The sequence below is a fragment of the Oncorhynchus keta genome, unplaced genomic scaffold, assembly GCF_023373465.1.
Source record: "Oncorhynchus keta strain PuntledgeMale-10-30-2019 unplaced genomic scaffold, Oket_V2 Un_contig_436_pilon_pilon, whole genome shotgun sequence".
NCBI classification, from domain to species: domain Eukaryota; kingdom Metazoa; phylum Chordata; class Actinopteri; order Salmoniformes; family Salmonidae; genus Oncorhynchus; species Oncorhynchus keta.
This window is the reverse complement of record NW_026287736.1, coordinates 155,432-227,520: the sequence shown is the minus strand read 5'-3', so window position 1 is coordinate 227,520 and position 72,089 is coordinate 155,432. Positions and strand designations below refer to the sequence as shown.

Below are 72,089 nucleotides of genomic sequence, written 5' to 3'. Positions count from 1 at the left end.
CTGAAAAAACAATACGTCTCTTTCATACCATATTCACAAAGAAGCCAAAAGCCTAGTCAGTCAGTTGACGTCAATGTTCCATAATTGAAATAACATCATAACACATCCTCAACGATAAGCTGAAGGCCATGGGGAAGGAAAGAACGACACCCGTCTCAGCCACTCTCCCTCCTCCTCCTCCACTCTGACCTTCTCATCATGGATACCAAACAGAGGTCAGAGGTCAAAGTGACAGATGCTCATGTGAGCCCTTTATAGATAGAAACAAACCAAATGACCGTCCGTCAGGGCCGAGACATCACACGCCTCTTCTAAGTATCCACCCCAAATAAGGAGATAAGGCCTCCCTTCCCCCTGTGACTGCTGTCTGGTGACCGCAGCATTCCAAAGGTCATGACCCTGTCTAGCACATTCCTTTTGTGGAGGGGTGGTGGTCCTTCTCGGTGGTGGTCGATGTTGTGGTCTTCACAGGTCCTCATTACCATGAACCAGGCCTCCATTTTAACCTCTGAATGCTCATCGTGTGTGTGTGGATGTAAAACATGGGTTTAGGTCAGGGTTAGGGTTAGGGTTGTGTATGAATGTAAAACATGGGTTTAGGTCAGGTTTAGGGTTAGGGTTGTGTATGAATGTAAACATGGGTTTAGGTCAGGTTTAGGGTTAGGGTTGTGTATGGATGTAAACATGGGTTTAGGTCAGGGGGTTAGGGTTGTGTATGGATGTAAACATGGGTTTAGGTCAGGGTTAGGGTTGGGTTGTGTGAATGTAAAACATGGGTTTAGGTCAGGTTTCGGGTTAGGGTTGCAGATGAGTGTGAAGAATGCTGTTTGGTTTTGAAGTTGTAAAAAAAAAATTGAATTGAATTCACTTTTTGGAGTGTTGAATGGAGGGAGACAGTATGTTTGCCGTTTGTGAGGGTGAGTGTGAGGGTTTACGCAACCCTGATGCAAAGTACTTCCCTCTTTACTGTAAAGACTTGCCTCACACACTCACCCTCGGCACATTGGCGCCCACTTAAAACAGACTTTGACCTCGTGTTTTCTCCCCCCTTTAACCTTTCCCCTATCCCTCTCTCTATCCCCCTCAAACCTTTCCATCTCTCTATTCCTCTCCAACCTTTCCCTATCCCTCTCTCTATCCCCCTCAAACCTTTCCCTCTCTCTATTCCTCTCCAACCTTTCCCTATCCCTCTCTCTATCCCCCTCTAACCTTTCCCTCTCTCTATCCCCCTCTAACCCAGCCCGCTCTCTGTCTCCCTCTAACCTTTCCCTCTACCCCCTCTAACCCAGCCCGCTCTCTGTCTCCCCTTTCCCTATCCCTCTCTCTACCCCCTCTAACCCAGCCCGCTCTCTGTCTCCCTCTAACCTTTTTCCCTATCCCTCTCTCTACCCCCTCTAACCCAGCCCGCTCTCTGTCTCCCTCTAACCTTTCCCCTATCCCTCTCTCTATCCCCCTCTAACCCAGCCCGCTCTCTGTCTCCCTCTAACCTTTCCCCCTATCCCTCTCTCTACCCCCTCTAACCCAGCCCCGCTCTCTGTCTCCTCTAACCTTTCCCCTATCCCTCTCTCTACCCCCTCTAACCCAGCCCGCTCTCTGTCTCCCTCTAACCTTTCCCTATCCCTCTCTCTACCCCCTCTAACCCCAGCCACGCTCTCTGCTCCTCTAACCTTTCCCCTATCCCTCTCTCTACCCCCTCTACCCAGCCCTTCTGTCTCCCTAACCTTTCCCTATCCCTCTCTATCCCCCTCTAACCCAGCCCGCTCTCTGTCTCCCTCTAACCTTTCCCCTATCCCTCTCTCTACCCCCCTCTAACCCAGCCCGCTCTCTGTCTCCCTCTAACCTTTCCCCTATCCCTCTCTCTACCCCCCTCTAACCCAGCCCGCTCTCTGTCTCCCTCTAACCTTTCCCCTATCCCTCTCTCTACCCCCTCTAACCCAGCCCGCTCTCTGTCTCCCTCTAACCTTTCCCCTATCCCTCTCTCTATCCCCCTCTAACCCAGCCCGCTCTCTGTCTCCCTCTAACCTTTCCCCTATCCCTCTCTCTACCCCCCTCTAACCCAGCCTGCTCTCTGTCTCCCTCTAACCTTTCCCCTATCCCTCTCTCTACCCCCCTCTAACCCAGCCCGCTCTCTGTCTCCCTCTAACCTTTCCCCTATCCCTCTCTCTACCCCCTCTAACCCAGCCCCGCTCTCTGTCTCCCTCTAACCTTTTTCCCCTATCCTCTCTCTACCCCCTCTAACCCAGCCCGCTCTCTGTCTCCCTCTAACCTTTCCCCTATCCCTCTCTCTACCCCCTCTAACCCAGCCCTCTCTGTCTCCCTCTAACCTTTCCCTATCCCTCTCTCTGTCTCCCTCTAACCCAGCCCGCTCTGTCTCCCTATCCCTCTCTCTATCCCCCTCTAACCCAGTCCGCTCTCTGTCTCCCTCTAACCTTTCCCCCCCTATCTGTCTCCTCTAACCTCTCTCTACCCCCTCTAACCCAGCCGCGTCTCTCTGTCTCCCTCTAACCTTTCCCTAACTAGCCTCTCTCCCTCTAACCCCCCTCTAACCCAGCCCGCTCTCTGTCTCCCTCTAACCTGTCCCCTTTCCCTCTCTCTAACCCTCTATAACCTTTCCCTATCCCTCTCTCTACCCCCTCTAACCCAGCCCGCTCTCTGTCTCCCTCTAACCTTTCCCCTATCCCCACTCCCCTTCTACCTTCATCTTTCTATTTAAACTAGGTGTGTGGGCTTATGAACAGTCTGAGTAGTAGGCAGGTGTTCAAGCTTGTTTGGGTAAGATTAGGAAAAAAGGGAAAATGACACTGGAAGATAATTGATAGGATAATATTCTGTATGTGGTTTGTATTTGTGTTGTGCTTTTGTATTGTGTATTTCTGTGAGGTTTGAACGAGTGTGTTAGAGAGAGTTTGTGGGTCATATGTAGCCTCTATGGAGAGTGTAACTTTATATGACTACCTGTGGATCAGTGTGAAGCTGCCCTACTGACACTGAGCCACTGACTGACTGACTACCTGTGGATCGGTGTGAAGCTGCCCTACTGAGCCACTGACTGACTGACTACCTGGGTCTTTGAAGGAGTAGTTCTGTTCCGTCTGATTGTGTGGGAGTCTGTGTGTGTTTATGTAGCCTATTTTAGAGCTCCCAGTGTGTCATTTTACAGATCAGTATCAGGCTGCCCCACTGACTGACTTTTAGTGTGTGTGTGTGTGTGTGTGTGTGTGTGTGTGTGTGTGTGTGTGTGTGTGTGTGTGTGTGTGTGTGTGTGTGTGTGTGTGTGTGTGTGTGTGTGTGTGTGTGTGTGTGTGTGTGTGAGGTCGTGAGTGTGTGTGGTATATCAGTAAAAAAAAAAAATAGGTGGGTAAACGCTTATGGCCTTTTGCGGTTTTCATGGTGAATAAAGTAACCGTCCTTCTGTTTTCATAGCATTGATGCTCAATACAAAAAGGTGCGTAAGAGGCATATACGTGCATTTACCCTCTGCTTCACCACTGGTGTGTGTAATCTGTGTATGTAACCTCCGTTATCCTTCCCACTGTGTAACTTTACCTTATTACCTGTATGTGGATCCGTGTCAGGCTGCCCCACTGACATAATGACTGACCGGCCTCCTCCTCGTTCCACGCGAACATGTCTGATCTAACCCAGTTAGGCTGCTTCCATTACAGGGAGAGAGAGTGTGTGTGTGTGTCCATCACACACACACACGCGCCTGCCTTTGTGCCCCAGTGCTCTATTTCCGTCCATAGAGACAGACTCGTGCGTCACCTATTCCAGCCAGTTGGACCCTAACACACTGATCAGGCTTGTGTCCCAAATGGCACCCTATTCCCAATAGTGCACTACTTTTTTTTTTTTTTACCAGGGCCAATGTCAAAAGTATACCAAACAGGAGGAACACTTTCCTAATATTGAGTTGCACCCCTTTGCCCTCAAAACAGCCTCAATTCGTCGGGCGTGGACTCTACAAGGTGTCGAAAGCGTTCCACAGGGATGCTGGCCCATTTTGACTCCAGTCCATCGCACAGTTGTGTCAAGTTGGCTGGATGTCCTTTGGCTGGAGGATCATTCTTGATACACACAGGAAACTGTTGAGTGTGGAAAAACCCAGCAGTGTTGCAGTTGTTGAAACAAACCGGTGTGCCTGGCACCTACTACCATACAGTACCCCATTCAAAGAGCACTTAAATCTCTTGTCTTGCCCATTGACCCTCTGAATGGCACACAGACACAATGCATGTCTCAAGGGTTAAAATCCTTCTCTAACTTGTCTCCTCCCTTTCATCTACACTGATTGAATTGGATTTAACAAGTGATGTCAATAAGGGATCATAGCTTTCACCTGGTCAGTCTACGGTGCATTCGTAAAGTATGCAGACCAATTGAATTTCTCTACATTTTGTTACGTTACCAGCCTTATTTTAAAATGTATAACATGTTTTTTTCCCCCCTCATCAATCTACACACAGTACCTCATAATGACAAAGGAAAGGTTTTTAGAAATGTTTGCACGTTCATTACAAGTAACAAAGTTGTCAGACCTTTTACTTATTTTGTTGAAGCAGCTTTGGCAGCGATTACAGCCTCTTGGGTATGACACTACAAGCAAGGCTGTAACGTAACCAAATGTGGAAAGAGGAAGGGTTCTGAATGCACTGTATGTCATGGAAAGAGCAGGTGTCCTAAATGTTTGTATACTCAGTGTATGGAATAGAGTGGTGTTTGGGACGCTGACCTTTATTTAGAGTAGACCTGTATTTAGAATGTCTCTCATTTATTCAACCATGATTGAAAACTCAGGACCAGTCTTAATCAGAGATCAGTCTATATCCATGCGTGTTTGTAGGCCTGTGTGTGTGTGTGTGTGTGGGTGGGTGGGTGGTGTGTTTACGTGTGTGTGTGTCCCTTTCATGTACATCTGTGTATGCCTGGGTGCATGTGTGGCTGGATACATGTGTCTGCTGCTGCTGATGGTGTGTGTGTGTGTGCTTGTTTAGTTGTGTGATGCAGATATGGGGCGAGAGCAAAACGCCTGTTATGTCCCGTAACAGCGGGTGGTTGGGGGCTGTGGATGTGTCTTTTCATGATGTGTGTAACAGCCAGATGGAGTAGAAGTCTGAGACTAATCTAAACAGCTAATCTGGTTATAGACCCACCATGGTGTCCATCACTGACTGTCAACACGCTGGTTACTACTTCAACACATAACACATAAGCTACCGCTGGCTATTAAGTTGACTTGTACTGTGCATACAAATATAGTCCATTACTGACTGTGTTCAGGCTGGATACTACTTAACCATGGAATATACTGTGTACTGCTGGCAAATAGGTTGAGACATATACTGTACATACAAATGTACTGTAGGCCTACTTAGGCTTATAGAGAATTCAGCGAACATCATGGATTCCATCACTGACTGTCAACCCGCTGGTTACTACCAGCGCCGGATTACCGAAAGGCCAAGCAGGGTTTTTAGTTGATGGTTGGGGGCCACCCAGCTAGCATATGAACACGTCATAAGCAATGGCAAAATGTGTAGAATTGTAGGAAATTAGCTTAAAACGGCAACTTTTCTCTCTCCTCCTGACAAAATGTGTAGATTTGCAGGAAATTGGCTGCAAAACAGCACCATTTTCTCAGCTTCATGGAAAAATGTGTAGAATAGCATTTTATAACTGCAAATTTCTCCTCTGCCCAATGGCAAAATGTGTTGAAATGCAGGAAGTTTTGGGAGTTGGGGGCCCTCTGGCGGTAGATGCCCCGGGGCCCCAAATGCATTAGTCCAGCCCTGGTTACTACTAGTACTTCAACACATAAGACATAAGCTTCTGCTGGCTAATAGGCTGACTTATACTGAAGGCCTACATGTACTTAGGCTTTTGGAGATAACATTGCATAACCTCATGGAGTCCATCACTGTCAACAGGCTGACACTACTTAGATACATGACTATTAGCACCCACTTACACTTACTGGTCTCACTGTAGGTTACTGTTGGCTAATAGATGGAGCCAAATCAAATTTGATTTGCCGCTAAACATTTTTGCAGATGTTATCCCCAGTGCAGCAAAACGCTTATGTTTCTAGCTCCAACAGTGAAGTAAATACCAAACAATACCATACACACAAATTCCCAAAATCAAAATGAAGAAATATCAGAATGAGCAATATCAGAGTCCAGAATATATGATGGTGTGTATATACTGTATGGACAGTATATGAATATAAAATGTGTGTCCAGCATTAGTTACATAGGATGAGCCTTCACTATAATACAGTATATAAATCAGTGTGTAAACCAGTGGGTAAACCTTATTAAAGTGACCAGTGTTAATGACTGCAGTGCCTTCAGAAAGTATTCACACTCTTTTTCCACATTTTGTTGTGTTACAAAGTGGGATTAAAATGGATTTAATTTACATTTTTCGTCAACGATTTACACAAAATACTCTGTCAAAGTTGAAGTAAAATTCTAACATTTGTCAAATAAAAGGTGAAAAATAAAACTGATATACTGTGTCTTGGTTAGACAAGTATTCAACCCCCTGTGTCAATACATGTTAAAATCACCTTTGGCAGTGATTACAGCTGTGAGTCTTTCCCAGTGAGTCTCTAAGATCTTTACACTCTTGGATTGTGCCACATTTGCCTTTTTATTATTTTCAAAATTCTTCAAACTCTCTCAAAGTGGTGGTTGGTCATTGCTAGACAACCATTTTCAGGTCTTGCCATAGATTTTCATTGCAGATTTAAGTCAAAACTGTATCTCGGCCACTCAGGAACATTCACTGTCTTCTTGGTAACCAAATCCAGTCAAGATTTGGTCTTGTGTTTTAGGCTATTGTTCTGCTGTAAGGTGAATTATTCTCCCAGTGTCTGATGGAAAGCAGACTGATCCAGGTTAATGCCTGTGCTTACCTACATTCGGTTAAAAACTCCTCAGTCCTTAACGATTACAAGCATACTCATAACATGATGCAGCCAACACTATGCTTGAAACTACAGTAAATCACCAAAATTATGTGGACGCCTCGTCAAATTAGTGGATTTGGCTATTTCAGCCACTCCCATTGCTGACAGGTGTATAAAATCAATCACACAGCCATACAATCGCCAAAGACAAACATTGGTAGTAGAATCCGTACTGAAGAGTTCAGCGAATTTCAATGTGGTACTGCCATAGGATGCCACCTTTTCCAACAAGTCCGTTCATCACATTTATGCCCTGCTAGAGCTGCCCCGGCCAACTGTAAGTGCTGTTAATGTGAAGTGGAAATGTCTAGGAGCAACAACAGCTCAACCGCGACGTGGTAGGCCACACAAGCTCGCAGAATGGTCCCGCTGAAGCATGTAGCGTGTAGCGTCTAGAAATTGTCCTCGCTTGCAACACTAACTACCGAGTTCCAAACAGCCCTGGAAGCAACATCGGCATAATACCTGTTCATCGGGAGCTTCATGAAATGGGTTTCCATGGCCGAGTAGTCGCACACAAACCTAAGATCGCAATGCTCAATGCCAAGCATGAGGCAGCAGTCTCTAAGGTGCAGAGTGTAGTACTGGGTGGTTGCTGAGTAAGTTCAGGGCAGGTTACTGGGCAGAGGCCGGCTAGTGGTGACTATTTAACAGGCCTGGAGATAGAAGCTGTTTTTCAGTCTCTCTCTCGCAGCTTTGATGCACCTGTACTGTCTCCGCCTTCTAGGTTGTGCAGGGTGAACAGGCAGTGGTTTGGGTGGCTGAGGTCCTTGATGATCTTCTTGGCCTCCTTGTGACAACAGTAGTAGATTGGAGGTTCCCAAACTGTTTCACTCAGGTCCCCCTTCCAGCATTGGGGAACATCCCGCCTCTGCGCACGTGCATTTCTATCGGCACAAGCACTGTTCATGACACAAACTGTTCACAACCTTCTTATTGGTAGAAATAACATTCTGCAGGTTTATAGCTTATTTCCTGCAATTCTACACATTTTGTTGTGGGGCGCAGAATTATTTTGCCATTTTAAAAGCAATTTTTTTTGCAATTCTATACATTTATCCATGTTTGTGTGACTCAAACATTACACCAAATTTTGGGATAAAAATATAGCTAAAACATGATAGCTCACTTGGGCTAGTTGATCTGGACATTTCTGACAAGTTATAAATAGCTCTCTATGGTATGCAATGGCTGACAGTTTGGGAACCACTGCTGTAGATATCCCAAGCTTGTTCCTGGTTATACGTTGGGCTGACCGCACCACCCTCTGGAGAGCCCTGCGGGTTGCGGACTGCTCTCAATGGTGCATCTGTAGAAGTTTGTGAGTTTCTAGGGGTCCTAGACAGTGTGGTTAAGAAGGCGCAACAGCTCCTCTTACCACACTGTCTGTGTGGATGGACAACTTCAGGTTGTCAGTGATGTGCACACTGAGGAATTGAAGCTTTTCACCCTCCACTGCGGCCCTGTCAATGTGGATAGGGTGTACTTTCTCTGCTGTCTCCTGTAATCCATGTTCAGCTCTTTTAGTTTTGTTTACGTTTAGGGAAAGGTTATTTTCCTGGCCCTCACCTCCTCCCTGTAGGCGTTCTTGTCATTGTGGTAATCAGACGTACCACTGTAATGTCATCTGCAAACTTGATGATTGAGTTGGAGACGTGCATGGCCACGCAGTCATGGGTGAACAGGGAGTACAGGAGGGGGCTGAGCACACACCCTTGTGGGGCCCTCGTGTTGCGGAGGTGTTGTTGCCAACCTTCACCACCTCGAAGTCCAGGTCCCAGTGAGACAGGACGGGGTTCAGACCCAGGGCCCTGAGCTTAGGGATGAGCTGGAAGGGGACTATGGTGTTGAACGCTGAGCTGTAGTCATTGAACAGCATTCTTGCATACTGTAGGTATTCTTCTTGTCCAGATTGAATAGGGCAGTGCGATGGCATCATCCTTGGGATCTGTTTGGGCGGCATGAATATTGTAGTAGGTCTAGGGTGTAGGGTAATGTGGAGGTGATATGATCCTTAACTAGCCTCTTAAAGCACTTCATGATGACCGATGATGAAGTGAGTACTACGGGACGATAGTCATTTAGTTCAGTTACCTTTGCTTTCTTGGATACAGGAACAATGGTGGACATCTTGAAGCAGGTGGGGACAACTGATTGGGATAGGGAGAGATTGAATATGTCCGCAACACTCCAGCGAGCTGGGCTGCACATGCTCTGAGGATGCTGCTTGGGACGCCATCTGGGCCGGCGGCGTTGTGAGGGTTAACACGCTTCAACTTCATAAGTTACAGTATGTTCCTGTCCTCACACTAGCATGCCACTTAAAATGCATGCAGCAGCATGCCCAATACATTGCTTCATTCAAATGAATATGCTAGTGTAGATATTGGAATGGGGTCATACTGTTACTGTACATACAAATATACTGTATATAGGCCAATGGAAATCCAATACATTACAGACCTAAATACATATTAATATCTACACATTACAATTGTGTAATGCATAACTACAGCAGATATGTGGGTTATTATTGACAATATACAGCAGATTGAGTCATATAGGCATATAGTGACTGTACAAAACATTAAGAGCATGACATAGACTGACCAGGTGAATCCAGGAGAAAGCTCATTGATGTCACTTGTTAGCATTAGCATTTGTGGGTTCGATTACAGGCTCAAAATGGCCAGAAACAAATAACTTTCTTCTGAAACTCATCAGTTTATTCTTGTTCTTTGAAATTAAGACTATTCCATGCGAGAATTTGCCAAGAAACTGAAGATCTCGTACAACGCTGTGTACTACTCCCTTCACAGAACAGCACAAACAGGCTCTAACCAGAATAGAAAGGGGAGTGGGAGGCCCCGGTGCACAGCTGAGCAAGAGGACAGGTACAATAGAATGTCTAGTTTGAGAAACAGACGCCTCACAAGTCCTCAACTGGCAGCTTCATTAAATAGTACCCGCAGAACACCAGTCTCAACGTCAACAGTGAAGAGGAAACTCCGGGATGCTGGCCTTCTAGGCAGATGCAAAGAAAAAGCCATATCTCTGACTGGCCAATAAAAAGAAAAAGACTTAGATGGGCAAAAGAACACAGACACTGGACAGAGGAACTCTGCCTAGAAGGCCAGCATCCCGGAGTCGCCTCTTCACTGTTGACGTTGAGACTGGTGTTCTTAATGTTTTGTACACTCAGTGTATATGCCAGGGCTCTCCAACCCTGTTCCTGGAGAGCTACCATCCTGTAGGTTTTCACTCCAACCCTAATCTAGCACACATGATTATAATAATTAGCTGGTTGAAAAGCTGTATCAGGTTAGTTACAACTGGGGTTGAAGAGAACCTACAGGAGGTTAACTCTCTAGGAACAGGGTTGGAGAACCTGGTATAGGCCAATGGATATGGTACAAACATATAATAGTAATATGTTCTAAAAACGTAAACACAGATCAACGTTTGGAATGAGATAGCTGGGTCATTCTCTATACAATTTCCTGCTGTAGTGACAGAGTAGAACATACAGTTGATTGGCAGTCCTAGAGGCAGTAGGCATGGAATGGCCATAGTGTGAGTATGATGTGTTGGATCTGTAAATGCCAACATACCTAGGATGGTGTTAGTGCCTCTCCATGACATACTATACACACACGCACGCACGCACGCACGCGCACACGCACACACACACACACACACACGCACGCACGCACGCACGCACACACACACGCACACACACACACACGCACACACACACACACACGCACACACACACACACACACACACACACACACACACACACACACACACACACACACACACACACACACACACAGCCCAGCAGTTAGCCCAGTGGCCTACTTCCTATTCCCCTAGTTCTATTTCTGCAGGCTCTGGCTCTGCCACCTGCTCCTTTTTGATCCCACTCCACATTAAGTTGAAAGTGTTTAAGAGTCAAAATGCTTTTTAGTCTGGCGTGCTGCTTTTAGTGTTTCCAGATGATGTCCATAGTGTCACAGCAAGTTATTTCACTCTCCATCTCCGATAAAATGTAAGGCCTGATGAGGGTTGCCTGGTTAAGGTCTTTCTTCCCTCCCTACTCCTCCCTCTTTTCTCCCCTCTTCCCCCTTTCTTTCCCTTAATGTAATAGACATCCGTGGAGATCTGTCGACTGTAAGGTCAATTTAGGATCTGAAGGGGTGTTTGTGTGTGAAGGGCCAAGATTGACCTACATTTCACTGAGCACTTCGACCCCCCTCCTCCCTCTCCCTTCCTATCCCCTTGCCCTCCCTCCCCCAAGGCCTTACCCTCCTTAATGCTTTTATGAGACGCTATCTCTCTCTCCCACTACCTCTCTCTTTCCCTATCTCTCTCTCTCCCTCGACTTACCGCTACCTCTCTTTCTCTCTCTCTACCTCTACTGTAGCTCTCTACCCCTCTCTCCCTCTCTCTCCCTCTCTCTCTCTCCCTTTCCATCTCCCTCTCTCCCTTAGTTTCCTTCATTCTCTCTTTCTGTTTCTCCTATTCTCTCTCTCTCTCTCTCCTCCTTTCTATCAGTATTGGTTGTGGTGAGGCTTAGACTGGCTGTTTTCATACGTCTACTTACACAAACACCCCAGACACACACCTACACTCTTAGAAAAATGGGTTACAAAAGGGTTTGTCAGCTAATAGGAGAACCCTTTTTGGTTCAGTTAGAACCCGCTTTGGTTCCAAACCTCTGTGTAAAGGCTTCTAAATGGAACCAAAGGAAGTTCTTCAAAGGGTTATCCTACAGCCTAAGAACCATTTTTAGGTTCTGGTAGCACCTTCTTTCTAAGGGTGTAGCCATCTAACCTAATTGTTACAGAGAACTGTTTGGGGGATGGGTGGTGCTAGGCAGCAGACAGGGGTAAGCTGAACTGCTCAGCAGTCAGGCATGTAGCCAAGCATGTTAGAGGCATGTCTCTATTTCTACACAACAACAACCCCAACCCTCCCTGACCCACATCTACACTACACCAAGAGTTTGTCCCAAATGCCCCCGATTCCCTTTACAATACACTACTTTTGACCAGGACCGGATGTTTTAATACTGAAGCTTATGTGCTACAATTAGAAAATAAAGCTTTTACAAAAGTTAGTAGATTGGAAATTAGCAGAATGTGAAACTAAGCAACTAAGGGTATCGGGATGTATTAACTTGTTGTAATTCATACAATTTATAAAAGTTGAACGTTTGCTAGCAAGGAATGGTTCTACAAATGAATTCACTCATTCTGGCTCAGTGTACAAAACAGTTCCACAGTGTTCCTCTTCTATCACTGTAAACTTTGTTTCCTATCCGTTTGACTGAATAATTGAGTCATGTTGAAATGTCCTCTCTCTAACCAGTAGGACCATTAGGACCCAGGAGTAAATGACTAGCATCATGACCGTCGTCGGACGGGGCCACAATGTCCCCCGCCTCAGCCTCTGCTGCAATAGTCTATGTGCTGGGGGGCTAGGTCAGTCTGTCCTATCAGATGTAATTCTCAAGACTTATCTGGAGTCCTGTGTGAATTGAATTATTCTCCCTCTCTCTCTCTCTCTCTCTCTCTCTCTCTCTCTCCTCTCTCTCTCTCTCTCCTCTCCCTCTCTCTCCTCTCTCTCTCCTGGAGGACCTCTTCCATCCTGGCCTGAAAGCCTCTTGGCTGTCCGCGTCCCCAGTCCTCTTGGCTGTCCCCGTCCCCAGTCCTCTTGGCTGTACCCGTCCCCAGTCCTCTTGGCTGTCCCCGTCCCCAGTCCTCTTGGCTGTCCCCGTCCCCAGTCCTCTTGGCTGTCCCCGTCCCCAGTCCTCTTGGCTGTCCGCGTCCCCAGTCCTCTTGGCTGTCCCCATCCCCAGTCCCCTTGACTGTCCCCATCCCCAGTCCTCTTGGCTGTCCGCGTCCCCAGTCCTCTTGGCTGTCCCCGTCCCCAGTCCTCTTGGCTGTCCCCGTCCCCAGTCCTCTTGACTGTCCCCGTCCCCAGTCCTCTTGGCTGTCCCCGTCCCCAGTCCTCTTGGCTGTCCGCGTCCCCAGTCTCTTGGCTGTCCCCATCCCCAGTCCCTTGACTGTCCCCATCCCCAGTCCTCTTGGCTGTCCGCGTCCCCAGTCCTCTTGGCTGTCCCCATCCCCAGTCCTCTTGGCTGTCCCCATCCCCAGTCCTCTTGGCTGTCCGCGTCCCCAGTCCTCTTGGCTGTCCCCGTCCTTTTGACTGTCCCGTCCCCAGTCCTCTTGGCTGTCCCCGTCCCCAGTCCTCTTGGCTGTCCCCGTCCCCAGTCCTCTTGACTGTCCCCGTCCCCAGTCCTCTTGGCTGTCCCCGTCCCCAGTCCTCTTGGCTGTCCCCGTCCCCAGTCCTCTTGGCTGTCCCCGTCCCCAGTCCTCTTGGCTGTCCCCCCGTCCTCCTCTTGACTGGCCCCGCCCCAGTCCTCTTGACTGGCCCCGTCCCCAGTCCTCTTGGCTGTCCCCATCCCCAGTCCTCTTGGCTGTCCCCGTCCCCAGTCCTCTTGGCTGTCCCCGTCCCCAGTCCTCTTGGCTGTCCCCGTCCCCAGTCCTCTTGGCTGTCCCCGTCCCCAGTCCTCTTGGCTGTCCCCATCCCCCTCTTGACTGTCCCCAGTCCTCTTGGCTGTCCCCGTCCCCAGTCCTCTTGGCTGTCCCCGTCCCCAGTCCTCTTGGCTGTCCCGTCCCCAGTCCCCCCCATCCCCAGTCCTCTTGACTGTCCCGTCCCCAGTCCTCTTGGCTGTCCCCGTCCCCAGTCCTCTTGGCTGTCCCCGTCCCCAGTCCTCTTGGCTGTCCCCGTCCCCAGTCCTCTTGGCTGTCCCCGTCCCCAGTCCTCTTGACTGTCCCCATCCCCAGTCCTCTTTGCTGTCCCCGTCCCCAGTCCTCTTGGCTGTCCCCGTCCCCAGTCCTCTTGGCTGTCCCCGTCCCCAGTCCTCTTGGCTGTCCCCGTCCCCAGTCCTCTTGGCTGTCCCCGTCCCCAGTCCTCTTGGCTGTCCCCGTCCCCAGTCCTCTTGACTGTCCCCACTGGCCCCGTCCCCCAGTCCTCTTGGCTGTCCCCGTCCCCAGTCCTCTTGGCTGTCCCCGTCCCCAGTCCTCTTGGCTGTCCCCGTCCCCAGTCCTCTTGGCTGTCCCCGTCCCCAGTCCTCTTGACTGTCCCCGTCCCCAGTCCTCTTGGCTGTCCCCATCCACAGTCCTCTTGACTGTCCTGCCCCCAGTCCTCTTGGCTGTCCCCGTCCCCAGTCCTCTTGGCTCCCGTCCCCAGTCCTCTTGGCTGTCCCCGTCCCCAGTCCTCTGGCTGTCCCCATCCCCAGTCCTCTTGACTGTCCCCATCCCCAGTCCTCTTGGCTGTCCCGAGTCCTCTTGGCTGTCCCCGTCCCAGTCCTCTTGGCTGTCCCCGTCCCCATCCTTATGTACTGGTTGTACTCTTGACTGTCCCCATCCCCAGTCCTCTTTGCTGTCCCCGTCCCCAGTCCTCTTGGCTGTCCCCCGTCCCCAGTCCTCTTGGCTGTCCCGTCCCCAGTCCTCTTGGCTGTCCCCGTCCCCAGGTTCCCCGCCCCAGTCCTCTTTGGGTCCCCGTCCCCAGTTCTTGGCTGTCCCTGTCCCCAGTTAGTAGTCGCTCTTTTCTGCTGTTCTGCCTGCTGCTGATGGAACTGGAACTGCTGTTATAAATACATTTGATTGCACCTGATTGATTCGATTGATGCTTGGCATGATGACCTGACATTTTCCTGATGCTGACCCGTTGACAGCCTCTATAACCATGACTGGTTGTACCTTATAATCACCCGGCACAGTGAGGACTGGTCACCGCTCAGAGCCTGGTTCCTCTCTAGTTTCTTCCTAGGTTCCCTGATTTCTAGGGAGTTTTCTACATCTGCATTGCTTGCTCTTTGGGGTTTTAGGTTGGGTTTCTGTATAAGCACTTTGCGACATCTGCTGATGCAAAAAGGACTTTATAAATACATTTGATTGATTGATTGATTGATGTCTTGGCAGCCTGATGACCTGACAGCCTGATGACCTGACAGCCTGATGACCTGACAGCCTGATGACCTGACAGCCTGATGACCTGACAGCCCAATGACCTGACAGCCAGATGACCTGACAGCCTGATGACCTGACAGCCAGATGACCTGACAGCCTGATGACCTGACAGCCTGATGACCTGACAGCCTGATGACCTGACAGCCAGATGACCTGACAGCCTGATGACCTGACAGCCTGATGACCTGACAGCCTGATGACCTGACAGCCTGATGACCTGACAGCCAGATGACCTGACAGCCTGATGACCTGACAGCCTGATGACCTGACAGCCTGATGACCTGACAGCCTGATGACCTGACAGCCTGATGACCTGACAGCCTGATGACCTGACAGCCAGATGACCTGACAGCCTGATGACCTGACAGCCTGATGACCTGACAGCCTGATGACCTGACAGCCTGATGACCTGACAGCCAGATGACCTGACAGCCTGATGACCTGACAGCCTGATGACCTGACAGCCTGATGACCTGACAGCCAGATGACCTGACAGCCAGATGAGAGTGGAAACTGTTGTTTGTGGAAAGAAGTAACTATTGCGTAACATACAACCCTGTCACATGTAAGATGAGGCAGTGGCAAAGATTGTTGATTTGAGAGAACATGCTTTGGTTTAGATTAGAAGGAGGGGAATATGAGAGATAGAACAGAGTACAGAATTGACTTGTGGTTGATTTACTTTCCTGCATCGAGTCACACCCAGACAACATGTAGAAACCCAAAATGCATATGCACTCACAAACTCCCTCACCCCCTCCATACTCACTCACTCACCAACATACAGTGTTAACACTGTGTTTTTCCTCCCTGCCTCCCTCTCTCCCTCCTCATTCCATCCCGCCCTCCCCTCTGACCTACATCCAGCATCAGAGTGGTGGTTATGTAACTCTGGGTTGTGTTATTCACGACCGGCTCAGACCCAGACCCAGACCCATTGCATTGGCTTCACTTCGCGAGGGGTGGATCTCTATACACTCTGCAGTCACACACACACACACACACACACACACACACACACACACACACACACACACACACACACACACACACACACACACACACACACACACACACACACACACACACACACACACACACACACACACACACACAAAACCTACAGTCAACTGCACTGTGTTCTACGGTATTAAACTGTATTTCCAGACAGGAAGTTGGGTAGACCGGGAGCCCAGAAACCACACCAGGGCCACTAATGCTATATTATAGGCTACTGTACACCTGTGTGTGTGTGTGTGTGTGTGTGTGTGTGTGTGTGTACAGTGTGTGTGTGTGTGTGTGTGTGTGTGTGTGTGTGTGTAAGTGTGTGTGTGTGTGTAATGTGTGTGTGTGTGTGTGTGTGTGTGTGAGAGAGAGAGTATAAGAGAATAGCAGAATAGAATCTTCCTTGATGAAAGAAAACAGTGTTCTAGTGCTGCGTATCCCAGGGTAACAGGGTGGGACACTGGTAGGCCTATTACCTTATTTCCTGCTACTGGTCATGGCAAACATTTCAAATCCCACCTGTGGCTGTTCTACACAGGTTACTGTTTTTTGTCATGAATCTTGTTCTGGAGGCAGCTCTGCAGAGTGGTCACTAGCTGGCACAGCCACAAAATCTGATTTTAAATCTAACTCTCACACTGTTAACCCTAATGCTTAACTCTAACTTTAAATTAAGACCAAAAAGCAAAAAATAATCAGTTGCAAAGTCAAAATTGTCTTTCTAATGGGAAATTGCTCAGTTCTTACTCCAGGACAAGACTCATGACAATAAACGTCAACCTGCCTGTTCTACAATGATGACATGTCTTTGCACCAAAATGGTGGCACTCCTTACTACCTTTTGCCCCTTAGCCTCAAACCGCTCAAATGTCTTTCCTTCAAGCCTAATCAAAACGTGCACAAGCTTATCAGATGGTATCAGTGTGAACATCAAAGACTCCCACGTCTTGTTTTGCTTTTACTTCAGCTGAAGTTACGTCAGTAACAATAGCAGGAAGTCAACAAGGTCTGTGGCCTCCAGCATTAGGTAGTTTCACCCATAGTGATTTGTCTGTGTACAGTGTTTAATAGGGGTTCAGTCACTGATGCGTGTGCGTGTGCGTGTGCGTGTGCGTGTGCATGTGTGCGTGCGCGTGTGCGTGTGCGTGTGCTGCTTTGATGAGTTTGTCCGAGTCGACACTGCAGAGGCATGTGACGTAACCTCCCTCCCTCTCCACTCCTCACTCTGAATTCCCCTTCTCTTCCCTCAACCCTCATCCTCCTCTCTGCCCCTCCCTAATGACCTACTTTTCCATTGAGCTGCTTTCGCAAGCTTCTGCATACTACAGCTTTAGAAAAAAAAGGGTTGAAAAAAAGAGGGGGAGCGATGGGGGGGAAAGAGGGAGAGAGAAGGGAAGTGAACCGGTAGAGTCTATCTATACTTACATACACAAAGCACTGCGGTTTTCTACGGAATGTCACCATGACTACATCCCAAACGGCACTCTATTTCCTATATAGTGCACTACTTTTGACCAGAAATATATGGACTATATAGGGAATAGGATACCATTTGGGACATAGCCTTGCTATGACTGACTGGCAGCCGTGGCAACGTCTATAAGCCCAGCCAGAGGGGAAATGTACAAGCTAGGATAGAGCCCATAGCTGTCTGGTAACTAATCACCAGCAACAGGGTGTCTGTGTTCCTGAACTGATGCACAGAACACCATTAAGTCTTAATCTCTCTACTATATCTATAGATTTACTGATAGAAGATGGAGGAAGACGGAGGGATGTTATTCTTTTTATTACAGGAAATGAATGGTTAATGATTGTGGTGGTTAGGTTGTGGTGGTTAGGTTGTGGTGGTTAGGTTGTGGTGGTTAGGTTGTGGTGGTTAGGTTGTGGTAGTTAGGTTGTGGTGGTTAGGTTGTGGTGGTTAGGTTGTGGTAGTTAGGTTGTGGTGGTTAGGTTGTGGTGGTTAGGTTGTGTTGGTTAGGTTGTGGTGGTTAGGTTGTGGTGGTTAGGTTGTGGTGGTTAGGTTGTGGTGCTTAGGTTGTGGTGGTTAGGTTGTGGTGGTTAGGTTGTGGTAGTTAGGTTGTGGTGGTTAGGTTGTGGTGGTTAGGTTGTGGTGGTTAGGTTGTGGTGGTTAGGTTGTGGTGGTTAGGTTGTGGTAGTTGTGGGTTGTGTGTGGTTAGGTTGTGGTGGTTAGGTTGTGGTAGTTAGGTTGTGGTGGTTAGGTTGTGGTGGTTAGGTTGTGGTGGTTAGGTTGGTGTTGGTTGGTTGTGGTGGTTAGGTTGTGGTGGTTAGGTTGTGGTGGTTGGTGGTTAGGTTGTGGTGGTTAGGTTGTGGTGCTTAGGTTGTGGTGGTTAGGTTGTGGTAGTTAGGTTGTGGTGGTTAGGTTGTGGTGGTTGTGGTGCTTAGGTTGTGGTGCTTAGGTTGTGGTGGTTAGGTTGTGGTGGTTAGGTTGTGGTGGTTAGGTTGTGGTGGTTAGTCAGTGACTTGCATTTACATGTTTGCTTATTACTTAGTGATTTGATGATTGTAATTATGTTCGAGGCTTGTTATAGAATGTAATATGTAAAACACCTTTTAGGGTATATATTACCATACTCCCAATAGATTGATTATAAATTGACTTGTGAATGGCACTTGGAGTGTTTCATTTATATTATTTCAAGTAATGAATGATGAATAACAGAACCTATAAATACTAGCTAGTCACTGTTATTCTCATCATGTTAGAATATTTTGAAATATTACCAGGGCAACAAAGTGACTTGTGGCTTTTGACAATGTTTGATTGATATTATTGTACATCATTTACTGATAACTGACTCATAATTGCTAACAGTCTATTTATAACGTGTATCATGTAACCATACTGTGAAATATCATCTTGTTCCTGACATCCCAGTGAAAGGAAGCGCTTGTGCTATTTCTTACATCGACAGCATGTTCCAACTGAGGTGCCAACCGACTCAAATTCCTCTAGAGGCATTTTTTTCTTCCAAGCTGTTATATAATTTGTTATCCGCGCCGTGGTGGGGTGCATTCTGGGACGGATCCCAGTCGGTCACGTAAAAGTCGTTACTGTTTCAGAGCTAGTGACCCTTGACGATCGTATACAACAAATCTAATCATGATGTAACAGGGGGTAAAAAATCTACACCTACCTTATATACTGTACAGTATATACACCACATATACCTCATACACCACATACGCCACATATGTATGTATGTGGTGTATATACTGTACAGTATATAGGGTGTATGTGTATAAGTAGGTGTAGATATATATGACTTTACTAGACATATTAGTTTTTATCAAGAGACATACCTTGTACAGTATAGCATCTATGCTGTTACATAACCTGACCTGAGACCAATGAGTTTACAGTAATAACTCCTGATTACAGGGCTCTGTGGACAGTCTCATTCTGTAGATGTATTTCTTTACAAAGAGACACAGCTTTATATTATAGCTGATTCAGTGATTATAAATATAAACTGTGACAAATTAGTTTATTCTCTCATGAGATGAATTGTGTGGATATTTCCTAAACCTACTGTAAAAATATATATTATGTAACTTTGTAAGATGTGTGAATTACATGTAGCAGCCCTTTCCTGCAGTCAAATGACCTTAGTGGCCTCATGGGTGGAAAGTTATTCATATTTTTCATAATTCATAAACATTATTTTTTAAACGCAGCCGAAAATCCGGTGTTTCTACGTCAAACGGTTTTGTCATGTTTCAGTCTTCTGTGATGTGTAATATTGGGATGCAAACGCCAAATGTAATACATTTCAACTGTGTGTCTGACATGGTACAGATGTCTTCTTGTTTTTGAGCCCATAACCATGTGTGCAAGGTGTGTACTTTTGTTTCAAGAGAAGAAACACCATGTGTGACCCTGATTTAACCCACTGCAGTAAAAGGTTCATCTATTTAGAGACGAGCTTTATACTATTTCCAAATGAGTTTACATGGATATTTCCATAACAGAAAGCCTGGGCCTATAGTGTACTACATTATAACTGTGTTAGGCATATTAGTTTATATGGATATTTCCATAACAGGAAGCCTGGGCCTATAGTGTACAACATTACATTATAACTGTGTTAGGTACAACATTATAACTGTGTTAGGCATATTAGTTTATATGGATATTTCCATAACAGGAAGCCTGGGCCTATAGTGTACTACATTATAACATTATAACTGTGTTAGGCATATAACTAGTTTATATGGATATTTCCATAACAGGAAGCCTGGGCCTATACAACATTATAACTGTGTACATATTAGTTTATATGGATATTTCATTATAACTGTGTTAGGCATATTATTTATATGGATATTTCCATAACAGGAAGCCTGGGCCTATAGTGTACAACATTATAACTGTGTTAGGCATATTAGTTTATATGGATATTTCCATAACAGGAAGCCTGGGCCTATAGTGTACAACATTATAACTGTGTTAGGCATATTAGTTTATATGGATATTTCCATAACAGGAAGCCTGGGCCTATAGTGTACTACATTATAACTGTGTTAGGCATATTAGTTTACATGGATATTTCCATAACAGGAAGCCTGGGCCTATAGTGTACAACATTATAACTGTGTTAGGCATATTAGTTTATATGGATATTTCCATAACAGGAAGCCTGGGCCTATAGTGTACTACATTATAACTGTGTTAGGCATATTAGTTTATATGGATATTTCCATAACAGGAAGCCTGGGCCTATAGTGTACAACATTATAACTGTGTTAGGCATATTAGTTTATATGGATATTTCCATAACAGGAAGCCTGGGCCTATAGTGTACAACATTATAACTGTGTTAGGCATATTAGTTTATATGGATATTTCCATAACAGGAAGCCTGGGCCTATAGTGTACAACATTATAACTGTGTTAGGCATATTAGTTTATATGGATATTTCCATAACAGGAAGCCTGGGCCTATAGTGTACAACATTATAACTGTGTTAGGCATATTAGTTTATATGGATATTTCCATAACAGGAAGCCTGGGCCTATAGTGTACAAATTATAACTGTGTTAGGCATATTAGTTTATATGGATATTTCTAACAGGAAGCCTGGGCCTATAGTGGCATTATAACTGTGTTAGGCATATTAGTTTATATGGATATTTCCATAACAGGAAGCCTGGGCCTATAGTGTACTACATTATAACTGTGTTAGGCATATTAGTTTATATGGATATTTCCAAACAGGAAGCCTGGGCCTATAGTGTACACATTATAACTGTGTTAGGCATATTAGTTTATATGGATATTTCCATAACAGGAAGCTATTATATAAACTGAAGTTTATATGGATATTTCCAAACAGGAAGCACTTTTATCTGCAAAATGTTGAGGAGCAAAAGGAAGCCTCTCACCCATTATGTGATTACTGACTAGAGTGTGAGAGTGTGTAGTAGCTTAGTGTGTGTTTATTTGTTGTACTCAGGACTCTGCCGCCCGTGTTAGGCTTGTGTGTGTGTGTGTGTCCGTTGGTGGAGTTTAGAGTTTATGACATGAGTAAGTAGGTCACCACGGTTACGTCATGGATGTTAGATTCCGGTGCCCTAACTGGCATGGCCGTTGGGACACTGTGTGTGTGAGTGTGTGTGTGTGTGTGTGTGTGTGTGTGTGTGTGTGTGTGTGTGTGTGTGTGTGTGTGTGTGTGTGTGTGTGTGTGTGTGTGTGTGTGTGTGTGTGTGTGTGTGTGTGTGTGTGTGTATTTCTGGCCATTGGGACACAGTGTGCTTGTGTGTCACACTGATGCTCCTCACATTACTATTAATCCTCTTTGCCAGGAAAGATGGGAGGGAGGAAGGAGAGGAAAGAAGGAGAGGAGATGGGGAACACTAGAATACTGAAGCTATTTGTGTTTGTATCTGTGTAGAGTTTGACGGCCTCGTTTTAAAAGTTTCGTTCGGTACAGTACTGGACGAAGGGAGGAAGGGACAGAGGAGACGAGGGGAGGAACACTAAAATACTGAAGATATTTATGTTGCAGAGTTGTAGCTGTGTTTACAGGAGTACAGGACAGAGTTGTAATGATCAGTGTGTTCTGTGCTAAGATGTGTCCTGTAATAAATCATATTTTGGGGAGTTTTCTACATGTTTATGTTTTATATGTCATATAATATATGTCTACTATTAAACTGCATAAGTCAGCTGCCAACTTGATTTAAATATTTTTTTCCCCCTCAATTTCACCGGTGTTCCATTTATGACCATTTTATCATGTGTGTGAATTATGTTTCACCATTAGACCAGAAAGAGCACAACAAAAGTTAAAGAAAATCACACGAAACAATACTTTTAATTTATGTTTTTTCAACATCCTTTTATTTTTCAATGTTTTCAATCTTTCAACAATCAGAATGAGTTGTTGTCATTATAACCATTGCATTACCCATTTCTGGAAAATCCATTTCCTGAACCATCCGGCAAACCACAAACGTTGAACAATATCACAGAGTACAAATGTCAAGGGATCGGGACATGGGTAAAATACATACATTACAGTATCACAATCAGGAAGATACAAGGGGACGGAGAAAACACACAATAACCCCCCAAAAGAACTGAATCAAATAGAAAATAATAATCAAATAATAATAATAACAGTATCCAAGAGAGATAGAGAACTATACATTTATACAGAACGGCCAGTAGGCAGGCACGTGGATGTGAGACATTTAACTAGTACAGCCTGTATGATCCACAGCTGATAAAGCAACTCAATGTAAAGGCCAAGATTGGGGATTGGTTCTTTTGACCTATGAAAAGTAGAGGCACCTTTGAGTGAGAAGAGAGTCGTTTCCCCATTGCGTCTCAAGTGCAATTACTACTTGATTCCTATGATCAGTAAGTCTAATGAATTGAGAATTTGTTGCGCTCTGGATTGCAAATGTGCTTTTGTATTCATGGTTTTACCATTCAAAACGTGTAGTGTGTCGTCTTGTGATATGTTCGTAACTGGCCTTAACAGGGGCTTTGTGTGTGTGTGTGTGTGTGTGTGTGTGTGTGTGTGTGTGTGTGTGTGTGTGTGTGTGTGTGTGTGTGTGTGTGTGTGTGTGTGTGTGTGTGTAAGAGGTCAGTAAAAGGTCAATTGATGGTAGGTTGCTCCAGGCATTTGCTAGTGACATGGAATCTAAAAGAAAGAGTTTCTTTCAGCGGTGGTTCATGCAGACATTTTTTAAGAAAACAACTTGAGGCATTTCATTGACATTGAGAACGGACTGTACAAAAACTTTCTCACAAGGACAAGCTGATAGCTTCTCTTTTCCACTTCCATTTCTCCTTTTTATTTTTTGTTGTTTTTCATTTTTTTCTTTGGAAAATATATTTAAATATATGTACATTTTATATATCACAGTTATTTACAATCCAAGTGCTTGAAAAATGATTAGGTGTCCTATTCTGCATAAAGCAGGGATAGGTGTTTAGGGAGTAATGGAAACTGGTACAGCTGTTTTGTTGGTGGGGAGGAAGAATGGAACTCATTGTCAGGGGTTGGACGTGTTTCTTTGGTCATGGGAATGTTCCCAGAATGCCTTACCACCCACAAAGCAATTGGCCACTTGAGTTCAAACCAGAGCCTGAAAACAGCCTTCCATTTTAACGTTCATTCTAACCTTCCATTGTGATGTTTGTCTTTTCCCGAAGGAAAGAAAATGTGAGTTCCATCCATTCCCCTCATTCTTTTCACTCCACCACATTTGCTGAACCAATAAGTGATCTATTATTATCATTGTTCATGGATTGGATAAATGGATGGAGTGAGGGAAGGGTCCATATAAAAACATGGCGACACAGTGAACCAAGTCTTTTGAATCTGTCTGTGGTGATTGTGAACATCACTTTGACTGTCCTTGTTATTATTATCATCATCATCGAGGAAGAGTGTCTGTTGGCATAGTGGTAGGTGAAAAGGAGCGAGACACCTGATGATGAAGCAAAACTGAGGTTGGTTGTTGTTCGCAGTATCTCAAAGAGTCTTTGATGCTGCCCTTTTTCACACCTCTTATTCTTCCTCCCTGCGCTGGATCCCTTTTTGCATTCCTTCCACACCTCCTCTCTTTCTCTTGCTTCCCTCTGCTAGCAGAATTCTGACTCGTTCCCTGCCTCTTTGTTTTCCCCATTGCTATGGCCGCCATGTTGGTGGTTGCTAGGCAGGGCCAGGTAGGGATGCTGGGGATGAGAGGGCGGGGGGATGTGGAGGAGGCGGGGCTTCTGTTTGGCACCTCCCCTGATTGGACAGCGCTCTGTATTTCAGGCGGAGCTTGTGGGGCAGGTAGGTGGCCTGATCGTCTCCACTCTGACTCTGTGGCACCGACATCTGTGATGTCGCCCTCTGGTTGTAGCTTCCGACCTCGGAAGAGGAAGATGATGGTGACTCGTCATCGCTAGTGGAACCACCTTCTTTGTCTGAGCTCCTTTGATCACCATCACTGGACGAAGTGTCTTTCCCAGAGTGGGACTCAGTGTAAAAGCCCTCTCCGGCCCTGGGGCCGCCCTCGTAAGTGAGCACTGGGGGCTCCTCCTCATCCAGGGTACTGAGATAGGCGTTGTTGATGTGGTGCTGGTTGGAGGAGTGGCTTGACTTGTTGCCTGCTTCTCTACTGTGGTGGAGGAGCTCTGGGGCGAATCCTTCCTTGTGGCCGCCATCTTGGGTCTGATAAGGGCTGTACTGGCTTCTCTGTGTCTCCTGATGTCTTTGCTGCTCCTCGCGGACTCGGTACCTTTGGACCTCCTCTGTGATGGTCTCTGTGTTCTCAGACTGTCTGCTTTGTTGGACCTGGGACTGTTGTTGTTCCATGTCCTCTGCTTGCCTCTGGTTCTGGCTCTCCATATAGGAGGAGCTGGGGGAGCGGTACATCTGTATCACACTCCTCTGGGCTGGGGCCGCTACCTGCTGGGGTGCTGGGCTGGCAGACTCCTGGTGGGAGTTGTTCTGGTGGTTGTGGTGGAAGTCCATGGCACAGTCGGCCTCTTGGGACCTGTGTTGGTGGCCACCGTTGAAGGAGATCCCAGTGGGGAGACCAGCATCCATGTCAGTGTCGTTGGACTCCATCTTGATCTCATAGCCCATGGGCTCAGGGCTGGAAGAGTCGTCAGACATGCACCCGTCGGAGAGGGATCCTCTTGGGGAGTATTTTGGGAGTGGGGTGTGGCGTTCCCCTCTGGTGGACTGTTCTGCTTCGGACGAGTCGGAGTTCAGCAGAGTGTTACCACAGGCACTGGAGTACCCGCTACTGGAGAAGTAGGGGTGACCAGCACTGGACTGTCCGTTTCCGCTGTTGGAGAGCTGCTGGCTCTTCTCCATGTAGGAAGCAGTGCTGATGAGGCCGACGAAGCTTCAGCTGCAGGAGTTCCGTCTTCAGACGGCTGTTCTCATCATTCAGCGCCATCACACGGTTCTCCAGCACCATGTCATTCATCCTCCTCTTCTCTCTGGAACGCTTGGCCGCCTCGTTGTTCTTGCGCCGCTTCTCCCAGTAGGAGGCGTCCTTCTTTTCGTCGGAGATGAACTCCCGCTTGCGACGGCTGGACATGCTGTTCTTTGAGCCGCCTTTGGTCTGGCGGCGTGGGACGTCATCGTCACCGGGTCTGGGAGACAGTGGCGGGAGGCTCTCGCTGTAGTTAGAGTATGAGTCTATGTCCAGGTCGTTGTTGTTGTTGTTGGGAGATGCAAAGTGAAGATTCAGGCTTTCCATTGTTGAGTCCTTTTGACCAGATTGGTGATCTGGCATTAAGGCCAAATGGGGGTAAGGGAGAGGACGAAAGTTAGCTGGAGAGAGAACTTATTTTTATTAGCTTTCTCTTTAAGTCGCAGGATCTGCAAAAAACTTGGGGTGATGTATTTGTGCTTCTCTAAGGCTGAACCTCATTGGTTAAATTACATGACAAAGTTTTGTGAAATGTGAGATTCAAAGTTGGTTCTTCTGTGTTCTTTGAAGTCTCTAGGATGCAGAAGTGAAGTAGGTCAGTTGGTCTCCTGGAAGACTTTTCTTGTAGGCTGGGATCGCTCACGAGGAAACACACTATAGAAAGAGAGAGAATAAGAGAGAGAACATTCATTAGTTACCATAAATACTATGCCTTCCCACTGTGACATACATTAGGCATTCAATGTATTTCAATGTTACTGTACAGTGGTGATGATCGAGACAGAACCTACAGTCCTAGAAACTCATGATGTGATTAGTTCAGGGTATTCTGGAGTTCACATGACTTCATAACTGCGATTCTGACACTTGATCCAAACTGCAATGGAGCTGCCATCACTCATACACTGGCATGTCACCATTTGCTTGTGCCCAGAAAGTCTACGAGCTACTATGACATAATCATAACATTATGTAAGAAAATGTTTCATCTTGGATTTGAATCTGAACATTCCTTTTGATCACCTTACACAATCCCTCATACTCAAAAGGACTTTCCTTTGCTAGACGTAACCCTTATTGGAGTTCTGTGGGGAGAAGGCGGGGTATTGAGGTGGGCCAGCCTGGGGGTATACAGAGAGGGAGGGTGAGTAAGGCAGCAGCACGACCGGTACCCTTCCCACTCCACTCACAGGAATATAGGTCAACTCTGCTCAGAGGCTGCTAGGCGGCAGGTAGCCTAGTGGTTAGAGTGTTGGGCCAGTAACCGAAAGGTTGCTGGATTGAATCCCTGAGCTGACAAGGTAAAAATCTGTCTATCTGCACCTGAATAAGGCAGTTAACCCACTGTTCCCGGTAGACTGTCATTACAAGTAAGAATTTGTTCTTAACTCACTTGCCAAGTTAAATAAAGGTTAAATACAATAAAACAAATAAGCGGGTTGTGCAGGTAAGGGAGGTTCTGAGCTGCAGTGTCTAAAGCGCTCTCTGTACAGTGTTGTGTAACAGCGCTGCACCAGACAGTCACATAAGAGGGCCAGTCTGACCTAGTGCCAGGGCTGTGGTTACTGAGCGACGGGCATTCAGGGAGGGAGAAAGGGAAGGAGCGCAAACCATCTATGTATCGACCTCCAATAATGTCCCTCTATAACCTTTATCAGTTGCCAGGTGGGATATTTTTTAAATGTAGCTATGAGGTCACATTGGTCTCTTATGGCACAATTGTCTACAATAATCCATCAAAGAGGTCAACTCAAAGAATCACTAACTTGTGACGTATTGTTGTGTCATAACAGTGGGCTGATGTCCTGAAGCTGACATATGACTTGTTATTCAACTGGCTGTGATTCCCCAACGGCACCAGAGGAGAGAGCCAAGGTCTCTTTTCCTTTATAAAATGCCAGCTAGAGAGCCTGCCAGGTATTACACAACCACAGTTAGTTAGTATGTATCGAGTGCATTCTGTGCCCCTACCGACGGGAAACATTGCTCAACATCCCCTTTTCTCACAAGTCACCAACATCGGTCGGTGGTGTTGCTGCATAAGCAGTTCAGTTGACTCATCGAGATGTTACATAACGTAAATGCGCTAATTCTAGATCTGTTGCGCTGATGATTCAGAGACATTAATTATGCATCACTTAACAGGGCAGTGTGTCCTATCTAGATGTTCTATTTCTCCACTAGAAAAACACATCTGCGAGGAATCAACGTAATAATCTATCTAGGTCATTACTGTGTTACAATTACTAGTTAATTATTTTTCTGAAGCAACTCCCTGAGCCAACAAGACTGCATCAGTCAAAACATTGACAGAGTCCGTTGCCGTTTGTGATTCTGATAACAGATCAAACAGAGCGCTGAGGTAATCATGATGGCCTGTTCTGATTGGTTGCTGTCTTATTGATTCAAATTTTAGTCAAACAGGAAAACCTGTAGATCAGTAACAGAAGCTTTTGGTCAGATATTGTTATCTTATCTTATCTCTTTTCTATAGATTCAAAATTGTTTCTAATGTTAGATATTTAATCTGTTAATTTCTGGTCTTTGCTACCACTATCAGCTCAAGTAAGACTAAATAAGGTCTGGATTTATTTTTCTGGGATCTGATCTAAAGCTGTCTCTAATCTGTCTGTCACTGACACACTAACTGAACTCAGCCCAAGTAGAGTACTTTCTGACCTAGTCCACTTCATTTGGCTATAGAGCTTGTCTCAGGTTACACAACCTGACCTAGTATCAACCTCATCATAACAACCTGACCTAGTCTCAACCTCATCATAACAACCTGACCTAGTCTCAACCTCATCAACCTGAACAACCTCATCATAACAACCTGACCTAGTCTCAACCTCATCATAACAACCTGACCTAGTCTCAACCTCATCATAACAACCTGACCTAGTCTCAACCTCATCATAACAACCTGACCTAGTCTCAACCTCATCATAACAACCTGACCTAGTCTCAACCTCATCATAACAACCTGACCTAGTCTCAACCTCATCATAACAACCTGACCTAGTCTCAACCTCGTCATAACAACCTGACCTAGTCTCAACCTCATCATAACAACCTGACCTAGTCTCAACCTCATCATAACAACCTGACCTAGTCTCAACCTCATCATAACCTCATCTCAACCTCGTCAAACAACCTGACCTAGTCTCAACCTCATCATAACAACCTGACCTAGTCTCAGACCTAGTCTCAACCTCATAACAACCTGACCTAGTCTCATAACAACCTGACCTAGTCTCAACCTCGTCAACCTAACAATTCATAACAATATAGATCTAGTCTCAACCTCATCATAACAACTTGACCTAGCTTCAACCTCATCATAACAATCTAGAGTATGACCATTTTATGACATAATAATACTAGTTTACAGTATATCGTTCTCACAGTGGCAGCTCCCTTCCTCCTTTCCCTCATTTGCATAATAGTTTTAGTGGTTACACCTTCCAGGACACATTTCTCTGTCTTTTTTTCACAGTGAGAGACAGCCAAATAGGAATTCCCTCCTATTTTGCTCTGCTGTCTTTCTTTCCCCCAAAGAATCACCACAGCCACCACATGAGCCATCTCTTTCTCTGTCTCGGTTTTGGTTTTCGCCCAGACACAATACTAGAGGGTGTAGTATGTTTTAGAAACAAAGTAGCGAGGGAAAACAGAAAACTAGAATGTCAGGAATGTCACAATGTTTCCACTCATCGATCAAAAGAAGGGAGAGAGAGAGCGCCATTGCGTGTCCCACTGACCTAAAAACGGAGCGCTGCGCATTTTCCTCTACCTCATTGATATGGTACTGGTACTCCCTGTATATAGCTTCATTCTTGTGTATTTTATTCCTTGTGTTTTTATTACTCTGCATCGTTGGGAAAGGGCTCATAAGTAAGCATTTCATGGTAAAGTTCTATCCGGCGCACGTGACAAATAAATGTGATTTGATTTAAACAGAGCTTGCTCTCTGCCTTTGACTGCGTGCCATAAAATAGGTAAATAGAGCTGGAGAGGGAGGAAAATGGATAGGGGAGGGATTACAGAGCGCTCTAAAAATAGAGTGATAGAGAAGGGGTATTGGGGAGGAAGGCTGACGAGAAGGGCTTAGATGAATTCAATTGGTGGACACGACATTAAAGGAATTTTACAGACACTGCGGTACGTTGTAAAAAAAACTTTTTTTTTTAAATTGAAGAGCCTACGTCAGCAGCGCAAAATCGGATTATAAAACCCCTGGTGATTGATACGCAACACGAATTCCTGGATACTCTATTTGACACCGAGGGGGGTCTCTATGCTACTCTATCTCTATGCAGACGATAAATAGCATGCATTAGATACTTTAAAAAATAAGCATTGACGTCAGAAGGCACACACCCATGTTCCATGTCAAAATCCGACATATTTCATAGAGCTGTGAGGACCGGGCTGATGTGCTAGTGTTCTGAATGTCATTGTGACAAGTTTACAAAGCAGAGCTTGCCTAATGCTGAAATATTAGCCACACCTACAGGTCACACACTGGAGGTCAGAGTGAGTATATTTTAGAGGTTGAATTCTCTCTGTAATATTGAGGTAAATACTGGATGATAAAGCTAAATTATCATTCCAAAGGGATAATACAAAGAAAAAAGCATTGAAGATTTTCAAAAGCCAGAATCTCCCTTGCTTCCCACACAATTATCAAGCTGTAGGAATGACTCACTCACAGCTAGGATTTCACCACCAGCGAGTTTAGCTGGAGGAGATGTTAAAGACGGATGGGAAATGTTAGCACAGCCAAAGCCGCTCTCAGGCGTTTCACCATCACCTTTGACCCCCAAAGGCAAGACTGAGTAATGCAAAGCATCCCTTTTCCCCTCCATCTCCAAGACATGATGAGCCACCCACATAAATGGACATGTGGTGGAGAGGCCGGTCAGGCGCCTCCATTTTAGGTTCTGGCTTTGTCTTCTAAGAAAAGGCACCTAGAATCTAGGGAGACATTCCAGGTCAACTCTGAGTTCTATATAAGCATGTCGTCCTCTCTGTCACATGGGCTTGGGGACTAGGCTACCCCCTTGTTTTCCATCTGCAACTAGGGAAATGCACGTTATTTATGTTCCATTTTTCTAATCAATGTTCTTATCAAACATCTCTAATCCCTCTACCACTTCCTACCCATAAAGAGCTGTAATACTGCAACATGGACTTCTGCTCTCTATTCACTTGCAATAAAATGAGGGGTGTTGTTTGCTAGGTGTAAGTCCAAGCATCCTTCAAGGTTATAGCCTAGATTAAAGTACCCTAAAAGTGACTTCACTATCGGGAAGCCAAAGTGTTCAGCTGCTTCAGATTCCACAGAGGCTAAATCTAAGAGTGGCAGGAGTCAGCTAAGTACTACGAGCCCCCAACACGTTTGCCTTCTAGTCTTTTTATATATGGCCAGCTTGTACCAGGTAGGGACACACTTAATCAGAATTCGCTCAAAGAGGCTGTGTGGCAAAGCCAAAGAAACACCCTCCTGATTATGTTTCATGTCACAGTGAACCGAGTTGCAGACCAAAATGTAGCTCTGAGTCTTTCCACACATCCTGCTTTCCTCCAGTCTGAGTTAGACTGGTTTGACCAATATTCACATTGGGAAAGAAAGGCTGTTCTGTAAACAGACCAACTGGCAGCAGCCTAAAAGGCTTGGTGACTGCAGCTCTGCCGACGGAGGGTTTCCCTCTATTGCATCATGTCCTGGAGTTGGACAACTCAACACACACAAGCCCTGTTTTGGGTTATTATCTTAATTATGCAATAGAGCTCGTCCCATTAAGATCCCATGGGAACAAGCAACTTTATATACTGGCAGAAAATACCGGAATTATACCACCTGGTATAATTGGTGTAATTACACCTAAATAGGATTTGAGTGTTTTGTTTGAGTACAGATTTCGCAAGAAATATATAAAAGTCAAATATAGTTGTACTGACTGGGAGATGACTGTAACGCATTCTGCTTAGGCTATGGGAAATCATGTACAGGCTAGTGTTAAACATTAAACATATGGCCGGTGAAAACCTCAGGGCACAAGTCGAGATTGGCAACACCTGCTTTTACTTTGCAACAGGTCAATTAAATACAAATACCTCTAGATTTAAAAAAAAATGGAGAAAAAAATGAAAAAAGAAATACATGTGATATTCCTAATTGTTAAATATCAAGGCACATGCTTGCAGATCTTTGTCTATGAATTAATTCTGCAAACTTTCCCCCAGCCCTCATGAAAGACCATGATTCTATTCATTCTCCTCTCATTCTACTGCGTAGCTTGCTAGTGCATAGCTATTATGTCATATGCCATACCACCCCTCAGCCCCCCTCAAAATAACTCTATGGACTGCTTATAGATGTGTAATAACATGATTATAACTATCCTTTGTGCCAAAATTCCATGACATCTAGTTTTGACCAAATATTTATCACATAAAATGACTAATGGCATAGAATGGATGCAAACGCAAGACTTATACCTAGTAATCGCTCTTCTTCCAAGTTCCAGAGAAAAGCTACACGTTACGGCCGAACATCCTCGACAGGCACATGGAATGTCTGAGGGTCTGACTTACAACACGACAAAAGGAGGTCACCGATAGGAACGAAATCAATAATGACGAACTTGCCTGCACCAATAGACAATTTATTGCACTGAAATAAAAAAGAATGTTCTATTCGTTTTCAGTATACTTTGCCTATAATTAACCTACCTGTATATTATTAGACTTATCAAGGCTAATAATGACAACTTCGTAAATAAAATATAGGTCACACACCTGCTATTTAGATTTAGCAACATATCAATAAAACAAATATTTTTAAGTAAAGAAATAAAAAAGGTGTTTTAAACTACAATAACTACAGACAATGTTCTTCACAGCAAGAGGCCACCCCCAAAACGGTTTGATTTCCCAATCTATTGCACAGTGGATTTACTACCCATCCATTGAACAAATACCATGAGGAAAAAACGCCCGACCTGACATTGAGCGCATTGAGCAATGTGAATCGGCTTCTCTTTACAACAACATCCACCACTTTACAATACAGTGCCTTGATTAAAACTGAGAATGTTCCAAGCTTGAGAAATATACAGTATGAATGAATAATTGGGAAAGGGAACTGGTTTAAAATAAACCACAATGACTACAAATAAGTCAAAGTCACACATACAGTGGCTGTCTACCGGTAGGGGCGAGTCGCCCGCATGTGAACAATACCCATACCTAAAAGCATAATGAGAATCTGAATCCGCAACAGTGGTGCACTTTTAAACAAATATCAAATTCTAAATAATTTGTTATCCAGCATTCAAACCAATCGAACATTTCCGCACAGAATTAAGCACATCAATAGGACTCCAACGCACCTTTTACGAACAAGTGACGTGTCTCCGGCAAAAAAATGCACAATGCCGGACACAAAGCAATCGCTTTCCGCAGTTGAAGTTGGCTCGTATCCTCTATTTCTTTCAACAGAAATGGTCAAATAGCTAGATGTTTCATTTGTCTGAGAGAATAAAACAAGCGCTCGGGAGCAGCTCTAGCTCCTCTTACTTGCTCTGAGGTCAGTCTGTCTGGTTGTAGCTTACTAGAAGCAGTGTCTCCCCCTTTGCATTGAGTCCCGACTGTTATGTTGGGCGCTTGCTCCAGTTTCTCTCCCTCTCCCCTCTAGAATGTGTGTTAGTGGGTCAGTGGTTGCGTAACAGCTCATAGGCTGCCTCGTCACGTCTTTTTTGTTGGCGCGCGCGCTCCCTGTTTGCACCCATGGTACTGATCCCTATTGCTTCGACCTGATGCAACACAATTTGGCAGGACCGGGCCACCGGACTAGTAGTATCTGAATTGACTAGCGCCAGACAGAATCAGAATGAGATTTCGGGCAAAGATTTGGTTAGGTTGCCCAAAGGGCGAGGTGAAGGCAAATAGCCTAAAGCTTGTTTAGCCTACCTGTGCGTGTGTATGTACACGTTTTATTATACTTGTAAGTACCAGAGGTCCTTATAAGAATAGTAAACCAACAAAAATTCAGAGAAGTGAGGCCATTTTGCTTTACTTGCAAAAAATGATTTTAGGTTTAGGGTTTAAAGTTAGAATTAGGGTTGGGCAAAGGCTGGCTTTTTCAAGCAGAAATTTGCATCCTGCAGCTCTAACTCCAAAAAGTTTTGGGACACTGTAAAGTCCATGGAGAACAAGAGCACCTCCTCCCAGCTGCCCGCTGCACTGAGGCTAGGTGACACGTCACCACCGATAAATCCATGATAATCGAACATTTCAATAAGCATTTCTCAACGGCTGGCCATGCCTTCCTCTTGGCTACTCTAACCCCGGTCAACAGCCCCCCCCCCCCTACTCGCCCAAGCCTCCCCAGCTTCTCCTTCACCCAAATCCAGATAGCAGATGTTCTGAAAGAGCTGCAAATCCTGGACCCGTACAAATCAGCTAGGCTAGACAACCTGGACCCTCTCTTTCTAAAAGTAACCGCCGCCATTGTTGCAACCCCTATTACCAGCCTGTTCAACCTCTCTTTCGTAACGTCCGAGATCCCTAAAGATTGGAAAGCTGCCGCAGTCATCCCCCTCTTCAAAGGGGGTGACACCCTAGACCCAAACTGTTACAGACCTATATCCATCCTGCCCTGCCTATCTAAAGTCTTCGAAAGCCAAGTTAATAAAGAGATCACTGACCATTTTGAATACCACCCTACCTTCTCCCCTGTGCAGTCCGGTTTCCGAGCCGGTCACGGATGCACCTCAGCCACACTCAAGGTACTAAATGATATCATAACCGCCATCGATAAAAGACAGTACTGTGCAGCCGTCTTCATCGACCTGGCCAAGGCTTTCGACTCTGTCAATCACCGCATTCTTATCGGCAGACTCAATAGCCTTGGTTTTTCTAATGACTGCCTCGCCTGATTCACCAACTACTTTGCAGACAGAGTTCAGTGTGTCAAATCAGAAGGCATGTTGCCTAAACCTCTGGCCGTCTCTATGGGGGTACCACAGGGTTCAATTCTCGGGCCGACTCTTTTCTCTTGTATATATCAATGACTTAGCTCTTGCTGCAGGCGATTCCCTGATCCACCTCTACGGAGACGACACCATTCTGTATACTTCTAGCCCTTCCTTGGACACTGTTCTATCTAACCTCCAAACGAGCTTCAATGCCATACAACACTCCTTCTGTGGCCTCCAACTGCTCTTAAACGCAAGTAAAACCAAATGCATGCTTTTCAACTGTTCGCTGCCCGCACCTGCCCGCCCGACGAGCATCACCACCCTGGACGGTTCCGACCTAGAATATGTGGACAACTATAAATACCTAGGTGTCTGGTTAGACTGTAAACTCTCCTTCCAGACTCATATTAAACATCTCCAATCCAAAATCAAATCTAGAATCGGCTTTCTATTTCGCAACAAAGCCTCCTTCACTCACGCTGCCAAACTTACCCTACCGATGCTTACCAATCCTCGACTTCAGCGATGTCATCTACGAAATAGCTTCCAATACTCTACTCAGGAAACTGAATGCAGTCTATCACAGTGCCATCCGTTTTGTTACCAAATCATCTTATACCACCCACCACTGCGACTTGAATGCTTTAGTCGGCTGGCCCTCGCTACATATTCATCGCCAGACCCACTGGCTCCAGGTCATCTATAAGTCTATGCTAGGTAAAGCTCCGCCTTATCTCAGTTCACTGGTCACGATAACAACACCCACCCGTAGTACACGTTCCAGCAGGTATATCTCACTGGTCATCCCCAATGCCAACACTTAATTTGGCCTCCTTTCCTTCCAGTTCTCTGCTGCCAGTGACTGGAACGAATTGCAGAAATCGCTGAAGCTGGAGACTTATATTTCCTTCACCAACTTTAAACATCAGCTATCTGAGCAGCTAACCGATCGCTGCAGCTGTACATAGTCCATCCAATCTACCTACCTCATCCCCATACTGTTTTTATTTTATTTACTTTTCAGCTCTTTTGCACACCAGTATCTCTACTTGCACATCATCATCTGCTCATTTATCACTCCAGTGTTAATCTGCTAAATTGTAATTATTATCCTATGGCCTGTTTATTGCCTACCTCCTCATGCCTTTTGCACACACTGTATATAGACTTTCTTTTTCTACTGTGTCATTGACTTGTTTATTGTGTTATTGGCTTGTTTATTGTTTACTCCATGTGTAACTCTGTGTTGTCTGTGTCACACTGCTTTGCTTTATCTTGGCCAGGTCGCAGTTGTAAATGAGAACTTGTTCTCAGCTAGCCTACCTGGTTAAATAAAGGTGAAATATATATATATATTTTTTTAATCAGCCTCATCACACAATTTATTGCACAACTAAAATGACATCACAGTTACAACCTGCTATTAAATTCAAGGTTGCGTTCCAAATGGCACCCTATTCATTCCCTATATAGTGCAAAACATTTTAACCCATAGGGCTCTGGTCAAAAAAGGTGCACTACATAGGGAACAGGGTGGGTGCATTGGGATGCAGCCCAAGTCATTTTTCATAGCAAAAGCACTCAGGGCGAGAGAGAGATATATTGTATAAGAAAAACAAAGTGTTTATCCCAATTCAGCTCGCTTCAATATACATTCAAACTAAACTCATCAATCACAATGGGCACGAGTGTTCAAATAAATCACTCTAGATAAAATAATGAGATGAGTCAATAAATCCCTAACTTCGTCCTATTAGGTGATGTGTTACATCTTAAACATGTATAATCCTCAAAATGATGCTTATAGCCATGTCATTAATCTGTTTTTATGTATATGCTTCCCCCCTATTGAAGGTTATATATAGCATCACAAACTTCTACCTTCTTGGATATATACAGTTGAAGTCATAAGTTTACATAAACTTAGGCTGGACTGATTAAAGATCGTTTTTCATCCACTCCCCAAATTTCTTGTTTACAAACTATAGTTTTGGCAAGTCAGTTAGGACATCTACTTTGTCCATGGCACAAGTCATTTTCCCAACAATTGTTTACAGACAGATTATTTCAATTATAATTCACTGTATCACAATTCCAGTGGTTCGGAAGTTTACATACACAAAGTTGACCGTGCCTTTAAACAGCTTGGAAAAAATTATGTCATGGCTTTAGAAGCTTCTTGATAGGCTAATTGACATAATTTGAGTCAATTGAAGGTGTACCTGTGGATGTATTTCAAAGCCTACCTTCAAACTCAGTGCCTCTTTGCTTGATCATGGGAAAATCAAAAGAAATCAGCCGAGACATCAGAAGACATGGGACATGGGTCCTTGGGAGCAATTTCAAAACGCCCGAAGGTAGTTAATCTGTACAAACAATAGTATGCAAGTATAAACACCTTGGGACCACGCAGCCGTCATACTGCTCAGGAAGGAGACGCGTTCTGTCTCCTAGAGATGAACGTGCTTTGGTGCGAAAAGTGCAAATCAATCACAGAACAACAGCAAAAGACCTTGTGAAGATGCTGGAGGAAACAGGTACACAAGTATCTATATCCACAGTAAAACGAGTCCTATATCGATATAACCTGAAAGGCCGCTCAGAAAGGAAGAAGCCACTGCTCCAAAACCAAGACATTAAGAACACCTGCTCTTTCCATGACATAGACTGACCAGGTGAAAGCTATGCTCCCTTATTGATGTCACTTGTTAAATCCAATTCAATCAGTGAAGATAAATGGGAGGAGACAGGTTAAAGACGGATTTTTAAGCATTGAGACAATTGAGACATGGATTGTGTATGAATGCCATTCAGAGGGTGAATGGGCAAGACAAAATATTTAAGTGCTTTTTAAATGGGGTATGGTAGGAGGTGCCAGGCGTACCTGTTCGAAAGTGTCAAGAACTGCAACGCTGCTGGGTTTTCACACTCAACAGTTTCTCTTGTGTATCAAGGAAGGTGTTCCTAATATTTTGTACACTCAATGTAGATTTGGCTCGCAAGGACTCTCATTTGGATTACATAGGCAACATAACGATTGAGCCCTGATGCTCCGTTTTATGTCATAACGATTGAGCCCTGAAGCTCTGTTTTATGTCATAACGATTGAGCCCTGAAGCTCCGTTTTATGTCATAACGATTGAGCCCTGAAGCTCCGTTTTATGTCATAACGATTGAGCCCTGAAGCTCCGTTTTATGTCATAACGATTGAGCCCTGAAGCTCCGTTTTATGTCATAACGATTGAGCCCTGATGCTCCGTTTTATGTCATAACGATTGAGCCCTGAAACTCAGTTTTATGTCATAACGATTGAGCCCTGAAGCTCTGTTTTATGTCATAACGATTGAGCCCTGAAGCTCCGTTTTATGTCATAACGATTGAGCCCTGATGCTCCGTTTTATGTCATAACGATTGAGCTCTGAAACTCAGTTTTATGCCATAAGACAATCTGTTTCCAAGGCGATTTTTGTAACAACATCAAGAACCTCTCTGGATGTCCATGGTGATAGATAACTATAGTCAAGGACAGCTTCAGTTATTCTATTGGCACCCTGAATGGGTTTTTATTCTCGGTCCGTAGTGTTTTCTCTATTGTATCATAGAGCAGGCCTGCCATTCAGAATGACCTTGGAGATAAGAACATAACAGCCAATGGAGAAAGCAATGATGTTGTTTTCAATGGAAGAAGGTTATCACACATTTACTAGAAGTGGTTATTCTCTCACATTTTCTCTAATACAATACTGCTGTCCCTTTGATCTCCCATTTCAGAGATATAAAAATGGGGGAAAATGGAATCACTTCTTATCATATTGCTTTTGAGCATTTTTGGATATATGGAACTATATTGAGAACTGACCTGTTGCACTACAAGGGTGAAAGACACATGAACATAAAGAAATCCTGTTCTCCATAGACGTCAAGCATCAAATGGTTTTGAGGACCCTAGGCTGTTGTCTTCACTTATTTATGCTTATTACTTGATGCCTATCACACACACACACACACACACACACACACACACACACACACACACACACACACACACACACACACACACACACACACACACACACACACACACACACACACACACACACACACACACACACACACACACACACACACACACACACACACACACACACACACACACACAATGTCATTCTTCAATCTAATGGTAAGCTCTTCATTGCCTCCAATAAACCTCCGACAAGTAGTGTTGAGGAGAGTGAGTTTCTATCTCTGTAAGACAAAAGAGGAAAGGCCATAAAGTGGGAATAGTATCGTTACTAGTGTCAGTAGAGTGTTTAACCCGTTGAACTTTATGGACTGTAGCATTGGTCAGCTCATGGTTTACTCCAACGCCCTCTGTGCTGGTTAGTCATCTTTCTTATTAACCCTACACACACACAGAGAAGAGAGACGGGTATCTTACAGTAGATCTGATTCTATAGTCCAATATTCTGTTGGAATCCATCCAATTCCAATGCCAATTCAAATGCTTTTTCTTGCCACTTTTTTTAGTGTGCGTATGTTCATTAAAACAGTGTCAAACCTGGAGTCAAATGTTTTCACAGTGTTACATAATTTATTTTACATATGCCACGGAGAAGCCCCTTTGGAAACATGGAATAAAGGAATCAATTGGAAAGGATTAAGAAGGAACAGATTCATATACATCCCTTCTTCCACCCCCCTTTTCTTCCATCCCCCTCTCCTTCTCTCTCCCTCTCCTTCTCTCTCCCTCTCCTTCCCTCCCCCTCTCTTTGTTACCACACCACCGTCAGTCAGACAATCTTGGGGAGACGTTGACCTTAAACTTGGTAGCTCCTACCCCCTCTACTCCGACAACAACCACCCAACCCCCAACGCACTCCCCCCAGAGCTGCGTCTGCTGCACAGTGTTCCCTTGGCAACCGTCATAGCCAGCGTCTGCCTAGCAACCAGCAACCAGACTGTCTGTATGGTCTATGGATTATAGGAATGGGGGTTGGTTGTAGACTAGACTAGAGGGAGGGGTGTTGGGGACTGGGGTAGAGTAGACAAAACAACTGATGTGTATCTATTGGGCTATTCAGTGTTATTGTTAGGCAGGCGGGGAGGAAACAGACCGAGGTAGACTCAGTGAACTGGGGGTTACCATGTATGGAGTCCATACCTGTCAAAAACAATATCTGAGGTGTCTCACTCACACTCTCCATGTTATCGGCAGTTATCTCACACACATTTTTTTTAAAGAGTGAAAAAGGAAAGATGAGAGAAAAAGGAACCAGAATATTAACATAATAAACCTACGCCAGGAAATATGTTAAATATGTAGGAAATACTTTAAATACGTCTAAGTAACCAGGCTCACTACTGGAACGATAAGGACTGGTGTGGCATGAGGCTGTAGAGAGTCTACTACTGGAACGATAAGGACTGGTGTGGCATGAGGCTGTAGAGAGTCTACTACTGGAACGATAAGGACTGGTGTGGCATGAGGCTGTAGAGAGTCTACTACTGGAACGATAAGGACTGGTGTGGCATGAGGCTGTAGAGAGTCTACTACTGGAACGATAAGGACTGGTGTGGCATGAGGCTGTAGAGAGTCTACTACTGGAACGATAAGGGCTGGTGTGGCATGAGGCTGTAGAGAGTCTACTACTGGAACGATAAGGACTGGTGTGGCATGAGGCTGTAGAGAGTCTACTACTGGAACGATAAGGACTGGTGTGGCATGAGGCTGTAGAGAGTCTACTACTGGAACGATAAGGACTGGTGTGGCATGAGGCTGTAGAGAGTCTACTACTGGAACGATAAGGACTGGTGTGGCATGAGGCTGTAGAGAGTCTACTACTGGAACTATAAGGACTGGTGTGGCATGAGGCTGTAGAGAGTCTACTACTGGAACTATAAGGACTGGTGTGGCATGAGGCTGTAGAGAGTCTACTACTGGAACGATAAGGACTGGTGTGGCATAAGGCTGTAGTGAGTCTACTACTGGAACTATAAGGACTGGTGTGGCATGAGGCTGTAGAGAGTCTACTACTGGAACGATAAGGACTGGTGTGGCATGAGGCTGTAGTGAGTCTACTACTGGAACGATAAGGACTGGTGTGGCATGAGGCTGTAGTGAGTCTACTACTGGAACGATAAGGACTGGTGTGGCATGAGGCTGTAGAGAGTCTACTACTGGAACGATAAGGACTGGTGTGGCATGAGGCTGTAGTGAGTCTACTACTGGAACGATAAGGACTGGTGTGGCATGAGGCTGTAGAGAGTCTACTACTGGAACGATAAGGACTGGTGTGGCATGAGGCTGTAGAGAGTCTACTACTGGAACGATAAGGACTGGTGTGGCATGAGGCTGTAGTGAGTCTACTACTGGAACGATAAGGACTGGTGTGGCATGAGGCTGTAGAGAGTCTACTACTGGAACGATAAGGGCTGGTGTGGCATGAGGCTGTAGAGTCTACTACTGGAACGATAAGGACTGGTGTGGCATGAGGCTGTAGAGAGTCTACTACTGGAACGATAAGGACTGGTGTGGCATGAGGCTGTAGAGAGTCTACTACTGGAACGATAAGGACTGGTGTGGAAACGGATATTTCTGCTGTGGGTGAAGCGTTCAGCTACAGAGAGTGCCGGATGCCACCTGGTGTTGGGTTTTGATCATTGAAGAACAACAGCTTCCAGACCTGTTCTGTATGTATCTCTGAATATCACCGAGCCAGTAGTGAACAGTTAGCATCTCTTGATCTAGTCTTCTACACTATCATCATATCTCCTGTATTAGCGTCTCTCCCCCTCCCTCCTTTGACTTCCCTATTTCTATCTACTCTTCTTCTCTCTATACCCCTCCTTTCCTCTCCTTCTTTCTTCTCTAAGTCTTTCTTTCTCTCTGTCCCATTCATATTCAGGTCCAGAAGTGCTTCCTGACATGGGCCAATCAATATCCTGTCCTCTCCTTGAAGCTTAAAATAGCTTCTCCTCCTGCTGCTGCTGACGTTGTCTCTGTGTGTGTGTGTGTGTGTGTGTGTGTGTGTGTGTGTGTGTGTGTGTGTGTGTGTGTGTGTGTGTGTGTGTGTGTGTGTGTGTGTGTGTGTGTGTGTGTGTGTGTGGCTACTGCTGACGTGGTACATATGAGTCACTCAGAGACCCACTCTCTCCCCCCATCCCATCCCCATCACTGAACAGAGATGGAGGCCTAGATTATGCCCCAATCTCAATTTTTATCCATTTTATTGTAACACATTTGCACTGCCCGTAATTTACCTTCATGTAAATATTGTAGAGATGCATTGTATCTACAGAACCCCTCCTTTTCCCCCTTTAACGCCTTGCTCTGTTCAGCTGTGTGCACTGCCGTGTCGTGCTAGTGACCCTTAGTGCATCACAGAGCTGCAGAGAGTGAGGGAGGGGAGAGAGAGGGATGGGAATGGAGGGAGGAGAGGGAGTAAGAAGAGAGAGGGGGGAGATAGAGAGGAGGGAGGTAAAGAGAGGTAGAGGGAGAAAGAAATCACCAGTTCATCGTTGGTGAGAGAGAGCGAGAGAGAGAGAGAGAGAGAGAGAGAGAGAGAGAGAGAGAGAGAGAGAGAGAGAGAGAGAGAGAGAGAGAGAGAGAGAGAGAGAGAGAGAGAGAGAGAGAGAGAGAGAGAGAGAGAGAGAGAGAGAGAGAGAGAGAGAGAGAGAGAGAGAGAGAGAGAGAGAGAGAGAGAGAGAGAGAGAGAGAGAGAGATGCAAGGCCTCTGTAGACCACTGGGGACCCTGCCTGTCTCATTAGGTTCAAGCACGCAAACAGTAGTGTATATATAGAGGGTTGGAAAAGAGCACCATTAAAGTCTATCACTGATGCAGAAAACACGAGCTGGGTGGGTATACTACTACATATATTTATAGTGGATGAGGATATTTCCCTCCATTACAATGTAAAGCACTTAAACACTTCAGTTGGAAAGGTGGTCTGTGTATACTGTGAATCCATTTAGATCAGCTGTTTAGTGATGTATTTTGTGTTGGTGAACCTTTATAATTTATGCTTTTAGCACAGTAGAAACACAGTGGTTTGTTCGGGAACACATCCTGTTTTCTTTTTTACTCTCTATCTCCATCCCTCATATGACTCACTGGAGACGACTCGTCATGTGCTGCGAGAACCCTTCATAGGAGTGTGTGGGGTCGTAACCACGTGTACGAGGCTACTAGTAACTTCAGACCCGCTGCATTAATAAGAGAATAGTGGATGTGAGACGACCGGTGGAAGACACACATAATAAAGTATCATAAATGTGTATTAGTCACGTAATAGAAACTCATAGACACAAAACACTGATTAGGAAAAACAGTTTATTTATTGACGTACATGTACAGTATATCACATTACTTACAGTTGAAATGAAAAAATATGTACATAGAATCTGTTATTATGATATTTTTTTAGCCAAACCGTTTAAGACAAACTGTGTAGAAACAAACAGGTGAGGGATACCATGTCCTACAGCAGCAGGGTCATCAGACATGTAACGCAATAATACAAACAGAATGGGTTCACAAATGATCCATCTCTGACATCAGTGTGTGAACCGCTGCATGTACTCAGGTTTACCAGTGTACTCCAGTGTGTGAACCGCTGCATGTACTCAGGTTTACCAGTGTACTCCAGTGTGTGAACCGCTGCATGTACTCAGGTTTACCAGTGTACTCCAGTGTGTGAACCGCTGCATGTACTCAGGTTTACCAGTGTACTCCAGTGTGTGAACCGCTGCATGTACTCAGGTTTACCAGTGTAATCCAGCGTGTGTACCGCTGCATGTACTCAGGTTTACCAGTGTACTCCAGTGTGTGAACCGCTGCATGTACTCAGGTTTACCAGTGTACTCCAGTGTGTGAACCGCTGCATGTACTCAGGTTTACCAGTGTACTCCAGTGTGTGAACCGCTGCATGTACTCAGGTTTACCAGTGTACTCCAGTGTGTGAACCGCTGCATGTACTCAGGTTTACCAGTGTACTCCAGTGTGTGCATGCATGTACTCAGGTTTACCAGTGTACTCCAGTGTGTGAACCGCTGCATGTACTCAGGTTTACCAGTGTACTCCAGTGTGTGAACCGCTGCATGTACTCAGGTTTACCAGTGTAATCCAGCATGTGTACCATGCATGTACTCAGGTTTACCAGTGTACTCCAGTGTGTGAACCGCTGCATGTACTCAGGTTTACCAGTGTACTCCAGTGTGTGAACCGCTGCATGTACTCAGGTTTACCAGTGTACTCCAGTGTGTGCACCGCTGCATGTACTCAGGTTTACCAGTGTACTCCAGTGTGTGAACCGCTGCATGTACTCAGGTTTACCAGTGTACTCCAGTGTGTGCACCGCTGCATGTACTCAGGTTTACCAGTGTACTCCAGTGTGTGCACCGCTGCATGTACTCAGGTTTACCAGTGTACTCCAGTGTGTGAACCGCTGCATGTACTCAGGTTTACCAGTGTACTCCAGTGTGTGAACCGCTGCATGTACTCAGGTTTACCAGTGTACTCCAGTGTGTGCACCGCTGCATGTACTCAGGTTTACCAGTGTACTCCAGTGTGTGCACCGCTGCATGTACTCAGGTTTACCAGTGTACTCCAGTGTGTGCACCGCTGCATGTACTCAGGTTTACCAGTGTACTCCAGTGTGTGCACCGCTGCATGTACTCAGGTTTACCAGTGTACTCCAGTGTGTTAAGACCTGTTCAATTAAAGTCTCTAAAGAAAGAATGTGAAACTGTATCAAAGACACAGGCCAGATCAGTGTACAACAACAAAAAATGTATTTCAGATATCATACGAACAAGTATGAAAATGTATGCACTCGCATACTGTAAGTCGCCCTGGATAAGAGTGTCTTCTAAATGACTCAAAATATAAATACAAAAAATGTGTATCATATAAGTTACCCATAAATGCTGTTTTATAGTACTGTGAATCAAACAGAGTATCCTGAAGTATTGCTTTTGACTGCTGATTGCTATTGTAACTGGTACTTCCTGTGCTGGTGTGCTTTTATTGTGGTGAAGGCCACTGTATCGTCGTATCTGGAGAATGTGTTATTGAAGTAGTTTTCAGGTTGTCATGTGGTTCGCTCAGCTTCTTCACACTTGATGTAGCTGTTTGCTGGAGATCAATGGAGCGGCAGGTAGCTTAGTGGTTTGAGCGTTGGGCCAGTTACCGAAAGGGTGCGAGATCGAATCCCCGAGCTGACAAGGTAAAAAAAAAATCTGTTGTTCTGCCCCTGAATAAGGCAGTTAACCCACCGTTCCTAGGCCGTCATTGTAAATAAGAATGAGTTTTTAACTGACTTGCCTAGTTCAAATACAAATGGGCAGTGCTGTGACCTGTGAGGTCAGCTGAGACACTGTGAAGGTCAAGTTCAGCTTAGACACTGTGAAAGTCAATGTTCAGCTTAGACACTGTGAAGGTCAATGTTCAGCTTAGACACTGTGAAAGTCAAGTTCAGTTTAGACACTGTGAAAGTCAAGTTCAGCTTAGACACTGTGAAAGTCAAGTTCAGCTTAGACACTGTGAAAGTCAAGTTCAGCTTAGACACTGTGAAAGTCATTGTTCAGGTTGAAGTGAAGTAACTTTCTTTGAGTCTATACCCCTTTATCTCTCTGTTGCTCTTCTCTGTATGTAAATGTAAAAATGTGTGTTAAGGTGAGGTTGTGAGTGTGTTCAACCTGACCTCAGACCAGTTTGGAGAGCAGCTGCTGAGAGAACAGCTTCTTGAGCTGGGCCACCTCCTGCGATAGAGAGCTGAGCTGGGATTTGAGGGTGCCATTCTCCGCCACATACTGGGAGTCTGTGGTAGTGGTGGGGCTGTGTGCAGACCCTCCAGAGGGGGAGTAGTGGTGCTGCTGATCATGCCCAGCACGGGCCTCCTCACTGGGCCATGCAGCCTGGCCCTCTCCCCTATGACTGTACCATCCAGCCTGGCTCCTCTGGGTGTTTGGTCCGACTGTAGCTACGGGGAAAGGGCGTTTACTATTAGGGGACCTTGCTGGTATCTCCACACCTTCGCTACCTCCACCGGGGGTTTTGAAGCGGAGTTTGTGTGGTAGGCTAGAGTCCTGCCTGCCGTGGTACTGTCCTTCTGCCTCCAGGGAGGCGCGAGGCTCATAACGCCCCTGTTCCTCTACCGTTCTGGGGGATGTTCGGCTGTGGTCCCCTAGTCCGTCGTCAAAGAACACAGGGCTGCCCACGTTGGAGCTTCCAGGAGAGAAACCAGAGTCCTCGGATATACTACTGCCCACGTCACGCCCTGCTGGCAGCCCAGTTCCCCTCACCTCGTATGAGGATGAGTGGTGGGGATGGTGGTGGGAGGTGGTGGCGGGGGTGTTATGGGGGTAGGAACCATCATCGTGGGGTAGGTAGTACCTCGGTTCAAGATGTTTGGGTGGAGGCACGGACAGCGGCATTATGGCTATGTCGGAGTTGTCCTTGACTAGGCCAAAGCGGAACTTGAAGGCCAGGAGTTCGGCCCTTAGTCGGGCGTTCTCCTCCAACAACCCCAGAACCCTCGTCTCCAGGACCATGTCATTGGCACGTCGTTTCTCACGCGACCGTTTCGCCGCCTCGTTGTTCTTCTTCCTCTTATCCCAGTAGCCGTCGTCCTTCTTCTCATCGGGAGTGAACTCGCGTTTGCGGCGCAGAGCACTGTTGCTATCGTCAAAGTCATCCTCACCGTCATTGTTAGAGATAGCATTAGCGTTGGTATGGTTAGCGGTGGCGGCTAGGCTTTCTTTCCGCTTCAGGGCAGAGGTGCAGCCCAGGAGGGAACGGGCTAGCTGGCTGCTGGAGGTCAGGATGGAGACCGCCTCGTCAGTGAAGGACATTGCCTCGCTCAGAGGCCTCGGGTCCAGGCCTTCCAGTCCCAACAGATGGGAGGGACCACTAGACAAATCCTGGAGGACGCTACTGGTGGGTCTAGTATGGTATTTCATGCTTGGATAGCCCTGGTGTGATCGGGTAATTGCCAAACTCATAGATTGTGTGCTTGAGTTTCGTTTAATAGCTCACTTAAGAAATACACTCTCTGGTTGTTTTGATAATGACTGCTGGCTCCGAGTGACTGTGATTCACGTTGCAATGCCACCATCTAGTGGACAGAGAGAGAAAAGGCAACGAGGAGGTTAGTGAGATTTGAGTAAACCTTATGTAAGTTCAACACAATGTTATATCATTCTGTCACAGCTCCAAACATTCCTGTAGTGTACAGTGTCCTGAACAGATGCACATAGATGATTAACACGCACATATTTCTCATTATGAAAAACATCCCGAGGACAATTCCATTTTGCGACATGGTAGAAGGATATCAGCAAATTGAGGATGAAAGTAAGTTGCTAATTTGTGCAGAATATTCTATCCTATAATATTATATTATTTCTATGTTGACTATACAGTTATATGCAATACATTCCTGAATGTTTTATTGGGATGAGAGAATTTTCACATTTTCACTCGTCTATAATTGAAGCCTATAATAAAGCTTCTATAGGCTATAACAGAGGTTGTGTAATGGAATCCAGTGAACTTTCTGTCAATTCAACAGTACCTGAATACTGTAGTTTTCACAGCAACAGTCGTTTAACAACTATTTGCTCCCACACACAGTCTGAACATGTTGAATTAAGTGCACCCACTGAGAAGGAAGCCCCAAGGCGTGTCATCATTTCCTCGCGTTACGCAACGTTACAGAGGGAACATTACAGTACATGCACTTATTTATGCACGATTTTACCCGACGTCCCCGAGAAACAGCACTGGCGGATGAGAACCGCGGTAGCATGCGCAGGATAACTCAGAATCGAACAAGGGAATCGATAAACGTGATCTGGTTTTGATAATGCTGCATAGTGCCTACTCCTAACTTTAGACAACACTTCTTTATCAACCACTTTGTATATTTTCCGTATCCATCTTAAATAACTAGTTCAGCACCACACACATACAATGTTCTTAAAAAACACATTTTAGTCACATTTCTATATAACATAATAAATCAACATTTTCTTTTCCATTTGAGATGAGGTTACCTCTCAGTGAAATAGCCCGATTAAGTTCCTCTTCTTCATGTGAATCTCCTCCAAAGTGTTATTAGAAAGACGGTATATGCTCAATAGATTGGATGATAGGGCGCGTCTCTCCCAGTTCGCTTCGCGCTTGTTTCTGCTCAGCGAACACTGCCGCTACTCATAGGTTCAACTTGGTTTGTCTCCTCACCTCGCCTGAACCCGCGTCCTCGGCATATAGAATAGAACCACCACCAATGGAACGCAAAGCAGCCTCCCATTCGGCCTCGAGCCAATGGCCCATTTAGTCACAGCAGGGCGAGCCTATCCGCTTTCAGCTGCTACGCGTCACATACTATTTTCTCACCCCAATCCACCTCTCCCTTGCTCTCTCTCTCTCCTCTCCTGATTTTCGACCATGTTTTCAACATCTTTGATCAAATTACTGTATGTTAATGTCTCCAAATAAGTTGCAAATCCAGTCCACCATCTCTCCAAATATCAATTTGCAAGACTTTGACTGATAATATGCGAAATAATTTGATTAAATACCTACATGTATGACAGAATGGGTTGGATTCTGGTTTTACAGATACAGATGTCTCATGCTGTCTGTTCATACACCTCCAATCCCTCATGTTGATTGACCTGAGAGCTCTCTCAGTTGTCTTGGCTACCTTAGTTGAATTCACTGACTGTGAATGTAGTTGTCTTTGCTACCTTAGTTGGACTCACTGAGTGTGAATGTAGTTGTCTTGGCTACCTTAGTTGAATTCACTGACTGTGAATGTAGTTGTCTTGGCTACCTTAGTTGAATTCACTGACTGTGAATGTAGTTGTCTTGGCTACCTTAGTTGAATTCACTGACTGTGAATGTAGTTGTCTTTGCTACCTTAGTTGAACTCACTGACTGTGAATGTAGTTGTCTTGGCTACCTTAGTTGAATTCACTGACTGTGAATGTAGTTGTCTTTGCTACCTTAGTTGAACTCACTGACTGTGAATGTAGTTGTCTTGGCTACCTTAGTTGAATTCACTGACTGTGAATGTAGTTGTCTTTGCTACCTTAGTTGGACTCACTGAGTGTGAATGTAGTTGTCTTGGCTACCTTAGTTGAACTCACTGACTGTGAATGTAGTTGTCTTGGCAACCTTAGTTGAACTCACTGAGTGTGAATGTAGTTGTCTTGGCTACCTTAGTTGAATGCACTGACTGTGAATGTAGTTGTCTTGGCAACCTTAGTTGAACTCACTGACTGTGAATGTAGTTGTCTTGGCTACCTTAGTTGAATGCACTGACTGTGAATGTAGTTGTCTTGGCAACCTTAGTTGAATTCACTGACTGTGAATGTAGTTTTCTTGGCTACCTTAGTTGAATGCACTGACTGTGAATGTAGTTGTCTTGGCAACCTTAGTTGAATTCACTGACTGTGAATGTAGTTGTCTTGGCTACCTTAGTTAAATGCACTGACTGTGAATGTAGTTGTCTTGGCTACCTTAGTTGAATTCACTGACTGTGAATGTAGTTGTCTTGGCAACCTTAGTTGAATTCACTGACTGTGAATGTAGTTGTCTTGGCAACCTTAGTTGAATTCACTGACTGTGAATGTAGTTGTCTTGGCTACCTTAGTTGAACTCACTGACTGTGAATGTAGTTGTCTTTGCTACCTTAGTTGAATTCACTGACTGTGAATGTAGTTGTCTTGGCTACCTTGTCTCATCTCCCGTCTTGATTACTGCAACTCGCTGTTGGCTGGGCTCCCTGCCTGTGCCATTAAACCCCTACAACTCATCCAGAACGCCGCAGCCCGTCTGGTGTTCAACCTTCCCAAGTTCTCTCACGTCACCCCGCTCCTCCGCTCTCTCCACTGGCTTCCAGTTAGCTGCATCCGCTCAAGACCATGGTGCTTGCCTACGGAGCTGTGAAACGTAGTACCTCCAGGCTCTGATCAGGCCCTACACCCAAACAAGGGCACTGCGTTCATCCACCTCTGGCCTGCTCGCCTCCCTACCACTGAGGAAGTACAGTTCCCGCTCAGCCCAGTCAAAACTGTTCGTGAATGGTGGAACAAACTCCCTGTCAATCACCACCTTCCGGAGACACCTGAAACCCCACCTCTTCAAGGAATACCTAGGATAGGGTAAGTAAGGGTAAGTAATCCTTCTCACCCCCCTTCTCCCCCCTAAAAGATTTAGATGCAAGTGGCTGTTCCACTGGATGTCATAAGGTGTATGCACCAATTTGTAAGTCGCTCTGGATAAGAGCGTCTGCTAAATGACTTAAATGTAAATGTAAATGTACCTTAGTTGAATGCACTGACTGTGAATGTAGTTGTCTTGGCTACCTTAGTTGAATGCACTGACTGTGAATGTAGTTGTCTTGGCAACCTTAGTTGAACTCACTGACTGTGAATGTAGTTGTCTTGGCTACCTTAGTTGAATGCACTGACTGTGAATGTAGTTGTCTTGGCAACCTTAGTTGAATTCACTGACTGTGAATGTAGTTTTCTTGGCTACCTTAGTTGAATGCACTGACTGTGAATGTAGTTGTCTTGGCAACCTTAGTTGAATTCACTGACTGTGAATGTAGTTGTCTTGGCTACCTTAGTTAAATGCACTGACTTTGAATGTAGTTGTCTTGGCTACCTTAGTTGAATTCACTGACTGTGAATGTAGTTGTCTTGGCTACCTCACTTGAATGCACTGACTGTGAATGTAGTTGTCTTGGCTACCTTAGTTGAATTCACTGACTGTGAATGTAGTTGTCTTGGCTACCTTAGTTGAATTCACTGACTGTGAATGTAGTTGTCTTGGCTACCTTAGTTGAATTCACTGACTGTGAATGTAGTTGTCCTGGCTACTTTAGTTGAATGCACTGACTGTAAATGTGATTGTCTTGGCTACCTTCGTTGAATTCACTGACTGTGAATGTAGTTGTCTTGGCTACCTTAGTTGAATGCACTGACTGTGAATGTAGTTGTCTTGGCTACCTTAGTTGAATTCACTGACTGTGAATGTAGTTGTCTTGGCTACCTTAGTTGAATGCACTGACTGTGAATGTAGTTGTCTTGGCTACCTTAGTTGAATTCACTGACTGTGAATGTAGTTGTCTTGGCTACCTTAGTTGAATGCAATGACTGTGAATGTAGTTGTCTTGGCTACATTAGTTGAATGCACTGACTGTGAATGTAGTTGTCTTGGCTACCTTAGTTGAATTCACTGACTGTGAATGTAGTTGTCTTGGCTACCTTAGTTGAATTCACTGACTGTGAATGTAGTTGTCTTGGCTACTTTAGTTGAATTCCCTGACTGTGAATGTAGTTGTCTTGGCTACTTTAGTTGAATTCCTGACTGTGAATGTAGTTGTCTTGGCTACTTTAGTTGAATTCACTGACTGTGAATGTAGTTGTCTTGGCTACTTTAGTTGAATTCCCTGACTGTGAATGTAGTTTTCTTGGCTACCTTAGTTAATGCACTGACTGTGAGTCTATCTGGATAAATGACCAAAATATACAAAATATGTACAGATATGTTTAAAGCAAAAGTTCAATTACTATTTGTTATTTATTTGTACAGTTTAAATTATGAATGGAGTTTACTTTTACACATACCAGGAATTTGACCTGTTCAAATGTTATTGGTCACATACATATTTAGCAGCTGTTATTGCGGGTGTAGCGAAATGTTTGTGTTCCTAGTTCCAACAGTGCAGTAATATCTAACAATTCACAACAATACGCACAAATCTAAAAGTAAAGGAATGGAATTAAGAAATATATACATATTAGGACAGACATTTAAATATTAGGGAGAGCAAATATACAGACAGAATATACAGACAGAATATACAGACAGAATATACAGACAGAATATACAGACAGAATGTAGACAGAGGAATATACACATAGTCTATATACAGTACACACACAATACAGATACAGTAAACAGTAAACACCGAACAACACATAATATTAATAATAATAATAATAATAATAACAGAGTATGTAAAATGGGTTCAATTCGGGTTATAACAGATTTCCAATACTGTCTATAATCTTCATGTCTTGGGATCACCAATCCCATTAGGCTGGCTAGTCTGAAAGGTGATTATTGAATTGGACCAAAGGCAACATAGGCCCCTTTTTCTAAATTTTCGCCTAAAATGACATACCCAAATCTAACTGCCTGTAGCTCAGGCCCTGAAGCAAGGACATGCATATTCTAGGTACCATTTGAAAGGGAACATTTTGAATGTTGTGGAAATATCAAAGGAATGTAGGAGAATATAACACAATAGATCTGGTAAAAGATAATACAAAGAAAAAAGACAACCGTTTAGTATTTTTTGTACCATCATTTTTGAAATGCAAGAGAAAGAAATTGCACCTGGGCCATAATGTATTATTCTAGCCCAGGTGCAATTTAGATTTTGCAGTGCATGGACAACGTTTTAGACTGATCAAATGAACCATTGCATTTCAGTTCAGAATTTTGTATCAAGACTGCCCAAATGTGCCTAATTTGTTTATTAATAACTATTCATGTTCAAAATTGTGCACTCTCCTCAAACAATAGCATGGTATTCTTTCACTGTAATAGCTACTGTTCAGCGCAGTTATATTAACAAGAACTTTCTGCCAATATGAGATATGTCTATGTCCTGGGAAATGTTCTTGTTACTTACAACCTCATGCTAATCGTATTAGCCTACATTACCTCAACCGTCCTGTGGAAGGAACACCGATCCCAAAGAAGCAAGCCTACCCACTTAGGAAGCCAACTGACATAGGCAGCCATACCAAACACAACATATCATACTAATTACCTCTATTCGGAGAGGTCAGGCTGACATGTATAGTACATAAGCATTTAGTATATAGTACCGATATTATCATTTTTTGCCCATCATGTTCAAATAATCTAAAAGTGACTTTGAAATACATTCAGATGATTTAGACATGATGCACAAAAAATCATATCGGTACCATGACATGAATGGAATTTGTGCCACTAATGCTAAAACATTAGCATTTGGAAAATGGTGCCAGGGAAATAAAACCAAAGCATGGATTTCTGTCATTCCCTGTCTAGACTCTTTACAGGATAAGGAAACCAACATGCCATTTGGTAATTTGGGTAAACTATCCCTTTAAATAACCTTATTTGTTATGTAACCATGCCCAACATAACATATCATACTAATTGGAAGGGAACAAATAGTCAAGAATCCTCCCGGTACTGCTGCTCATTATGTTCACCAGTTACAGAGGTCGACCCCACCGGCCTTCTAGGCTGCACAGAACTGTCATTACGCACACCTGGTTCCAATTCCTCACTGATTGTGTTTGCATAAATGTGCCCTTTGTTTCCCCATTGGTCTGTCGATTATTGTACCCATGTCCGTTGGTCGTGTGAGTACCTATGCATTGTCTCTGTGCTGCGTGTTTTGTGCGTTGTGTATTATGGGTCTCGTCCCGTGTCATTCTTAAAGGTTGACCCTTGCTCTTTTGTTTGGGTACATCCCAGTGTTTTGTATACGTGTTTATTTTGGGTGTATTAAAAACCCAGATTATGTATTCCTGCGTCTGTCTCCAAATCCTTTACACCAGCGTGACACAAATATACATTTACTATGTCACGTCTTTTCTGATAGGCCAGGCTGACATGTATAGTCCATAAGAATTTAGTACATGTGTAGTACATATTAATTGGAGGGGTACAAATATACATTTACTATGTCTATGGTGTCGCTATAGGTTTGAATCCAGCTTACAGCCCTTTGACACAACCTCTTTCCATCTTTCCTCACTGTCATCCTCTATCTGTACAATAACATCTGAAAATATTTCCCAAAGAAATTGCTGAACTTAGCTGAACTTTCACAACTAAGCTACTTTGTGTTGTTAAGCAGCCTATAATCCTTCCTTCCATGAATTCACTTTCATGGAATTCACTTTCATAAAAAGTACACAAGCATGTATAATACATACAGTACACATCAAAAGTTTGGACACAACTACTCACTCAAGGGTTTTTATTTATTTTTACTACTTTCTATATTGTTTCTACAAACTACTATGAAATAACACATATTAACACATAAATAACACATATTAACACATACATGGTTAATTGTGCCTTGAATTCTAAATGAATCACAGTGTCGCCAGCAAAGCACTCCCACACCATCACACCTGCAGATATCATCTGTTTACCTACTCTGCGTCTCTCACAAAGACATGGCGGTTGGAACTAAAAATCTCAAATTTGGACTCATCAGACGAAAGGACAGATTTCCACCAGTCTAATGTCCATTGCTCGTGTTTCTTGGCCTAAGCAAGTCTCTTATTATTATTGGTGTCCTTTAGTATTGGTTTATTTGCAGAAATTTGACCATGAAGGCCTGATTCACGTATGACAAACTAGGGCCCACGATCTGAGACAATGTCCTGGGGAAGTCAGTGTATGGATAACCATGATATCAGCAGTCTTTTTTGCTGAGTGCAACTTGGGTAAGGCGATGAAATGGGCTGCTTTGGAGAACCGATGAACGACCACCAGGATAGTGGTAAGCCCTTGAGATGGAGGTAACCCCGTGATAAAGTCTCCACACACATAGACCAGGGCCGGCTGGGGACGGGCAGAGGTTGAAGAAACCCAGCCGGTCGCTGAGGTGAAGACGTGCTTTGGGCCCAGATGGAACAGGCCTCAACAAAGGATCTCACATCCTCCATCATGTTGGGCCACCAGAATTTCCACCTCAGTATCTCCAGTGTCCAATTAACCCCTGGATGTCCAGTTAATTTGGAGTATCACCATTGTAGTAATCGGGACCTGGGCTGATCGTGGAATATAAAGTCTGTTAGTGGGTCCCCCTGCCGGGGTCAGGTTCTCGGGTCTGGGCTTGTCGGACAGTGGTCTCAATACTCCATATCACAGGGGCCAGAATGCGTGAGTTGGGTATGATGGGCTTGAGGACCCTCTCCTCATTAGAGACATTGTGTTGGCGGGACAGGACATCTGCCTTCTGATTCTTGGATACCGGGCGATAGGCTAGTTTGAAATTGAACCTGTTAAAAAACAGAGCCCATCTAGCCTTGCGAGCGTTCAACCTCTTGGCTTCTTGAATGGAGACGAAGATCTTGTGGTCCATCTAGATCACACAAGGATGAGGTGCCCCCTCCAACTGGTTTCTCCACCCCTCAAAAGCCCACTTAACTGCCAAGAGCTCCCTGTTGCCTACATTGTAGTTGCATTCTGCCTGCGAGAACCGCTTGAAGAGAAAGGCGCATGCGTGCAGTTTCTTGTCCTCCTCGTGCCGCTGTGAAAGGACCGCCCCTGCTCCGGGGTACGAGGTGTCCACCTCCACCACAAAGGGAGGAGTCAGATCAGGATGAACGAGGATGGATCTAGAGGTGAAACATCCCTTGAGCTCCATGAATGCCCTGTCAGCCTCTGGGGTCCAGCAAAAACAGGGTCAGTTGGCAACCACCTCAATATTTACGGGGTCATTTTGGATGCCTGCGATAAACATAATCTGACTCAGGAAGGAAACCGGGGATACGTGGAACTCACACTTCTCTATCTTGACATAAAGTTGATTCTGCAGGAAGCATCTCAGGACTTGGCGGACATGCAGTATGTGTGTTCCGGAAGGGTCTTGGAGGAGATCAAGATGCCATTGAGGTAAACAAAGACAAATCAATTCAACATATCCCTCAGGGTGTCATTGACCAATGCTTGAAAGACTGCCAGTGAGTTCGATAATCCAAAGGGCGTGACTAAATACTCAGTGGCCACTAGGGGTGTTTAAGGAAGTATTCCAATCATATCCCTGATTCTCACCATATTGTAAGAATGGCAGGGGTCCAGTTTGGTGAAGAATTGGGCCCCTTAGACCAACCCCAATGCAGAGGACATCAGGGGCTGTGGGTAACAATTCTTGATCGTAATCTGGTTCAGCCCTCTGTAATCGATGCAGGGATGCAGGCCTCCATTCTTCTTTCCCACAAAGAAGAAGCTTGCACCAGCAGGGGATGTCATTACTGCATCTTCAGCGGTCGAGGGGGAGTACAAACAACCCCGGGGAGGTGTGACGATGGGTAGGAGTTCTATGGCACAGCCGTAAGGACAATGAGGGGAAAGGGTGGCGGACAGAGGTGGAAGTATTCTGGAGGGAGAGCGGAAAAGTCTTGGTCTTCAAGGGATGCAGGAGTACACAGCGAGGCTCTTGATGGGGGTCTTAAACATTTCGTCTTGCAGTCTTTACCCCAGTCTAGCACGTGTCCCGTGGACCAGGAAACTAGTGTGTTATGTAGCGCTAGCCAGGGCTACCATAGGATAAGGGGGTTCTCGGAAGCAGCGATCAACAGAAAACTAAGAGTCTCAGAGTGGGTCACCCCAACCTGCAGTAGAATGGGCTTGGTCTGATATTCCACCTGACTGGAACCAAGGAAGTCCATCGAGGGCTTGAATCTGCAGAGGAATGGGACATTTCACGCAGGGGATCTGTAACTCTCTGGTGAAGTCTTGAACAATAAACGTTTTGGCGGCCTCGGTGTCCACAAAGGCTTGAATCTGGTGCTGATGGTTGTCCTAGTGGAGGGTTGCGGGTAGTAACAGACGGTGACTTGGTAACCGGGAGGTAACTGAAAGCGTCACGGTCTCCCCCTGTCCTGGCGAGCATTGGCATTTCCCGTCAGCTCTGGGCAGGTAGCATGGAGATGGCCGAGACCTCTACAGTCTTTGCGCATGATCCTGTCACGCTCCTGTGGGCTGAGACGTGTGCGTCCCAGCTGCATAGGCTCCTCAATGCTGGGTTTGGGGGCTTGGGGTGCTCAGGAAACCGGGATACTGGGATGTCTCACTCGTTCTCGGAGTTGGTTGTTGATTCTGATTGCCAGCGTTACCAGGGACTCAAGGTCCCAGTTCCCGAGAGGCCAATTAATCCTTGATCGAGTTAGACAACCCCTGGTGGAAAGCGATGACTATTTCCTCTGTATTCCACCCACTCTCGGTGGCGAGAGTGCGTAACTCAATGGCGAAGTCAGCCACTGGTCTGGCCACTTGACGGATGTTAAACAGTCGGCTGGACGCTTCTCATCCGCCAACTGGGGGGTCGAAGACTCATCGCAGCTCGACAGTGAAGGCTAATATGGAGCTGCAGGATGGTGGCTGCTGTTCCCACACCACCGTTGCCCACGTCAGGGTCTTGCCCAATAGTAGAGAGATTATGTTGGCGATCATGGCCTGATCAGTGTGGAACGAAGAGGGCTGTTGCTCGAACACCAGAGAGCACTGGGTGAAGAACCCCTTGCATCCTCGCAGGTGGCCGTCATACCGCTCGGGGGCTGGGATCTTGGGTTCTCAGTGCAAGTTCCCTGGAGGAAACACGGCGACGCCTGTAGCAGCACTGGGTGATGAGATTTGAGCATTGGCTCCTCCTGGGTTGGGGTTGGACTGTGGTTGGAGGGAGTTTAAGTGCCCGGGGAGTTTATATATCTGGAAGAGTTGTTCTTGCTGCAACCCCAGCAGTGCTCTTTGGTGGGTTACAACATTCTTGATTTGGGTGCTCTCTGCTGGGTCCATGTTGTAGGCTGAAGCTTGCTGTGACATGGTGAGGTTGGACTCAAGTGCAGAGAAGAGACCAGACAAGGAATCAGTGGTTAATGATAAACATAATACTTTACTGAGAAATGGTAACGGAAGGATTACAGTAACACTTGGAAAACCACAAGCACTCTCAAAAACTCACTCAGGAGACAAACGCACACGGCACACAATTCAAACTTCAGCACAGGACAACCTAAAACACACCTCTTTTAACAGGGAAATCATAATGAGTAAATAGGACACACCTGAGTGTCGTTAATGTCTCTAGGACGGTCTCTGCCGCCCTCTTGTGACAGGTGGAACCATGAGACTTTGAAGAATCTAAAATCTAAAATACACTTTTTGGGTTACTACATGATTCCATATGTGTTACTTCATAGTTTTGATGTCTTCACTATTATTCTTCAACGTAGAAAATAGTAAAAATAAAGAAAAACATTGAATGAGTAGGTGTCCAAACCTTTGACTGGTACTGTATATATATAATACATTTACAGAAAACAAAAGTGCAATTGCTATTTGTTATTAATTTACTATACTGTATTGTGGTCTTATATGTTCCATGTAAACATGTAATTATGGCATGTACACTTTGCGATTGTCATTCAATTAAAATGTGTACAGTATGTATACTGAAGGATTGCACAGATGGAGCCATTGAATGGTCCTCAGATTAATATTCAATACAGCTCACTCAGGTTGTTATCCAGTTTATCAAACCTCCAGGGAAATCACTTTCATAGTATGTATAGGCTACATTTACACAACGGACTCAGGGGTTGACGTACCATAGTAAGCATACAGTTGATTAGCATTTGTGGCACGAATCCCATACAAGTCATGGTACCGATATTAGCACTTTTTTTTCCCATCATGTTCAAATAAGTGACTTTGTTGAGCGCAATACATTTGAAATAGATTCAGATGACTTAGACATGATGCACGAAAAATGCAGAATGAAAAAGTGCCACTAATGCTAAAACATTAGCATTTGGAAAATGGTGGCAGGGAAATAAAACCAAAGCATGTATTTCTGTCATTCCCTGTCTAGACTCCTTACAGGATAAGGAAACCAACATGTCATTTTGTAATTTGGGTAAACTATCCCTTTAAATAAACTTCTTTGTTATGTAACCATGCCCAACATAACATATCATACTAATTGGAAGGGAACAAATAGTCAAGAATCCTCCCGGTACTGCTGCTCATTATGTTCACCAGTTACAGAGGTCGACCCCACCGGCCTTCTAGGCTGCACAGAACTGTCATTACGCACACCTGGTTCCAATTCCTCACTGATTGTGTTTGCATAAATGTGCCTTTTGTTTCCCCATTGGTCTGTCGATTATTGTTCTCATGTCCGTTGGTCGTGTGAGTACCTATGCATTGTCTCAGCCTGTTTTGTGTATTATGGGTCTCGTCCCGTGTCATTCTTAAAGGTTGACCCTTGCTCTTTTGTTTGGGTACATCCCAGTGTTTTGTATACGTGTTTATTTTGGGTGTATTAAAAACCCAGATTATGTATTCCTGCGTCTGTCTCCAGATCCTTTACACCAGCGTGACACAAATGTACATTTACTATGTCACGTCTTTTCTGATAGGCCAGGCTGACATGTATAGTACATAAGAATTTAGTACATGTGTAGTACACATGAATTGGAGGGGAACATTTACTATGTCTATGGTGTCGCTATAGGTTTGAATCCAGCTTACAGCTCTTTGACACAACCTCTTTCCATCTTTCCTCACTGTCATCCTCTATCTGTACAATAAAATCTGAAAATATTTCCCAAAGAAATTACTGAACTTAGCTGAACTTTCACAACTAAGCTACTTTGTGTTGTTAAGCAGCCTATAATCCTTCCTTCCATGAATTCACTTTCATGGAATTCACTTTCATAAAAAGTACACAAGCATGTATAATAGTTACATATATATAATACATTTACAGAAAGCAGAACTGCTATTTGTTATTAATTTACTATACTTTATGTACAGTATATGTTACATGTAAAACATGTAATGGTATGAAGGAATGCACTTTATTACATATATGTTATGTATGTTACATGAAAACATGTAATGGTATGAAGGAATGCACTTTATTACATATATGTTATGTATGTTACATGAAAACATGTAATGGTATGAAGGAATGTACTTTATTACATATATGTTATGTATGTTACATGAAAACATGTAATGGTATGAAGGAATACACTTTATTATATGTTATGTATGTTACATGAAAACATGTAATGGTATGAAGGAATACACTTTATTACATATATGTTATGTTACATGAAAACATGTAATGGTATGAAGGAATACACTTTATTACATATATGTTATGTATGTTACATGAAAACATGTAATGGTATGAAGGAATACACTTTATTACATATATGTTATGTATGTTACATGAAAACATGTAATGGTATGAAGGAATACACTTTATTACATATATGTTATGTATGTTACATGAAAACATGTAATGGTATGAAGGAATACACTTTATTACATATATTTTATGTATGTTACATGAAAACATGTAATGGTATGAAGGAATACACTTTATTACATATATGAATGTTACATGAAAACATGTAATGGTATGAAGGAATGCACAGATGGAGAAAATGGGAACAAACAAGGTTTTGGTAGTCCTACGTGGTCAGAAGCACGAAAACACACCATACAGCCAGTCACCCCTCTCTCTGTGCCTCTCGTTCTCTCTCTCACACACCCTTCTCTCTCACCCCCCCTCACTCTCTCTCTCTGTGCCTCTCGTTCTCTCTCTCACACACCCTTCTCTCACCCCCCCTCACTCTCTCTCTCTGTCCCATGTCTGCCCTCCCCGAGGAAATACACTAATGCTCCTGAATGTTTAGTGACAGGATATATTGGAGCTGGAAGGGCACAAAAAAAAGAAAGCCAACATTATGTTATTATCATCACGGCTATCTATGTGTATTGTATAGTGTGTGTCAGTAGATGAATTATCAATGGGCAATGTACACTATATATATTGTATGATCTGTATATGGTGTTATGTCTATGGACAGCATATTTACATACAGAATAATTAATGATGTGTCCTTGACAATTTCCATCCTTGGGGACATTACATTTGCTCTGATCCTATCTTGTTTATCCAGTGTAGGCTACACTCTTCTAGACCATTTAGAGTACAGTACATGTGTGTTGTCTTTTTACACATTTCCTTCCTGCACTGTTCTCAGATGAGATGAGTTCTCGTAGCCAAGGAAAACGTCTGGTGGAAGCATACGATTACACTCAGATGTGGATAGGAATAATATTGATACAATCCCAGTTGCTAAACTATGGTGGAGAACAGAGTCAGGGATCTATACAATCTCATCTCATTCAATTCAATAATGCATTGCATTGAATCACCACTCAAGAATAGGTTACTTTTCCAATCTGTTCATAGTCAGTAATTGAATTTCCAAGAAATGATTTGTCCCTAATCTTGATGTAGACAGACAACATAATAATGTGATGTTTGAGTATTATGTGTTTATTTTAGTCTTCCATGGAACTCAACAGAGTCTTCTCAGAAAGTGATTTCATAACCACAATTGAATGCAGGCATCTAAGGATAACTAGATTAGATATAATGCATAATCCTGTATCCTGCTTTCTCATTCCCCACTGTGGTTCACCATGGGGTCTGCAGTTCTTAAGAAACGTTTCACAACAGAATGGGCGTAAAGAATATGTCCCCTGGTTAACTATGTTTAGCCTACCTGTGTCGGACTGCAGTGATAGTGACCTGGGTCACTGTCCTTATACACACTGTTTGGAGATGACCTCAAACTACAGGTATCCAAACACAGGCAAAGGGCGAGAGAGGGGTCCCCGGTTACCTTGAAAACATGTGCCTGCTAGACAGACCTACCTTGAATTCTCCTTGATTATGCACATGATGGCCTTATCATTGTTATTTAGCTGTTATTATTTATACTATAATTCCTATAACCACATCAGTATCATGTTATTCCAACTAGAAAATGACATTTACTGAAGTAAATGTGTTGTGCTTGCTAGTCTTGAAGTATTTATGGTTGTGAAATAGTAGTAATGGTAGTAGTAGTGGTAGTAGTATTAGTAGCAGTGGTGGTAGTTCCCGGGACCACCCATACGTAGAATGTATGCACACATGACTGGTCAGTGGTAAAAGATAAATGGCATATATTATTATTATATATTATTAGTAGTAGTGGTAGTGGTGATAGTGGTAGTAGTAGTAGTAGTAGTAGTAGTAGTAGTAGTAGTAGTATAAATGGTAGTAATAGGGTTTTCAGAGGTTATGTGTTAGTTATAAGGACCTATTTTGAGGTAGTTTGTATAGTAGTATAGTAGGCTATAGGTACACCACCTGGTTCACAGACACCGAGGCATTAAGTTAAAGTTCAACTGAACGTCACAATGGGCAAAACTAGTGACCTAAGCGACTTTGAGCGTGGTATGATCGTCGGTGCCAGGCACAACGGTTCCAGTATCTCAGAGACGACCGGCCTCCTGGGCTTTTCACACACGTCTAGGGTTTACTGAGAATGGCGTGACAAACAAAAACCATCCAATCAGTGGCAGTCCTGTGGGCGAAAACATACTTTTATAGCCTTGCTACTGTATATAGCTTGTCTTTTTACTGTTGTTTTACTTCTTTACTTACCTACTGTTCACCTAATACCTTTTTTGCACTATTGGTTAGAGCCTGTAAGTAAGCATTTCACTGTTGTATTTGGCGCACGTGACAAATAAACTTGGATTTGAATCGATTTATGATCAGGTTCTAAAGCTGTGCTTTCCATTCAGCAACACACCTAACTAGAGGCTATACCAGACTGGAACAAAACAATGGACTTCTATGTACTACGTCTGAGAAACGGCATGAAAAAATGTATCATTACGTGGATAAGGCATCAAACAAGAGGCAATATGAGGTAAACACACACACACACACACACACACACACACACACACACACACACACACACACACACACACACACACACACACACACACACACACACACACACACACACACACACACACACACACACACACACACACACACACACACACACACACACACACACACACACACACACACACACACACACACACACACACACACACACACACACACACACACACACACACACACACACACACACACACACACACACACACACACACACACAGGCAAGTGACTAATTCACTCAAAGGTTCATGCTGGGCCATGTCAATATACATTATACATGAAGCAATGTGCAGAGAGAAAGAGGGCAGTCAGATTAAGGAGCGAAGGAGAAAAAAAAAGGAAAGTGGGAAAGCAATGGGAGGGGGGCTGGTGCTATTATGTAAGGCCTCTACAGACCATATGAGGACGAGTGTGTAAACTGGAGGTTCCAGGTCAACTCAGGTTAGCTAATTAGAATAAGGAGAAATGGGGAGCGAGGGGGAGAGAGGCAGGGAAAGAGAGAGAGAGAGGTTCTGGTCGGCTGAGGTTAGCTACTCGGAAATAAGGAGGAATGGGGAGTGAGAGAGAGAGCGAGGGAAGGAAGGGAGAGAGAGAAAGAGAGAGGGAGGGGAAGGGAGAGAGAGAAAGAGAGGGGGAAGGGAGAGAGAGAGAGAGAGTAGGAGAGCGAGGGAAGAGAGGGAAGGGAGAGGGCGAGAGAAAGGGAAGGGAGAGAGAAATGGAGATTGAGGTTAGTTACTCAGAATAAGGAGATTATACCTAGCTATCCTCAGTGTGTATGGCTGGTCCTATACTGTTAGTCATTCCTTCAGTCTGTGTATGTGTGTGTCTGTGCGCGCGTGTGTGTGTATCGGATGGAAGGAATAGCATCTTTTCACCAACACAGTCAAGGTCTATTTCCCGATCTTCCCTAGTACCTTTCAGAGCATGTTAGGAATCCCTCATAAGCAAATAGATTAACTTTATGGGCAATCAGTCATGTCAGACATGTTTCTGAGGTTTTGCCAAGGTAAGAACAGCAAACATAACATGATGAATGCTACTCTACATCAGGGGTGCAACTTTCAATGGGGACAGGGGGATATGTCCCTGCCACATTCTAAAAGAGCATTTTTGTCCCAGTTTGATCATTGGAATGTGATACAAAACATGGCAACGGTGTACTTTAGGACCATGTGGACGCCTCTGAGTGGTCGGGCAGGCTGTTTGCAGAGTTTGTCCAACTGGATTTAGGACCACGGGACACCACTGGCAGGCTGTGTGAAGGCAAAGCTTCTGGAAGGCTGGCTGGACCAGCGTGGGAGACACCCAGTGCTGAGCTAGTATTGTAACTGACATGTAACGTTAGCTAATGTTTCATCCCCTCTAGACTGAGGTGAATGAATAAGCTACATAGTGATTAACTACCACACACATCTGTCAGTGATATGAGGTGGCTATTATTGCTATCTAACAGCAGTTGTTTGTTTGGGAATGTTTTGTAGCCTTTGTCTAACCACATTTCAGAAGTAAATGAACTTGGCAAGCTTTCGCCAGTTGATATACATTAGCTATTATTTTTGCCTCAATCAAACTAGACTTGAATCAAACAATGAAACCATCGGCCAAATGATTGAAGATTGATATTATGACGTTTTTCAGTGCAATGTGAGTTTTATTAGTCAGTATGTCAATGTAACGTTATTAAGTTTCCCTGCTAATTCCTTACTTTTCACACTGACACAGTACTAAACAGCTCTAACATTACAGTTTTCACTGTCATGGTGCACAGTAGAGGTCTGCGCAGAACAATTTTTTTTTATCCCGCTCCCGCCTGCACCCGCTCCCGCCTGCACCCGCTCCTGCCTGCACCCACTCCCGCCTGCACCCGCTCCTGCCTGCACCCGCTCCCGCCTGCACCCGCTCCTGCCTGCACCCGCTCCCGCCTGCACCCGCTCCCGCCTGCACCCGCTCCCGCCTGCACCCGCTCCCGCCTGCACCCGCTCCTGCCTGCACCCGCTCCCGCCTGCACCCGCTCCCGCCTGCACCCGCTCCCGCCTGCACCCGCTCCCGCCTGCACCCGCTCCCGCCTGCACCCGCTCCCGCCTGCACCCACTCCCGCCTGCACCCGCTCCCGCCTGCACCCGCTCCCGCCTGCACCCGCTCCCGCCTGCACCCACTCCCGCCTGCACCCGCTCCCGCCTGCACCCGCTCCCGCCTGCACCCGCCTGCACCCACGTGCACATGATCTTGCAGGTATGGCTCCTGAACAACTTTATCTTGGCCAGTTCGCAGTTGTAAATGAGAACTTGTTCTCAGCTGGCCTACCTGGTTAAATAAAGGTGAAATAAAAAATAGAAAAATCAAAACAGGAAGCAGCAATAATGATGACAGCGACGTTTTGCATAGTCCTATAGGATATAACCTACCTTTTAGGAGGATGATTTGCAGGCAGAGACAAAATAAATGTGTAATCCATATCTACTGAAAATGAAAAGGCTCAATACCTGCTCACCACAGTAGCCTGACCTAGCCTTTTCAATGATGATTACATTTTTTAATTGCACTTCGACTCACTTTGGTAGAGCTCCCTTCACTTCTTTTCATTATCAATATTTATTTACAGACACTGCAGTAAGCCACAGTCTAATCATATTTAAGTTAATTTCCTATTCAAGTTAACTGAAATGTGATTCTCTGCCCAAGTAGGCAGCCTACTTTATTTCAATGAGACGACACGCCCAACTAGGAGGTAGGCCACTGAAGTTGAAGCAGTGAATTCTGAGTGTGTGAATAATGAGAAGAACACATGCTTTAATACAATAGGTAGGCTAATGCATACAAAGCAGAAAGAGGACCGTTTCAAAATAATCTATGGGACAACAAAAATATTTGAGTCCCAAAGTTGTCTGTCTGACCTCCGATGCCGCCCGCAGCATGAAAAATGCAGACCGCAAACGCAAAGATCTCTGTCGGGATCCGCAGGCATCCAGCGGGAATGCAGCCCTCTAGTGCAGTCAGTACACAACACTATGCTCATCATGTCTTAGCAGGATTAGATGGTGACAGGGGTCCCAGCAGGGTCAAACAGCCAGGGAAGACCAGTCTATGGAGCTCAGGTGAATTTTGCAGTATATTCAGTGAATGATACAAAGTTCCATTTTGTATCGCTGGGTAGACCTACAGTAGCTATAGGACAGCAGCTAAAAATGAAAGCTACAGTCTGGGATCTGGGAATAATGGTCACTTCAATTATTGAACCATTGATTATATTCTTGGATAATATAATGTACAGTTGAAGTTGGAAGTTTACATTCACTTAGGTTGGAGTCATTAAAACTCGTTTTTCAACCACTCCACAAATGTCCTCTGGTCTGATGAAACAAAAATAGAACTGTTTTTCCATAATGACCATCGTTATGTTTGGAGGACAAAGGGGAGGCTTGCAAGCCGAAGAACACCATCCCAACCGTGAAGCATGGGGGTGGCAGCATCATGTTGTGGGGGTGCTTTGCTGCAGGAGGTACTGGTGCACTTCACAAAATAGATGGCAGCATGAGGAACGAAAATTCTGTGGATATATTCAAGCAACATCTCAAGACATCAGTCAGGAAGTTACAGCTTAGTCGCAAATGGGTCTTGCAAATGGACAATGACCCCAAGCATACTTCCAAAGTTGTGGCAAAATGGCTTAAGGACGACAAAGTCCAGGTATTGGAGTGGCCATCACAAAGCCCTGACCTCAATCCTATAGAACATTTGTGGGCAGAACTGAAAAAGCGGGTTCGAACAAGGAGGCCTACAAATCTGACTCAGTTACACCAGCTCTGTCAGGAGGAATGTGACAGGCTACCCAAAACGTTTGACCCAAGTTAAATCATTTTAAGGCAATGCTACCAAATACTAATTGAGTGTATGTCAACTTCTGACCCACTGGGAATGTGAGGAAAGAAATAAAAGCTGAAATAAATCATTCTCTCTACTATTATTCTGACATTTCACATTCACTTAAAATTTCACATTCACTTAAAATAAAGTGGTGATCCTAACTGACAGGGCATTCTTACTAGGCTTAAATGTCAGGAATTGTGGAAAACTGAGTTTAAATGGATTTGGCTACGGTGTAAGTAAACATCCGACTTCAACTGTATAAATGTACACCAAGGTCATTCTTTGTCATGCCTCATTTTAGGAGGATCAGATGGTGACAGGGGTCTCAGCAGAGTCAGGCAGCCAGGGAAGACCAGTCTGTGACAGACCTGAGGTGAATTTTTGCAGATACAACACTTTATTGTCTCTGTCCAGCAAACACGGGACAAGCCAGATGGTATTTTAAGACAGTCTGAAAAACCTCCAAAGTTGATTTCCAAATTGTATCAATGGCTAATAGAGGCTTTTCCCGATGACACAAAACATGTAAACCAAACATGTGAGGAAGACCTGGGAAATGCTATTGATGGTGAATGGACACAGATATGTTAGTCATGTTCATATAATCTCAGACATAAATTATTGCAGTTTAAGACCATCCATAGAACATTCTAAACTCAGCTAAACAAGAAACATCCTCTCACTGTCAACTGCGCTTATTTTCAGCAAGCTTAACGTGTAAATATTTGTATTCAACAACTGAGACATAAACTGAACAAGTTCCACACACATGTGACTAACAGAAATGGAATACTGTGTCCCTGAACAAAGGGGGGTAAAAATCAAAAGGAACATTCAGTATCTGGTGTGGCCACCAGCTGCATTAAGTACTGTGGTGCATCTCCTTCTCATGGACTGCACCAGATGTGCCAGTTCTTGCTGTGAGATGTTACCCCACTCTTCCACCACGGCACCTGCAAGTTCCCGGACATTTCTGCAGGGAATGGCCCTAGCCCTCACCCTCCGATCCAACAGGTCCCAGATGTGCTCAATGGGATTGAGATCCGGGCTCTTCGCTAGCCATGGCAGAACACTGACATTCCTCTCTTGCAAGAAATCACGCACAAAACGAGCAGTATAGCTGGTGGCATTGTCATGCTGGAGGGTCATGTCAGGATGAGCCTGCAGGAAGGGTACCACATGAGGGAGGAGGATGTCTTCCCTGTAACGCGCAGCAATGACATCAAGGTCAGTCCGATGATGCTATGACACACCACCCCAGACCATGACGGACCCTCCACCACCAAATCGATCCCGCTCCAGAGTACAGGTCTCAGTGTTACGCTCATTCCTTCGATGATAAATGCGAATCTGACCATCACCCCTGGTGAGCCAAAACCGTGACTCGTCAGTGAAGAGCACTTTTTGCCATTCCTGTCTGGTCCTGCGACGGTGGGTTTGTGCCCATAGGCGACGTTGTTGCCGGTGATGTCTGGTGAGGACCTGCCTTACAACGGGCCTACAAGCCCTCAGTCCAGCCTCTCTCAGCCTATTGTGGACAGTCTGAGCACTGATGGAGGGATTGTGCATTCCTGGTGTAACTCGGGCAGTTGTTGTTGCCATCCTGTACTTGTCCCGCAGGTGTGATGTTCGGACGTACCGATCCTGTGCAGGTGTTGTTACACGTGGTCTGCCACTGCGAGGACAGGTCTCCCTGTAGTGCTGTCTTAGGTGTCTCACAGTACGGACATTGCAATTTATTGCCCTGGACACATCTGCATTCCTCATGCCTCCTTGCAGCATGCCTAAGTCATGTTCACGCTGATGAGCAGGGACCCTGGGCATCTTTCTTTGTGTGTTTTTCAGAGTCAGTAGAAAGGCCTCTTTAGTGTCCTAAGTTTATATAACTGTGACCGTAATTGCCTACCGTCTGTAAGCTTTTAGTGTCTTAATGACCGTTCCACAGGTGCATGTTCATTAATTGTTTATGGTTCATTGAACAAGCATGGGGAACAGTGTTTAAATCCTTTACAATGAAGATCTGTGAAGTTATTTGGATTTTTATAAATGATCTTTTATCTTTTATCTCAGTATGTCAACAGATTTTCCATTTCCCCTGTTTTTGTTTGCTTCGAAATGTTGATACTGTTATCAGAAGAAACTTTGTAACCCAGCATTTATACTGGCTAATACATGCATTGCCATTAATTGGAAGGTTGGTTATCCTCCCACAATGTATGGAAGAAATGTTAAGTTATGTACAGTATCACTAGAATTGTTTTAAGACTAAGGGTATACTGTGCAACTTTCATAAGGTCTGAATGCCTTATATGGAATACTGTACGACAAAAGGAGTCTGTATTGAAAACATGCCCATGTCAGGGGAGATACCTATTTAGGCAATCCTTAGCTGCTGGGCTGCTCAGTTCTGGCCCTGGGGTCTGCTGTACTGTTGTCACTCTGGCATTCGCCTAACACACATGAAAGCTGAGTGGGGGGTGTTGGTTTGGGGCGTTACAGGGCCGAGGACCCCTAGGGACGGGGTGACCCAGCTATATTGTGTGCAAGTAAAAAGAGCTCTACAGTACTATTAGGCATGTGATATGAATTATATGGAGGGTGTACTGTTTCTGTGTGTTAATGTGGAGGTGTATGTGTATGTGTGTTTTCATTCAACTCTTGTTTTCCAAACCTTTCCCTTGAGACAAAGAAAAGATGGGAAGGAAGTTGTGTTGGGCAAAGAGTTGAGTTATTGACTAGACTGGTGGGGGTCTGGCGTGCAGGCGGCTTGGGTTGGATGTCTTAAAGACTAAAGTTGTCTTTGTACTTCATTTGTAAGAGTTGTTCATTTTTTAGGCAATTTTTTTTTAAAGTTTTTTTTTTAACAAATCAAAATATATTTTAGATTTTAGATTCTTCAAAGTAGCCACCCTTTGCCTTGATGACAGCTTTGCTCACTCTTGGCATTCTCTCAACCTGCTTCATGACACACACACACAAATGATGCAGACAATTACATTGATGGAAGCCACAATCTATCTGCAATATTAAAGCTGATCTACACCCTAAAAAATGAAATAAAAACTTCCGTTTTGTTGTTTAGTCCAATGAGAATTTTAATAACCTTATTTATCCCTCAGGGTCAACTACTTTGGCCACGTGAGTCAGCAGCAGCAACAACAACAACAACAACAGCAGCAGCAGCAGCAACAACAACAACAACAAACCACAACTGATATACTACACACAGCAAATTCAATGAGTAATTCCTGTCATCTTACCTGTCAGTGGTTTCCTAACCACATGGAGTGTTGATGTGTTGATAAGGGTCTTCCTGTCATCTTACCTGTCAGTGGTTTCCTAACCACATGGGGTGTTGATGTGTTGATAAGGGTCTTCCTGTCATCTTACCTGTCAGTGGTTTCCTAACCACATGGAGTGCTGATGTGTTGATAAGGGTCTTCCTGTCATCTTACCTGTCAGTGGTTTCCTAACCACATGGAGTGTTGATGTGTTGATAAGGGTCTTCCTGTCATCTTACCTGTCAGTGGTTTCCTAACCACATGGAGTGCTGATGTGTTGATAAGGGTCTTCCTGTCATCTTACCTGTCAGTGGTTTCCTAACCACATGGAGTGTTGATGTGTTGATAAGGGTCTTCCTGTCATCTTTACCTGTCAGTGGTTTCCTAACCACATGGAGTGCTGATGTGTTGATAAGGGTCTTCCTGTCATCTTACCTGTCAGTGGTTTCCTAACCACATGGAGTGTTGATGTGTTGATAAGGGTCTTCCTGTCATCTTTACCTGTCAGTGGTTTCCTAACCACATGGAGTGTTGATGTGTTGATAAGGGTCTTCCTGTCATCTTACCTGTCAGTGGTTTCCTAACCACATGGAGTGTTGATGTGTTGATAAGGGTCTTCCTGTCATCTTACCTGTCAGTGGTTTCCTAACCACATGGAGTGTTGATGTGTTGATAAGGGTCTTCCTGTCATCTTACCTGTCAGTGGTTTCCTAACCACATGGAGTGTTGATGTGTTGATAAGGGTCTTCCTGGTATTACCGGCTTGGTGTGAAAATAGCACACGGTTGATCCCACTGGACAGGAAATCAGTATATCCTGCATCCTCTATTCATGTATTTAAAATGTATGTAGCTCTGTCCTTGTGATGTTCTTGTCCATTAATGTCCTGTATTATGTCATGTTTTGTGTAGACACCAGGAAGAGTAGCTGCTGCTTTTGCAACAGCTAATGGGGATCCTAATACAATTAGAAAATTGTGTCTCAATGGTCTGATTGGGAGTAATAGAGCACACAATGCTATTTAAAGTGTATAGACCAAGGTTGCATCTGAAATTGCACCCTATTCCCTATATAGTGCACAGCTTTTGACTAGAGTCCTGTACACTATAGAGGGAATAGGGTGCCATTTAAAACACACATAAGCGTTCATTGTGGATACATTCTTAATGCTATGATAGAAAGAACTGAGATGAAGGATAGTCCACAGTGTGTACTATGCGTTTCACTATGGTACCCTACATAAAAAGCTATCCGTTCAAAGTACAGCACGTGTGTACATTAACACTGAGGTTAAGTTAGGTAATGTTGCGATAGTGGTGTGTAATCACAGGTCAATACAACTACAGAGTGTGTGTTGGGGTCGGGGAGCGGGGGATGTGTACTGAAGCATGTTTGCACAGTAAGGTCACCCGTTGACTAACCTCAAACCAAGGAGACGGGTTCAGACACACACACACACACACACACACACACACACACACACACACACACACACACACACACACACACACACACACACACACACACACACACACACACACACACACACACACACACACACACACACACACACACACACACACACACACACACACACACACACACACACACACAGTCATACAGCAAATCAAAGTGTACATTAGCTTTGGGGTGGAAGTTGGAAAATCTTGTATGACTCAGTACGTGGTTAGCATCCCTCTCGTTCTCTCCGGATCCATTCCTCTCTCTCTCATCCCTCTCTCATTCTCTCCGGATCCATCCCTCTCTCTCTCTTCATCCCTCTCTCGTTCTCTCCGGATCCGTCCCTCTCTCTCTCTTCATCCCTATCTCGTTCTCTCCGGATCCATCCCTCTCTCTCTCTCTCTCTGTTTCTCCTAACCTGAACTATCACACCATCTATTTCCCTTCATCCCCTCACCCCCTATTTCTCTCCTTCCATCTCTCTCTCTCTCTCTCTGTTTCTCCTAACCTGAACTATCACACCATCTATTTCCCTTCATCCCCTCACCCCCTATTTCTCTCCTTCCATCTCTCTCTCTCTCTCTCTCTTTCTCCTGACCCTAATACTCACTGTAAAAATGCTCACTGGGAAAGGGCTTGTAAGTAAGCATTTCATGCTAAAGTCCACTTCTGTTGTATTCGGCACATGTGACAAATATAACTTGACTCTCCCTCCATCCCTCTCTTTCCCTCACCTCTTTCATCACCCCCTCTCCCTTCCCCTCTCCCTGCATCCCACTATCTCTCTCTGTTTTCCCCCTCATCCCTCACCCCCTCTCCCTCTTTCTCTCCCTGCATCTCTCTCTCTCTCCCTCTGTCTGTTTCTCCTAACCTGACCCTGGCTCTCCCTCTCTACAACACTCTACTCGCCTGCACTAGAGCTCTTTATACTAATCCTTATCCTGGAGTTGGACAGGGAGCCAAAGTTCACATTATGAGAGTTTGAGTAACAACCCAAAAAAAACAACACTAACATTTACTCTGGCTAACCACTGTGGGGAGGAGAGAGAGAGAGTGAGTGGGCGTTTGTGTGTGTGTGTGAGAGAGAGAGAAAAAGCATAACTTGTTTATTGATCAAGTGGATACACTGACTTTCTGTATGGGAGGATAGGATACGAACCGCAAAGGCAGGGGTAACATATAAACTTGTCTTTCACACCCACCAACAGGCCTGTAGCAGAGTCACAACCACCAGCCAGATGGTCTTACCAGCAAAGAACCATGTAACAACTGGAACAACGTCTGATTGAAATTATGTTTGTGTGAAAAAAATCACTGCAGGATAAACAGATTTTCTGCTGAATAACAAGCTCAGGAAACAATATTGCCTTTGTCCTCACACTAAGGTGACTGTCCACATATTGAGTAC

The 72,089-nt window shown here is 44.7% G+C and overlaps 1 protein-coding gene, 1 long non-coding RNA gene and 1 pseudogene across 26 annotated transcripts; 1 reads left to right on the top strand and 2 right to left on the bottom strand.

The window, feature by feature from the left end:
* Positions 1–22,357: 22,357 nt before the first annotated feature.
* LOC127924621 (filaggrin-2-like) lies at positions 22,358–33,068 on the bottom strand (annotated as a pseudogene).
* Positions 33,069–43,030: 9,962 nt separating this feature from the next.
* On the top strand, positions 43,031–44,247 carry LOC127924620 (uncharacterized). 25 transcript variants are annotated; one of them, XR_008118429.1, is made up of 6 exons: positions 43,031–43,180; positions 43,225–43,400; positions 43,441–43,528; positions 43,572–43,747; positions 43,836–43,879; positions 44,100–44,247. It is a non-coding gene; the product is annotated as an uncharacterized LOC127924620 (long non-coding RNA). The 25 variants fall into 25 exon arrangements; XR_008118418.1 differs by lacking the exon at positions 43,836–43,879 and adding an exon at positions 43,880–43,923 and having other exon boundaries at positions 43,572–43,791; XR_008118424.1 differs by having other exon boundaries at positions 43,572–43,791.
* Positions 43,781–47,676, bottom strand: LOC127924619 (nuclear factor interleukin-3-regulated protein-like). Its single transcript, XM_052509340.1, has 2 exons — positions 47,476–47,676; positions 43,781–46,535 (listed from the first exon to the last, which is right to left on the bottom strand). Exon 2 carries the CDS (start codon positions 46,420–46,422, stop codon positions 45,124–45,126), a length of 1,299 nt encoding a protein of 432 aa, XP_052365300.1. The 5' UTR covers positions 46,423–46,535; positions 47,476–47,676; the 3' UTR covers positions 43,781–45,123.
* Between the last annotated feature and the right edge of the window lie 24,413 nt (positions 47,677–72,089).

Coding starts and splice junctions, on each gene's coding strand:
- LOC127924619 (XM_052509340.1), bottom strand. CDS start 46,422: ATGAGTTTGGCAATTACCCGATCACACCAGGGCTATCCAAGCATGAAA.